Raw genomic sequence first — 72,089 nt, 5'->3', positions numbered from 1 at the left:
TCCTAAAGACAACCATCTTGAAGTTCTTGAATAACTTCACCTGAATAACATGCCGTCGTGAAAAATGCTCCTTTTCTGGGAGGGCCTGTCTTCTGACCTCTAGGGAGCTGTGCATATTCTGTTCAACACCATGTTCCAGCATACCCTTCTGGTGTTCGGGTCTGCAGGTCTGCATGACTGAAAGATGCTAAAGCTTAAATCTTCAACAAGAGACCACTTGAGCAGAACTCAAGGATTCTCTTCCTCCAGGCAGCCCTCAAGGCTGGAGCAGAACACACTCACATCCTTCTCTGAAGGTGGGGCCAAGGGGCCTCTCTGGCTACCTAATTCACCTCACCGAGGTTGCTCTGACTAGGCACGCTACCATGTTCCGGGATACCCCTTGTACCTTTGGGGGCCTGCCCCTTGTGGGAGGCTGCACCCAGGAGCTTTCAGAGAAAGGGGTCTACCGTTGACTATGAAAATGAAGGGAATAAGAGAACACCAGCCAAACCCAAGGATTCACTTACTCCAGGCAGCCTACAGGGCTGAAGCAGCCCGTACTCATATCTGGGTCTGAATTTGAGGCACAAGGGCCCCTTTACCTACTGAGCTCATCTCTTTGGGCCTTTGCAGATGCTACACGAAACCATAGTCCCAGACAGCCCTGTGCCTTTGGAGAACTCCCTGGCCTCTGCCTTACTGGGAGACTGCAGCCTGTGGCTTACAGGGACAGGGGGCTACACTTAACTGAAAATGAGGAAAAAGGGAAGAGAAAACCTGAACACAAGGACTCTCTTTCTCCACCAAGGCTACAGGGCTGGGGCAGCACTTACTCACATACTTGCCTGAATTGGGGGCACAAGAGTCTCTTTACCTTCACAGCTCAGTTCTGTGGGCCTTAGCAGATGCTACACGACACCTGGGTCTCAGACAGGCCCGTGCCTTTGGGGAACTCCCTGGACTCTGCCTTACTGGGAGACTGCAGCCAGTGGCTTACAGGGACAGGGGGCTACACTTAACTGAAAATGAAGGAAAAGGGACGAGAAAACCTGAACACAGGGACTCTCTTTCTACAACCAGGCTACAGGGTTGGGGCAGCAGTTACTCACATACTTGCCTGAATTGGGACACAAGGGTCTCTTTACCTTCTTAGCTCAACTCTGGGGGCCTCTGCAGATGCTACACGACACCAGGGTCCTAGAAAGCCCTGTGCCTTTTGGGAACTCCCTGGCCTCTGTGTTACTGGGAAACTGCAGCCAGTGGCTTACAGGGACGGGGGGCTACACTTAACTGAAAATGAAGGAAAAGGGAAGAGAACACCTGAACAGAAGGACTCTCTTTTTCCACTAGGCTACAGGGCTGGGGCAGCAATTACTCACATCCTTGCCTGAATTGGGGGCACAAGGGTCTCTTTACCTTCTTAGCTCAATTCTGTAGGCCTTAGCAGATGCTACACGACACCATGGTCCCAGACAGCCCTGTGCCTTTGGGGAACTCCCTGGACTCTGCCTTACTGGGACACTGCCGCCAGTGGCTTACAGGGACAGGGGGCTACACTTAACTGGAAATGAAGGAAAAGGGAAGAGAAAACCTGAACACAAGGACTCTCTTTCTCCACCCAGGCTACAGGGCTGGGGCAGCACTTACTCACATCCTTGCCTGAACTGGGGGCACAAGGGTCTCTTTACCTTCTTAGCTCAACTCCGTGGGCCTTTGCAAATGCTACACGACACCAGAGTCCCAGACAGCCCTGTGCCTTTGGGGAACTCCCTGGCCTCTGCCTTACTGGGAAACTGCAGCCAGTGGCTTACAGGGACAGGGGGCTACACTTACCTGAAAATGAGGAAAAAGGGAAGAGAAAACCTGAACACAAGGACTCTCTTTCTCCACCCAGGCTACAGGGCTGGGGCAGCACTTACTCACATCCTTGCCTGAACTGGGGGCACTAGGGTCTCCTTACCCTCTTAGCTCAATTCTGTGGGCCTTAGCAGATGCTACATGACACCATGGTCCCAGACAGCTCTGTGCCTTTGGGGAACTCCCTGGCCTCTGCCTTACTGGGAGACTGCAGCCAGTGGCTTACAGGGACAGGGGGCTACACTTAACTGAAAATGAGGGAAAAGGGAAGAGAAAACCTGAACACAAGGACTCTCTTTCTCCACCCAGGCTACAGGGCTGGGGCAGCACTTACTCACATTCCTGCCTGAATGGGGGACACAAGGGTCTCTTTACCTTCTTAGCTCAATTCTGTAGGCCTTAGCAGATGCTACACGACACCATGGTCGCAGACAGCCCTGTGCCTTTGGGGAACTCCCTGGACTCTGCCTTACTGGGACACTGCAGCCAGTGGCTAACAGGGACAGGGGGCTACACTTCACTAAAAATGAAGGAAAAGGGAAGAGAAAACCTGAACACAAGGACTCTCTTTCTCCACCAGGCTACAGGGCTGGGGCAGCACTTACTCACATCCTTGCCTGAATGGGGGGCACAAGGTCTCTTTACCTTCTTAGCTCAACTTGGTGGGCCCTTGCAGATGCTACATGACACCAGGGGCCCAGACAGCCCTGGCCTCTGCCTTACTGGGAGACTGCAGCCAGTGGCTTACAGGGAAAGGGGGCTACACTTAACCAAAAATGAAGGAAAAGGGAAGAGAAAACCTGAACACAAGGACTCTCTTTCTCCACCAGGCTACAGGGCTGGGGGAGCACTTACTCACATCCTTGTCTGAACTGGGGGCACAAGGATCTCTTTACCTTCTTAGCTCAACTCTGTGGGCCTTTGCAGATGCTACACAACACCAGGGTCCCAAACAGCCCTGTGCCTTTATGGAACTCCCTGGCCTCTGCCTTACTGGGAGACTGCCGACAGTGCCCTGCAGACAGTGGCTTACAGGGACAGGGGGCTACACAACTGAAAATGAAGGAAAAGGGAAGAGAAAACCTGAACACAAGGACTCTCTTTCTCCACCCAGGCTAAAGGGCTGGGGCAGCACTTACATTCTTGCCTGAACTGGGGGCACAAGGGTCTCTTTACCTTCTTAGCTCAACATTGTGGGCCTTTGCAGATGCTACACGACACCAAAGTCCTAGACAGCCCTGTGCCTTTGGGGAACTCCCTGGCCCCTGCCTTACTGGGAGACTGCAGCCAGTGGCTTACTGGGACAGGGGGCTACACTTAACTGAAAATTAAGGAAAAAGGAACAGAAAACCTGAACACAGGGACTCTCTTTCTCCACCCAGGCGACAGGGCTGGGGCAGCACTTACTCACATCCTTGCCTGAATTGGGGGCAAAAGGCCTCTTTACCTTCTTAGCTGAACTTTGTGGGCCTTTGCAGATGCTACATGACACCAGGGTCCCAAACAGCCCTGTGCCTTTGGGGAACTCCCTGGCCTCTGCCTTACTGGGACACTGCAGCCAGTGGCTTACAGGGACAGGGGGCTACACTTAACTGAAAATGAAGGAAAAGGGAAGAGAAAACCTGAACACAAGGACTCTCTTTCTCCTCCCAGGCTACAGGGCTGGGGCAGCACTTACTCACATCCTTGCCTGAACTGGGGGCACAAGGTCTCTTTACCTTCTTAGCTCAACTCCGTGGGCCTTTGCAGATGCTACAGGACACCTGGGTCCCAGACAGCCCTGGCCTCTGCCTTACTGGGAGACTGCAGCCTGTGGATTACAGGGATAGGGGGCTACACTTAACCGAAAATGAAGGAAAAGGGAAGAGAAATCCTGAACACAAGGACTCTCTTTCTCCACCCAGGCTACAGGGCTGGGGCAGCACTTACTCACATCCTTGCCTGAATTGGGGGCACAAGGGTCTCTTTACCTTCTTAGCTCACCTCCGTGGGCCTTTCCAGATGCTACACAACACCATGGTCCCAGACAGCCCTGTGCCTTTGAGGAACACCCTGGCCTCTGCCTTACTGGGAGACTGCAGCCAGTGGCTTACAGGAACAGGGGGCTACACTTAACTGAAAATGAAGGAAAAGGGAAGAGAACACCTGAACACAAGGACTCTCTTTCTCCACCCAGGTGACAGGACTGGGGCAGCACTTACTCACATCCTTGCCTGAATTGGGGGCACAAGGGTCTCTTTACCTTCACAGCTCAGTTCTGTGGGCCTTAGGAGATGCTACACGACACCAGGATCCCAAACAGCCCTGTGCCTTTGGGGAACTCCCTGGCCTCTGCCTTACTGGGAGACTGCAGCCAGTGGCTTACAGGGACAGGGGGCTACACTTAACTGAAAATGAGGAAAAAGGGAAGAGAAAACCTGAACACAAGGACTCTCTTTCTCCACCAAGGTGACAGGGCTGGGGCAGCACTTACTCACATCCTTGCCTGAACTGGGAGCACAAGGGTCTCTTTACCTTCACAGCTCAGTTCTGTGGGCCTTAGGAGATGCTACACGACACCAGGATCCCAAACAGCCCTGTGCCTTTGGGGAACTCCCTGGCCTCTGCCTTACTGGGATACTGCAGCCAGTGGCTTACAGGGACAGGGGGCTACACTTAACTGAAAATGAGGAAAAAGGGAAGAGAAAACCTGAACACAAGGACTCTCTTTCTCCACCAAGGTGACAGGGCTGGGGCAGCACTTACTCACATCCTTGCCTGAACTGGGGGCACAACGGTCTCTTTACCTTCATAGCTCAGTTCTGTGGGCCTTAGGAGATGCTACACGACACCAGGATCCCAAACAGCCCTGTACCTGTGGGGAACTCCCTGGCCTCTGCCTGACAGGGAGACTGCAGCCAGTGGCTTACATGGACAGAGGGCTACGCTTAACTGAAAATGAAGAAAAACGGAAGAGAAAACCTGAACACAAGGACTTTTTTTCTCCTCACAGGCTACAGGGTTGGGGCAGCACTTACATCATTGCCTGAATTGGGGGCACAAGGTCTCTTTACCTTCTTAGCTCAACTTTGTGGGCCTCTGGAGATGCTACACGACACCAGGGTCCCAGATAGGCCTGTGCCTTTGGGGAACTCCCTGGACTCTGCCTTACTGGGAGACTGCAGCCAGTGGCTTACAGGGACAGGGGGCTACACTTAACTGAAAATGAAGGAAAAGGGACGAGAAAACCTGAACACAGGGACTCTCTTTCTACAACCAGGCTACAGGGTTGGGGCAGCAGTTACTCACATACTTGCCTGAATTGGGACACAAGGGTCTCTTTACCTTCTTAGCTCAACTCTGGGGGCCTTTGCAGATGCTACATGACACCAGGGTCCTAGAAAGCCCTGTGCCTTTTGGGAACTCCCTGGCCTCTGCGTTACTGGGAAACTGTAGCCAGTGGCTTACAGGGACGGGGGGCTACACTTAACTGAAAATGAAGGAAAAGGGAAGAGAAAACCTGAACAGAAGGACTCTCTTTTTCCACTAGGCTAAAGGGCTGGGGCAGCAATTACTCACATCCTGGCCTGAATTGGGGGCACAAGGGTCTCTTTACCTTCTTAGCTCAATTCTGTGGGCCTTAGCAGATGCTACACGACACCATGGTCCCAGACAGCCCTGTGCCTTTGGGGAACTCCCTGGACTCTGCCTTACTGGGACACTGCCGCCAGTGGCTTACAGGGATAGGGGGCTACACTTAACTGGAAATGAAGGAAAAGGGAAGAGAAAACCTGAACAAAAGGACTCTCTTTCTCCACCCAGGCTACAGGGCTGGGGCAGCACTTACTCACATCCTTGCCTGAACTGGGGGCACAAGGGTCTCTTTACCTTCTTAGCTCAACTCCGTGGGCCTTTGCAAATGCTACATGACACCAGAGTCCCAGACAGCCCTGTGCCTTTGGGGAACTCCCTGGCCTCTGCCTTACTGGGAAACTGCAGCCAGTGGCTTACAGGGACAGGGGGCTACACTTACCTGAAAATGAGGAAAAAGGGAAGAGAAAACCTGAACACAAGGACTCTCTTTCTCCACCCAGGCTACAGGGCTGGGGCAGCACTTACTCACATCCTTGCCTGAACTGGGGGCACAAGGGTCTCTTTACCTTCTTAGCTCAACTCCGTGGGCCTTTGCAAATGCTACACGACACCAGAGTCCCAGACAGCCCTGTGCCTTTGGGGAACTCCCTGGCCTCTGCCTTACTGGGACACTGCAGCCAGTGGCTAACAGGGATAGGGGGCTACACTTCACTGAAAATGAAGGAAAAGGGAAGAGAAAACCTGAACACAGGGACTCTGTTTCTCCACCCAGGCTACAGGGCTGGGGCAGCACTTACTCACATCCTTGCCTGAATTGGGGGCACAAGGTCTCTTTACCTTCTTAGGTCAACTATGTGGGCCTTTGCAGATGCTACACGACACCAGGGTCCCAGACAGCTCCGTGCCTTTGGGGAACTCCCTGGCCTCTGCCTTACTGGGACACTGCAGCCAGTGTCTAACAGGGACAGGGGGCTACACTTCACTAAAAATGAAGGAAAAGGGAAGAGAACACCTGAACACAAGGACTCTCTTTCTCCACCAGGCTACAGGGCTGGGGCAGCACTTACTCACATCCTTGCCTGAATTGGGGGCACAAGAATCTCTTTACCTTCTTAGCTCAACTTTGTGGGCCTTTCCAGATGCTACACAACACCAGGGTCCCAAACAGCCCTGTGCCTTTGGGGAACTCCCTGGCCTCTGCCTTACTGGGACACTGCAGACAGTGGCTTACAGGGACAGGGGGCTACACTTAACTGAAAATGAAGGAAAAGGGAAGAGAACACCTGAACACAAGGACTCTCTTTCTCCACCCAGGTGACAGGGCTGGGGCAGCACTTACTCACATCCTTGCCTGAATTGGGGGCACAAGGGTCTCTTTACCTTCACAGCTCAGTTCTGTGGGCCTTAGGAGATGCTACACGACACCAGGATCCCAAACAGCCCTGTGCCTTTGGGGAACTCCCTGGCCTCTGCCTTACTGGGATACTGCAGCCAGTGGCTTACAGGGACAGGGGGCTACACTTAACTGAAAATGAGGAAAAAGGGAAGAGAAAACCTGAACACAAGGACTCTCTTTCTCCACCAAGGTGACAGGGCTGGGGCAGCACTTACTCACATCCTTGCCTGAACTGGGAGCACAAGGGTCTCTTTACCTTCACAGCTCAGTTCTGTGGGCCTTAGGAGATGCTACACGACACCAGGATCCCAAACAGCCCTGTGCCTTTGGGGAACTCCCTGGCCTCTGCCTTACTGGGATACTGCAGCCAGTGGCTTACAGGGACAGGGGGCTACACTTAACTGAAAATGAGGAAAAAGGGAAGAGAAAACCTGAACACAAGGACTCTCTTTCTCCACCAGGCTACAGGGCTGGGGCAGCACTTACTCACATCCTTGCCTGAATGGGGGGCACAAGGTCTCTTTACCTTCTTAGCTCAACTTGGTGGGCCCTTGCAGATGCTACATGACACCAGGGGCCCAGACAGCCCTGGCCTCTGCCTTACTGGGAGACTGCAGCCAGTGGCTTACAGGGAAAGGGGGCTACACTTAACCAAAAATGAAGGAAAAGGGAAGAGAAAACCTGAACACAAGAACTCTCTTTCTCCACCCAGGCTACAGGGCTGGGGCAGCACTTACTCACATACTTGCCTGAATTGGGGGCACAGGGATCTCTTTACCTTCTTAGCTCAACTCTGTGGGCCTTTGCAGATGCTACACGACACCAGGGTCCCAAACAGCCCTGTGCCTTTGGGGAACTCCCTGGCCTCTGCCTTACTGGGAGACTGCAGACAGTGGCTTACAGGGACAGGGGACTACACTTTACTGAAAATGAAGGAAAAGGGAAGAGAAAACCTGAACACAAGGACTCTCTTTCTCCACCAGGCTACAGGGCTGGGGCAGCACTTACTCACATCCTTGCCTGAATGGGGGGCACAAGGTCTCTTTACCTTCTTAGCTCAACTTGGTGGGCCCTTGCAGATGCTACATGACACCAGGGGCCCAGACAGCCCTGGCCTCTGCCTTACTGGGAGACTGCAGCCAGTGGCTTACAGGGAAAGGGGGTTACACTTAACCAAAAATGAAGGAAAAGGGAAGAGAAAACCTGAACACAAGGACTCTCTTTCTCCACCAGGCTACAGGGCTGGGGGAGCACTTACTCACATCCTTGTCTGAACTGGGGGCACAAGGATATCTTTACTTTCTTAGCTCAACTTTGTGGGCCTTTGCAGATGCTACACAATACCAGGGTCCCAAACAGCCCTGTGCCTTTATGGAACTCCCTGGCCTCTGCCTTACCGGGAGACTGCCGACAGTGCCCTGCAGACAGTGGCTTACAGGGACAGGGGGCTACACAACTGAAAATGAAGGAAAAGGGAAGAGAAAACCTGAACACAAGGACTCTCTTTCTCCACCCAGGCTAAAGGGCTGGGGCAGCACTTACTCACATTCTTGCCTGAACTGGGGGCACAAGGGTCTCTTTGCCTTCTTAGCTCAACATTGTGGGCCTTTGCAGATGCTACACGACACCAAAGGCCTAGACAGCCCTGTGCCTTTGGGGAACACCCTGGCCCCTGCCTTACTGGGAGACTGCAGCCAGTGGCTTACTGGGACAGGGGGCTACACTTAACTGAAAATTAAGGAAAAAGGAAGAGAAAACCTGAACACAGGGACTCTCTTTCTCCACCCAGGCTACAGGGCTGGGGCAGCACTTACTCACATTCTTGCCTGAATTGGGGGCAAAAGGCCTCTTTACCTTCTTAGCTGAACTTTGTGGGCCTTTGCAGATGCTACATGACACCAGGGTCCCAAACAGCCCTGTGCCTTTGGTGAACTCCCTGGCCTCTGCCTTACTGGGACACTGCAGCCAGTGGCTTACAGGGACAGGGGGCTACACTTAACTGAAAATGAGGAAAAAGGGAAGAGAAAACCTGAACACAAGGGCTCTCTTTCTCCTCCCAGGCTACAGGGCTGGGGCAGCACTTACTCACATCCTTGCCTGAACTGGGGGCACAAGGGCCTCTTTACCTTCTTAGCTCAACTCCGTGGGCTTTTGCAGGTCCTGCACGACACCAGGGTCCCAGGCAGGCCTGTGCCTTTGGGGAACTCCCTGGCCTCTGCCTCACAGGGAGACTGCAGCCAGTGGCTTACATGGACAGGGGGCTACGCTTAACTGAAAATGAAGAAAAACGGAAGAGAAAACCTGAACACAAGGACTCTTTTTCTCCTCACAGGCTACAGGGCTGGGGCAGCACTTACTCACATCATTGCCTGAATTGGGGGCACAAGGTCTCTTTACCTTCTTAGCTCAATTTTGTGGGCCTCTGCAGATGCTACACGACACCAGGGTCCCAGACAGGCCTGTGCCTTTGGGGAACTCCCTGGACTCTGCCTTACTGGGAGACTGCAGCCAGTGGCTTACAGAGACAGGGGGCTACACTTAACTGAAAATGAAGGAAAAGGGACGAGAAAACCTGAACACAGGGACTCTCTTTCTACAACCAGGCTACAGGGTTGGGGCAGCAGTTACTCACATACTTGCCTGAATTGGGACACAAGGGTCTCTTTACCTTCTTGGCTCAACTCTGTGGGCCTTTGCAGATGCTACACGACACCAGGGTCCCAGAAAGCTCTGTGCCTTTGGGGAACTCCCTGGCCTCTGCCTTACTGGGAGACTGCAGCCAGTGGCTTACAGGGACAGGGGGCTACACTTAACTGAAAATGAGGAAAAAGGGAAGAGAAAACCTGAACACAAGGACTCTCTTTCTCCACCCAGGCTACAGGGCTGGGGCAGCACTTACTCACATCCCTGCCTGAATGGGGGACACAAGGGTCTCTTTACCTTCTTAGCTCAACTCCGTGGGCCTTTCCAGATGCTGCACGACACCAGAGTCCCAGACAGGCCTGTGCCTTTGGGGAACTCCCTGGACTCTGCCTTACTGGGACACTGCAGCCAGTGGCTAACAGGGACAGGGGGCCACACTTCACTAAAAATGAAGGAAAAGGGAAGAGAACACCTGAACACAAGGACTCTCTTTCTCCACCAGACTACAAGGCTGGGGCAGCACTTACTCACATCCTTGCCTGAATTGGGGGCACAAGAATCTCTTTACCTTCTTAGCTCAACTCTGTGGGCCTTTCCAGATGCTACACAACACCAGGGTCCCAAACAGCCCTGTGCCTTTGGGGAACTCCCTGGCCTCTGCCTTACTGGGATACTGCAGACAGTGGCTTACATGGACAGGGGGCTACACTTAACTGAAAATGAAGGAAAAGGGAAGAGAAAACCTGAACACAAGGACTCTCTTTCTCCACCAGGCTACAGGGCTGGGGCAGCACTTACTCACATGCTTGCCTGAATGGGGGGCACAAGGTCTCTTTACCTTCTTAGCTCAACTTGGTGGGCCCTTGCAGATGCTACATGACACCAGGGGCCCAGACAGCCCTGGCCTCTGCCTTACTGGGAGACTGCAGCCAGTGGCTTGCAGGGAAAGGGGGCTACACTTAACCAAAAATGAAGGAAAAGGGAAGAGAAAACCTGAACACAAGGACTCTCTTTCTCCACCCAGGCTAAAGGGCTGGGGCAGCACTTACATTCTTGCCTGAACTGGGGGCACAAGGGTCTCTTTACCTTCTTAGCTCAACATTGTGGGTCTTTGCAGATGCTACACGACACCAAAGTCCTAGACAGCCCTGTGCCTTTGGGGAACTCCCTGGCCTCTGCCTTACTGGGAGACTGCAGACAGTGCCCTGCAGACAGTGGCTTACAGGGACAGGGGGCTACACAACTGAAAATGAAGGAAAAGGGAAGAGAAAACCTGAACACAAGGACTCTCCTTCCCCACCCAGGCTACAGGGCTGGGGCAGCACTTACTCACATTCTTGCCTGAACTGGGGGCACAAGGGTCTCTTTACCTTCTTAGCTCAACATTGTGGGCCTTTGCAGATGCTACACGACACCAAAGTCCTAGACAGCCCTGTGCCTTTGGGGAACTCCCTGGCCCCTGCCTTACTGGGAGACTGCAGCCAGTGGCTTACTGGGACAGGGGGCTACACTTAACTGAAAATTAAGGAAAAAGGAACAGAAAACCTGAACACAGGGACTCTCTTTCTCCACCCAGGCGACAGGGCTGGGGCAGCACTTACTCACATCCTTGCCTGAATTGGGGGCAAAAGGCCTCTTTACCTTCTTAGCTGAACTTTGTGGGCCTTTGCAGATGCTACATGACACCAGGGTCCCAAACAGCCCTGTGCCTTTGGGGAACTCCCTGGCCTCTGCCTTACTGGGACACTGCAGCCAGTGGCTTACAGGGACAGGGGGCTACACTTAACTGAAAATGAAGGAAAAGGGAAGAGAAAACCTGAACACAAGGACTCTCTTTCTCCTCCCAGGCTACAGGGCTGGGGCAGCACTTACTCACATCCTTGCCTGAACTGGGGGCACAAGGTCTCTTTACCTTCTTAGCTCAACTCCGTGGGCCTTTGCAGATGCTACAGGACACCTGGGTCCCAGACAGCCCTGGCCTCTGCCTTACTGGGAGACTGCAGCCTGTGGATTACAGGGATAGGGGGCTACACTTAACCAAAAATGAAGGAAAAGGGAAGAGAACACCTGAACACAAGGACTCTCTTTCTCCACCCAGGCTACAGGGCTGGGGCAGCACTTACTCACATCCCTGCCTGAACTGGGGGCACAAGGGTCTCTTTACCTTCTTAGCTCACCTCCGTGGGCCTTTCCAGATGCTACACAACACCATGGTCCCAGACAGCCCTGTGCCTTTGGGGAACACCCTGGCCTCTGCCTTACTGGGAGACTGCAGCCAGTGGCTTACAGGGACAGGGGGCTACACTTAACTGAAAATGAAGGAAAAGGGAAGAGAAAACCTGAACACAGGGACTCTCTTTCTCCACCCAGGCGACAGGGCTGGGGCAGCACTTACTCACATCCTTGCCTGAATTGGGGGCACAAGGGTCTCTTTACCTTCACAGCTCAGTTCTGTGGGCCTTAGGAGATGCTACACGACACCAGGATCCCAAACAGCCCTGTGCCTTTGGGGAACTCCCTGGCCCCTGCCTTACTGGGAGACTGCAGCCAGTGGCTTACAGGGACAGGGGGCTACACTTAACTGAAAATGAGGAAAAAGGGAAGAGAAAACCTGAACACAAGGGCTCTCTTTCTCCTCCCAGGCTACAGGGCTGGGGCAGCACTTACTCACATCCTTGCCTGAACTGGGGGCACAAGGGCCTCTTTACCTTCTTAGCTCAACTCCGTGGGCTTTTGCAGGTCCTACACGACACCAGGGTCCCAGGCAGGCCTGTGCCTTTGGGGAACTCCCTGGCCTCTGCCTCACAGGGAGACTGCAGCCAGTGGCTTACATGGACAGGGGGCTACGCTTAACTGAAATGAAGAAAAACGGAAGAGAAAACCTGAACACAAGGACTCTTTTTCTCCTCACAGGCTACAGGGCTGGGGCAGCACTTACTCACATCATTGCCTGAATTGGGGGCACAAGGTCTCTTTACCTTCTTAGCTCAACTTTGTGGGCCTCTGCAGATGCTACACGACACCAGGGTCCCAGACAGGCCTGTGCCTTTGGGGAACTCCCTGGACTCTGCCTTACTGGGAGACTGCAGCCAGTGGCTTACAGGGACAGGGGGCTACACTTAACTGAAAATGAAGGAAAAGGGATGAGAAAACCTGAACACAGGGACTCTTTCTACAACCAGGCTACAGGGTTGGGGCAGCAGTTACTCACATACTTGCCTGAATTGGGACACAAGGGTCTCTTTACCTTCTTAGCTCAACTCTGGGGGCCTTTGCAGATGCTACACGACACCAGGGTCCTAGAAAGCCCTGCGCCTTTTGGGAACTCCCTGGCCTCTGCGTTACTGGGAAACTGTAGCCAGTGGCTTACAGGGACAGGGGGCTACACTTAACTGAAAATGAAGGAAAAGGGAAGAGAAAACCTGAACAGAAGGACTCTCTTTTTCCACTAGGCTACAGGGCTGGGGCAGCAATTACTCACATCCTGGCCTGAATTGGGGGCACAAGGGTCTCTTTACCTTCTTAGCTCAATTCTGTAGGCCCTAGCAGATGCTACACGACACCATGGTCCCAGACAGCCCTGTGCCTTTGGGGAACTCCCTGGACTCTGCCTTACTGGGACACTGCCGCCAGTGGCTTACAGGGATAGGGGGCTACACTTAACTGGAAATGAAGGAAAAGGGAAGAGAAAACCTGAACACAAGGACTCTCTTTCTCCACCCAGGCTACAGGGCTGGGGCAGCACTTACTCACATCCTTGCCTGAACTGGGGGCACAAGGGTCTCTTTACCTTCTTAGCTCAACTCCGTGGGCCTTTGCAAATGCTACACGACACCAGAGTCCCAGACAGCCCTGTGCCTTTGGGGAACTCCCTGGCCTCTGCCTTACTGGGAAACTGCAGCCAGTGGCTTACAGGGACAGGGGGCTACACTTACCTGAAAATGAGGAAAAAGGGAAGAGAAAACCTGAACACAAGGACTCTCTTTCTCCACCCAGGCTACAGGGCTGGGGCAGCACTTACTCACATCCTTGCCTGAACTGGGGGCACTAGGGTCTCCTTACCCTCTTAGCTCAATTCTGTGGGCCTTAGCAGATGCTACATGACACCATGGTCCCAGACAGCTCTGTGCCTTTGGGGAACTCCCTGGCCTCTGCCTTACTGGGAGACTGCAGCCAGTGGCTTACAGGGACAGGGGGCTACACTTAACTGAAAATGAGGAAAAAGGGAAGAGAAAACCTGAACACAAGGACTCTCTTTCTCCACCCAGGCTACAGGGCTGGGGCAGCACTTACTCACATCCTTGCCTGAACTGGGGGCACAAGGTCTCTTTACCTTCTTGGCTCAACTCTGTGGGCCTCTGCAGATGCTACACGACACCAGGATCCCAGACAGCTCTGTGCCTTTGGGGAACTCCCTGGCCTCTGCCTTACTGGGAGACTGTAGACAGTGGCTTACAGGGACAGGGGGCTACACTTAACTGAAAATGAAGGAAAAGGGAAGAGAAAACCTGAACACAAGGACTCTCTTTCTCCACCAGGCTACAGGGCTGGGGCAGCACTTACTCACATCCTTGCATGAATTGGGGGCATAAGGATCTCTTTACCTTATTAGCTCAACTTTGTGGGCCTTTGCAGATGCTACAGAACACCAGGGTCCTAAACAGCCCTGTGCCTTTGGGGAATTCCCTGGCCTCTGCCTTACTGGGAGACTGCAGACAGTGGCTTACAGGGACAGGGGGCTACATTTAACTCCCCCTCCTCACCTTCCTTCTCCCCTTCTCCATGCCCACTCTGATCCTTGGTGACTTCAACATCCACATGGACATCCCTGATGACTCCTCTGCCGCCCACCTTCTATCTCTCCTCGACGCTACCAACCTCTTGCTCCACGCCACCTCACCAACTCACCAACTTGGTCATAAACTCGACCTCATCATCTCCTATCGCTGCACTGTGTCCACCCTCACCAACTCTGAAATCCCTCTCTCTGATCAAAATGTTCTCACCTGCCTACTCACTCACACTCCTTTGCCCTGTAAATCCCTATTACTCCCTCACAGAGATCTCCGCTCTCTTGTCCCCATCCATCTTTCTGAGAGCCTCACACCCCACCTCGCCACCCTCTCCTCTCTACCCAGTCTTGATGATCAGATTACTGCTCTCAACTCTACCCTTTCTACTCAGCTAGACTCACTCGCTCCCTTTTCCCTTCGCCGCTCTCGTACCACTAACCCACAGCCCGGGATCACTGCCACTGTCCGCCTCCTTCGCTCTTATGCTCGAGCTGCCGAACGCTACTGGCGAAAGTCTAAACACCATGCAAACCTCATTCACTTAAAGTTTATCCTTTCCTGCCTTAACTCAGCCCTCTCCTCTGCCAGACAAAACTATTTCTCCTCCCTTATTGACACCCATGCCCATCACCCCCGCCAGCTCTTCCGTACAATCAACTCCCTTCTCAGGCCCCCGGTTCCTCTCCCTCCTCCTTCCCTCACCCCCAACGATCTGGCCTCCTACTTCATTAACAAAATTAAATCCATCAGGTCCGACCTCCTCAAAGTCACTTCCCCCCCCTTCTCCAACCCCCCGGCCCTCAACACTCTCTGCTACTCTCCCATCCTTCCCAGCAGTATCCTCAGAGGAGCTCTCCTCCCTCCTCTCAAGTGCTAATCCGGCCACCTGTGCTTCTGACCCCATTCCCTCTCATCTCATGAAATCTCTCGCTCCGTCCCTTCTCCCTTCCTTAACTTCCATCTTCAACCGCTAACTCTCCACTAGTTCATTCCCCTCTGCCTTCAAACTTGCCCATGTCTCTCCCACCCATCCTAAAAAAACTCTCTCTTGACCCCACTTCACCTTCTAGTTATCGCCACATACCCCTCCTACCATTCCTTTCCAAACTCCTTGAACGAGTTATCTACATGTGCTGCCTCGAATTCCTCAATACCAACTCTCTCCTCAACCCCCTCCAGTCTGGCTTCCGTCCCCTACATTCCACAGAAACTGCCCTCTCAAAAGTTACCAATGACCTCCTGCTTGCCAAATCCAACGGCTAATACTCTATCCTAATCCTCCTTGACCTCTCAGCTGTCTTTGACACTGTGGACCTCAAAAATCCTCAAAAATCTCCAGTGGCTACCAATCAATCTGCGCATCAGGCAGAAACTCCTCACCCTGGCCTTCAAGGCTCTCCATCACCTCGCCCCCTCCTACCTCACCTCCCTTCTCTCCTTCTACAGCCCAGTCCGCACCCTCCGCTCCTCCACCGCTGATCTGCTCACCGTACCTCGCTCTCGCCTGTCCCGCCATCGACCCCCGGGCCTGGAATGCCCTCCCTCTGCCCATCTGCCAAGCTAGCTCTCTTCCTCCCTTCAAGGCCCTGCTGAGAGCTCACCTCCTCCAGGAGGCCTTCCCAGACTGAGCCCCTTCCTTCCTCTCCCCCTCGCCCCCTCTCCATCCCCCTCATCTTACCTCCTTCCCTTCCCCACAGCACCTGTATATATGTATATATGATTGTACATATTTTTTACTCTATTTATTTATTTATTTTATTTGTACATATCTATTCTATTTATTTTGTTTTGTTAGCATGTTTGGTTTTGTTCTCTGTCTCCCCCTTTTAGACTGTGAGCCCACTGTTGGGTAGGGACTGTCTCTATATGTTGCCAATTTGTACTTCCCAAGCGCTTAGTACAGTGCTCTGCACATAGTAAGCACTCAATAAATACGATTGATGATGATGGACCACCCCCTTCTCCTCAACACGCTATCTGACCTTGGCTTCACAGACTCTGTCCTCTCCTGGTTCTCCTCTTATCTCTCCGGTCGTTCATTCTCAGGCTCTTTTGCAGGCTCCTCCTCCCCCTCCCATCCCCTTACTGTGGGGGTTCCCCAAGGTTCAGTGCTTGGTCCCCTTCTGTTCTCGATCTACACGCAATCCCTTGGTGACCTCATTCGCTCCCACGGCTTCAACTATCATCTCTACGCTGATGACACCCAGATCTACATCTCTGCCCCTGCTCTCTCCCCCTCTCTCCAGGCTTGCATCTCCTCCTGCCTTCAGGACATCTCCATCTGGATGTCTGCCCGCCACCTAAAACTCAACATGTCCAAGACTGAACTCCTTGTCTTCCCTTCCAAACCCTGCCATCTCCCTGACTTTCCCATCTCTGTTGACGGCACTATAATCCTTCCCTTCTCACAAGCCCACAACCTTGGTGTCATCCTCGACTCCACTGTCTCATTCACCCCTCACATCCAAGCCGTCACCAAAACCTGCCGGTTTCAGCTCCGCAACATTGCCAACACTGCCCCACCCTTTCCTCTCCATCCATACCGCTACCCTCCTCGTTCAAGCTCTCATCCTATCCCGTCTGGACTACTGCATCAGCCTTCTCTCTCATCTCCCATCCTCATGTCTCTCCCCACTTCAAACCGTACTTCATGCTGCTGCCCGGATCGTCTTTGTCCAGAAACGCTCTGGGCATGTTACTCCCCTCCTCAAAAATCTCCAGTGGCTACCAATCAAATCTGCGCATCAGGCAGAAACTCCTCACCCTGGGTTTCAAGGCTGTCCATCACCTCGCCCCCTCCTACCTCACCTCCCTTCTCTCCTTCAACAGCCCACCCCGCACCCTCCGCTCCTCTGCCGCTAATCTCCTCACCGTACCTCGTTCTTGCCTGTCCCGCCATCAACCCCCAGCCCACGTCATCCCCCGGGCCTGGAATGCCCTCCCTCTGCCCATCCGCCAAGCTAGCTCTCTTCCTCCTTTCAAGGCCCTACTGAGAGCTCACCTCCTCCAGGAGGCCTTCCCAGACTGAGCCCCTTCCTTCCTCTCCCCCTCCTCCCCCCTCCATCCCCCCCACCTTACCACCTTCCCTTCCCCACAGCACCTGTATATATGTATATATGTTTGTACATATTTATTACTCTATTTATTTATTCATTTATTTTACTTGTACATATCAATTCTATTTATTTTATTTTGTTAGTATGTTTGGTTTTGTTCTCTGTCTCCCCCTTTTAGACTGTGAGTCCACTGTTGGGTAGGGACTGTCTCTATATGTTGCCAACTTGTACTTCCCAAGCGCTTAGTACAGTGCTCTGCACACAGCAAGCGCAAAATAAATATGACTGATTGACTGATTGATTGATTGATAAGGAAAGCACATGTAGAGTTGTCTGACATTGGGACAAAAGTTCTCCTGGGAATTTCCTTACACCTCTTTTGGCCTTAGCGGGATGCTGAGTGCCAGTACATTCATCGCCAAGGGGCTGTATTGTATTTGAAAATTGGAAAGGGAAGAAACTGCGCCCTGAACCCCATCATCCTCTCAGCCTGGTCAACGTGCAGAGATGGAACGACACATGCATATTAGTCTGAAATTAGGCCAAATGGTCTCTTGGGAGACCCCTTTCACCTGGAGTGGGGCCTTGCAAATTCAGCAACCAGCACTCTCCAGGATAACCCCCGGCGCCTGTTGGCCTTACGGGGATGAGTCAGTCCTACACTTATCATCCCCAAGGGATTGCTTGGAATTTGAAAATTGAAAAAGGCAAGACACCTCTGCCTGAAACTCATATTCCTTTCAGGCTAGCCAACCTGCAGATATGGAAAGCACATGTACAATTGTCTGACACTGTGACAAAAGTTCCCCTGGAAATTTCCTTACACCTTGAGTGGGGCCTTGCAAATTTCACAGCCGCTATTCTCCAAAATAAATCCCGGTGCCTGTTGGCCTTATGGGGATGCTTCAGTCCTACACATTTCATCCCCAAGGGATTGTTCTGAATGTGAAAATTGGGAAGGAAGAAACCTCACCATGAACCCCATCATCCTCTCAGGCTGGTCAACCAGCAGAGATAGGAAGACACATGTATACTTGTCTGATAGGGCAAAAGGTCTCCTGGGAGGCCCCTTTCACCTGGAGTGGGGCCTTGCAAATTCCACAGCCACCATTCTCCAGGATAACCCCAAGCAACTGTTGGCCTTTTGGGGATGCTGAGTCCTAGAGCTTTCATCGTCCAGGGAACGTATTACAATGCGAAAATTGGATGGGGAAGAAACCTCAGCCTGTACCCCATCATCCTGTCAGGCTAGTAAAAATGCAGGGCTGGAACGACCCATGTGTACTTGTCTGACCTTGAAGCCAAAGGCCTCATGGGAGATCCCTTTCACCTCGAGTAGGACCCTGCAAATTCTACAGACACCATTCTCCAGGATAATCCCAGGCCTCTTTTTGCCTTAGGGGGGATGCTGAGTACCAGCACACTCATTGCCAAGGGGCTGTATTTAATTTGAAAATTGGAAGAGGAAGAAACTGCACCCTGAACCCCATCAACCTCTCAGCAGGGTCACTCTGCAGAGATGGAATGACACATACAAACTAGGCTGATATTAGGCCAAATGGTCTCTTGGGAGACCCCTTTCCCCTGGAGTGAGCCTTTGCAAATTCCATAACCACCACTCTCCAGGATAACCCCCAGCACCTGCTGGCCTTACGGGGATGCTTCAGTCCTACACCTTTCATCCCCAAGAGATTATTTTAAATTTCAAAATTGGGAAGGGAAGAAACCTCACCGTGAACCCCATCATCGTCTCAGGCTGGTCAACCAGCGGAGACAGAAAGACACAAGTATACTTGTCTGATAGGGCAAAGAGTCTCTTGGGAGGACCCTTTCACCTGGAGTGGGGCCTTGCAAATTCCACAGTCACCATTCTCCAGGATAACCCCAGGCAACTGTTGGCCTTTTGGGGATGCTGAGTCCTAGAGCTTTCATCGTCCACGGGATGTATTACAACGTGAAAATTGGATGGGGAAGAAACCTCAGCCTGTACCCCATCATCCTGTCAGGCTATTAAAAAAGCAGAGCTGGAACGATACATGTATACTTGTCTGACCTTGGGGCCAAAGGCCTCGTGGGAAATCCCTTTAACCTCGAGTGGGGCCCTGCAAATTCTAAAGCCACCAGGCCTCTTTTGGCCTTAGCAGGATGCTGAGTGCCAGTACATTCATCGCCAAGGGGCTGTATTTTATTTGAAAATTGGAAAGGGAAGATACTGTGCCCTGAACCCCATCATCCTCTCAGCCTGGTCAACGTGCAGAGATGGAACGACACATGCATACTAGTCTGATATTAGGCCAAATGGTCTCTTGGGAGACCCCCTTCACCTGGAGTAGGGCCTTGTAAATTCGGCAACCACCCCTCTCCAGGATAACCCCCGGCGCCTCTTGGCCTTACGGGGATGCGTCAGTCCTACACTTATCATCCCCAAGGGATTGCTTGGAATTTGAAAATTGAAAAAGGCAAGACATAGCCAAAAACTCATATTCCTTTCAGGCTAGCCAACCTGCAGATATGGAAAACACATGTACAGTTGTCTGACACTGTGACAAAAGTTCCCCTGGAAATTTCCTTACACCTCGAGTGGGGCCTTGCAAATTTCACAGCCGCTATTCTCCAAAATAAATCCCAGTGCCTGTTGGCCTTATGGGGATGCTTCAGTCCTACACCTTTCATCCCCAAGGGATTGTTTTGAGTGTGAAAACTGGTAAGGAACAAACCTCACCATGAACCCCATCATCCTCTCAGGCTGGTCAACCAGCAGAGATAGGAAGACACATGTATACTTGTCTGATAGGGCAAAAGGTCTCTTGGGAGGCCCCTTTCACCTGGAGTGGGGCCTTGCAAATTCCACAGCCACCATTCTCTAGGATAACCCCAAGCAACTGTTCGCCTTTTGGGGATGCTGAGTCCTAGAGCTTTCATCATCCATGGAACGTATTACAATGCGAAAATTGGATGGGGAAGAAACCTCAGCCTGTACCCCATCATCCTGTCAGGCTATTCAAAATGCAGGGCTCGAATGACACATGTATACTTGTCTGACCTTGGAGCCAAAGGCCTCATGGAAAATCCCTTTCACCTCGAGTAGGGCCCTGCAAATTCTGCAGACAGCATTCTCCAGGATAACCCCAGGCCTCTTTTTGCCTTAGAGGGGATGCTGAGTCCCAGCGCACTCATTACCAAGGGGCTGTATTTAATTTGAAAATTGGAAGAGGAAGAAACTGCACCCTGAACCCCATCATCCTCTCAGCAGGGTCACACTGCAGAGATGGAATGACACATACAAACTAGTCTGATATTAGGCCAGATGGTCTCTTGGGAGACCCCTTTCACCCGGAGTGAGGCCCTGCAAATTCCATAACCACCACTCTCCAGGATAACCCCCAGCAATTGCTGGCCTTACGGGGATGCTTCAGTCCTACACCTTTCATCCCCAAGGGATTGTTTTAAATTTCAAAATTGGGAAGGGAAGAAACCTCACCGTGAACCCCATTATCGTCTCAGGCTGGTCAACCAGCAGAGATAGGAAGACACATGTATACTTGTCTGATAGGGCAAAGAGTCTCTTGGGAGGAAACTTTCACCTGGAGTGGGGCCTTGTAAATTCCAGAGTCACCATTCTCCAGGATAACCCCAGGCAACTGTTGGCTTTTTGGGGATGCTGAGTCCTACAGCTTTCATCGTCCACGGGATGTATCACAATGTGAAAATTGGATGGGGAAGAAACCTCAGCCTGTACCCCATCATCCTGTCAGGCTAGTGAAAATGCAGAGCTGGAACGATACATGTATACTTGTCTGACCTTGGGGCCAAAAGCCTCGTGGGAAATCCCTTTTACCTCGAGAGGGGCCCTGCAAATTCTAAAGCCACCAGGCCTCCTTTGGCCTTAGCGGGATGCTGAATCCCAGTGCATTCATTGCAAAGGGGCTGTATTTTATTTGAAAATTGGAAAGGGAAGAAACTGCGCCCTGAACCCCATCATCCTCTCAGCCTGGTCAACATGGAGAGATGGAATGACACATGCATATTAGTCTGATATTAGGCCAAATGGTCTCTTGGGAGACCCCTTTCACCTGGAGTGGGGCCTTGCAAATTCCGCAACCACCCCCTCCAGGATAACCCCCGGCGCCTCTTGGCCTTACGGGGATGCGTCAGTCCTACACTTATCATCCCCAAGGCATTGCTTGGAATTTGAAAATTGAAAAAGACAAGACACCTCAGCCTGAAACTCATATTCCTTTTAGGCTAGTCAACCTGCATTCCCTCTCATATCATGAAATCTCTCGCTCCATCCCTTCTGCCCTCCTTAACTTCCATCTTCAACCGCTCACTCTCCACTGGTTCCTTCCCCTCTGCCTTCAAACATGCCCATGTCTCTTCCATCCTAAAAAAACCCTCTCTTGACCCCACCTCACCTTCTAGTTATCGCCATGTGGCGATATCCCTCCTACCATTCCTTTCCAAACTCCTTGAACGAGTTGTCTACACGCGCTGCCTCGAATTCCTCAACAACAACTCTCTCCTCGACCCCCTCCAGTCTGGCTTCCGTCCCCTACATTCCACGGAAACTGCCTCTCAAAGTCACCAATGACATCCTGCGTGCCAACTCCAATGGCTCATACTCTGTCCTAATCCTCCTCGACCTCTCAGCTGCCTTCGACACTGTGGACCACCCCCTTCTCCTCAACACGCTATCTGACCTTGGCTTCACAGACTCCGTCCTCTCCTGGTTCTCCTCCTATCTCTCCGGTCGTTCATTCTCAGTCTCTTTTGCAGGCTCCTCCTCCCCCTCCCATCCCCTAACTGAGGGGGTTCCCCAAGGTTCAGTGCTTGGTCCCCTTCTGTTCTCAATCTACATGCACTCCCTTGGTGACCTCATTCGCTCCCACGGCTTCAACTATCATCTCTACGCTGATGACACCCAGATCTCCATCTCTGCCCCTGTTCTCTCCCCCTCTCTCCAGGTTCGCATCTCCTCCTGCCTTCAGGACATCTCCATCTGGACGTCTGCCCGCCACCTAAAACTCAACATGTCCAAGACTGAACTCCTTGTCTTCCCTCCCAAACCCTGCCCTCTCCCTAACTTTCCCATCTCTGTTGACGGCACTACCATCCTTCCCGTCTCACAAGCCCGCAACCTTGGAGTCATCCTCGACTCCGCTCTCTCATTCACCCCTCACATCCAAGCTGTCACCAAAACCTGCCGGTCTCAGTTCCGCAACATTGCCAAGATCCGCCCTATCCTCTCCATCCAAACCGCTACCCTGCTCGTTCAAGCTCTCATCCTATCCCGTCTGGACTACTGCATCAGCCTTTTCTCTGATCTCCCATCCTCGTGTCTCTCCCCACTTCAAACCGTACTTCATGCTGCTGCCCGGATTGTCTTTGTCCAGAAACGCTCTGGGCATGTTACTCCCCTCCTCAAAAATCTCCAGTGGCTACCAATCAATCTGGGCATCAGGCAGAAAGTCCTCACCCTCGGCTTCAAGGTTGTCCATCACCTTGCCCCCTCCTACCTCACCTCCCTTCTCTCCTTGTACAACCCACCCCGAACCCTCCGCTCCTCTGCCGCTAAACTCTTCACCGTACCCCGTTCTCGCCTGTCCCGCCATCGACCCCCGGCCCACGTCATCCCCTGGGCCTGGAATGCCCTCCCTTTGCCCATCCGCCAAGCTAGCTCTCTTCCTCCCTTCAAGGCCCTACTGAGAGCTCACCTCCTTCAGGAGGCCTTCCCAAACTGGGCCCCTTCCTTCCTCGCCCCCCTCTCCATCCCCCCAATCTTACCTCCTTCCCTTCCCCACAGCACCTGTATATATGTATATATGTTTGTACATATTTATTACTCTACTGATTTATTTATTTATTTTACTTGTACATATCAATTCTATTTATTTTATTTTGTTAGTATGTTTGGTTTTGTTCTGTGTCTCCCCCTTTTAAACTGTGAGTCCACTGTTGGGTAGGGACTGTCTCTATATGTTGCCAACTTTTACTTCCCAAGTGCTTAGTACAGTGCTCTGCACACAGTAAGCACTCAATAAAAATGATTGATTGATTGACAGATTGATTGATAAGGAAAGCACATGTATAGTTGCCTGACATTGGGAGAAACGTTCTCCTGGGAATTTCCTTACAACTCAAGTGGGGCTTTGAAAATTCCACAGCCACCATTCTCCAGAATAACTCCCGGCACCTGTTGGCCTTGTTGGGATGCTTCAGTCCTACACCTTTCATCCCCAAGGGATTGTTCTGAATGTGAAAATTGGGAAGGAAGAAACCTCACCATGAACCCCGTCATCATCTCAGGCTGGTCAACCAGCAGAGATGGAAAGACACATGTATACTTGTCTGATAGGGCAAAAGGTCTCTTGGGAGGCCCCTTTCACCTGGAGTGGGGCCTTGCAAATTCCACAGCCACCATTCTCCAGGATAACCCCAAGCAACTGTTGGCCTTTTGGGGATGCTAGTCCTAGAGCTTTCATCGTCCAGGGAACGTATTACAATGCGAAAATTGGATGAGGAAGAAACCTCAGCCTGTACCCCATCATCCTGTCAGGCTAGTCAAAATGCAGGGCTGGAACGACCCATATATACTTGTCTGACCTTGGAGCCAAAGGCCTCATTGGAAATCCCTTTCACATCGAGTAGGGCCCTGCAAATTCTACAGACACCATTCTCCAGGATAACCCCAGGCCTCTTTTTGCCTTAGGGTGATGCTGAGTCCCAGCGCACTCATTGCCAAGGGGCTGTATTTAATTTGAAAATTGGAAGAGGAAGAAACTGCACCCTGAACCCCATCATCCTCTCAGCAGGGTCACTCTGCAGAGATGGAATGACACATACAAACTAGTCTGATATTAGGCCAAATGGTCTCTTGGGAGACCCCTTTCACCTGGAGTGAGGCCTTGCAAATTCCATATCCACCACTCTCCAGGATAACCACCACCACTTGCTGGCCTTACGGGGATGCTTCAGTCCTACACCTTTCATCCCCAAGGGATTGTTTTAAATTTCAAAATCGGGAAGGGAAGAAACCTCACCGTGAACCCCATTATCGTCTCAGGCTGGTCAACCAGCAAAGATAGAAAGACACATGTATACTTGTCTGATAGGGCAAAGGGTCTCTTGCGAGGCCGCTTTCACCTGGAGTGGGGCCTTGCAAATTCCACAGTCACCATTCTCCAGGATACTCCCAGGCAACTGTTGGCCTTTTGGGGATTCTGAGTCCTAGAGCTTTCATCGCCCATGGGATGTATTACAATGTGAAAATTGGATGGGGAAGAAACCTCAGCCTGTACCCCATCATCCTGTCAGGCTAGTAAAAATGCAGAGCTGGAACGACACATGTATAACTGTCTGACCTTGGGGCCAAAGCCCTCGTGGGAAATCCCTTTCACCTCAAGTGGGGCCCTGCAAATTCTAAAGCCACCAGGCCTCTTTTGGCCTTAGCGGGATGCTGAGTCCCAGCGCATTCATCGCCAAGGGGCTGTATTTTATTTGAAAATTGGAAAGGGAAGAAACTGCACCCTGAACCCCATCATCCTCTCAGCCTGGTCAACGTGCAGAGATGGAACGACACATGCATATTAGTCTGATATTAGGCCAAATGGTCTCTTGGGAGACCCCTTTCACCTGGAGTGAGGCCTTGCAAATTCCATAACCACCACTCTCCAGGATAATCCCCAGCACTTGCTGGCCTTACGGGGATGCTGCAGTCCTACACCTTTCATCCCCAAGGGATTGTTCTGAATGTGAAAATTGGGAAGGAAGAAACCTCACCGTGAACCCCATTATCGTCTCAGGCTGGTCAACCAGCAGAGATAGAAAGACACATGTATACTTGTCTGATAGGGCAAAGGGCTCTTGGGAGGCCCCTTTCACCTGGAGTGAGGCCTTGCAAATTCCATAACCACCACTCTCCAGGATAATCCCCAGCACTTGCTGGCCTTACGGGGATGCTGCAGTCCTACACCTTTCATCCCCAAGGGATTGTTCTGAATGTGAAAATTGGGAAGGAAGAAACCTCACCATGAACCCCATTATCGTCTCAGGCTGGTCAACCAGCAGAGATAGAAAGACACATGTATACTTGTCTGATAGGGCAAAGGGCTCTTGGGAGGCCCCTTTCACCTGGAGTGGGGCCTTGCAAATTCCACAGTCACCATTCTCCAGGATAACCCCAGGCAACTGTTGGCCTTACGGGGATGCGTCAGTCCTACACTTATCATCCCCAAGGGATTGCTTGGAATTTGAAAATTGAAAAAGACAAGACACCTCAGCCTGAAACTCATATTCCTTTCAGGCTAGTCAACCTGCATTCCCTCTCATATCATGAAATCTCTCGCTCCATCCCTTCTCCCCTCCTTAACTTCCATCTTCAACCGCTCACTCTCCACTGGTTCCTTCCCCTCTGCCTTCAAACATGCCCATGTCTCTCCCACCCTAAAAAAACCCTCTCGACCCCACCTCACCTTCTAGTTATCACCCCATATCCCTCCTACCATTCCTTTCCAAACTCCTTGAACAAGTTGTCTACACACACTGCCTCGAATTCCTCAACACCAACTCTTTCCTTGACCCCCTCCAATCTGGTTTCCGTCCCCTACATTCCATGGAAACTGCCCTCTCAAAGGACACCAATGACCTCCTGCTTGCCAAATCCAACGGCTCATACTCTGTCCTAATCCTCCTCAACCTCTCAGCTGCCTTTGACACTGTGGACCACCCCCTTCTCCTCAACACGCTATCTGACCTTGGCTTCACAAACTCCATCCTCTCCTGGTTCTCCTCTTATCTCTCCGGTCGTTCATTCTCAGTCTCTTTTGCAGGCTCTTCCTCCCCCTCCCATCCCCTAACTGAGGGGGTTCCCCAAGGTTCAGTGCTTGGTCCCCTTCTGTTCTCGATCTACACGCACTCCCTTGGTGACCTCATTCGCTCCCACGGCTTCAACTATTATCTCTACGCTGATGACACCCAGATCTACATCTCTGCCCCTGCTCTCTCCCCCTCTCTCCAGGCTCGCATCTTCTCCTGCCTTCAGGACATCTCCATCTGGATGTCTTCCCGCCACCTAAAACTCAACATGTCCAAGACTGAACTCCTTGTCTTCCCTCCCAAACCCTGCCCTCTCCCTGACCTTCCCATCTCTGTTGAGGGCACTACCATCCTTCCCGTCTCACAAGCCCGCAACCTTGGTGTCATCCTCGACTCCGCTCTCTCATTCACCCCCCACATCCAAGCCGTCACCAAAACCTGCCGGTCTCAGCTCCACAACATTGCCAAGATCCGCCCTTTCCTATCCATCCATACCGCTACCCTGCTCATTCAAGCTCTCATCCTATCCCGTCTGGACTACTGCATCAGCCTTCTCTCTCATCTCCCATCCTCGTGTCCCTCCCCACTTCAATCCATACTTCATGCTGCTTCCTGGATTGTCTTTGTCCAGGAATTCTCTGGGCATGTTACTCCCCTCCTCAAAAATCTCCAGCGGCTAACAATCAATCTGTGCATCAGGCAGAAACTCCTCACCCTGGGCTTCAAGGCTGTCCATCACCTCGCCCCCTCCTACCTTACCTCCCTTCTCTCCTTCAACAGCCCAGCCCGCACCCTCCGCTCCTCTGCCGCTAATCTCCTCACCGTACCTTGTTCTCGCCTGTCCCACCATCAACCCCCGGCCCACGTCATCCCCCGGGCCTGGAATGCCCTCCCTCTGCCCATCCGCCAAGCTAGCTCTCTTCCTCCCTTCAAGGCCCTACTGAGAACTCACCTCCTCCAGGAGGCCTTCCCAGACTGAACCCCTTCCTTCCTCTCCCCCTCGTCCCCCTCTCCATCCCCCCCATCTTATCTCCTTCTGTTCCCCACAGCACCTGTATATATGTATATATGTTTGTACATATTTATTACTCTATTGATTTATTTATTTATTTTACTTGTATATATCAATTCTATTTATTTTATTTTGTTACTATGTTTGGTTTTGTTCTCTGTCTCCCCCTTTTAGACTGTGAGTCCACTGTTGGGTAGGGACTGTCTCTATATGATGCCAACTTGTACTTCCCAAGCACTTAGTACAGTGCTCTGCACACAGCAGGGGCTCAATAAATATGATTGATTGATTGATTGACTGATTGATTGATATGGAAAGCACATGTATAGTTGTCTGACATTGGGACAAAAGTTCTCCTGGGAATTTCCTTACACCTCGAGTGGGGCTTTGAAAATTCCACAGCCACCATTCTACAGAATAACCCCCGGCGCCTGTTGGCCTTGTGGGGATGCTTCAGTCCAACACCTTTCATCCCCAAGGGATTGTTCTGAATGTGAAAATTGGGAAGGAAGAAACCTCATCATGAACCCCATCATCCTCTCAGGCTGGTCAACCAGCAGAGATGGAAAGACACATGTATACTTGTCTGATAGGGCAAAAGGTCTCTTGGGAGGCCCCTTTCACCTGGAGTGGGGCCTTGAAAATTCCACAGTCACCATTCTCGAGGATAACCCCAAGCAACTGTTTGCCTTTTGGGGATGCTGAGTCCTAGAGCTTTCATGGTCCACGGGATGTATTACAATGCGAAAACTGGATGGGGAAGAAACCTCAGCCTGTACCAAAGCATCCTGTCAGGCTAGTCAAAATGCACGGCTGGAACGACCCATGTATACTTGTCTCACCTTGGAGCCAAAGGCCTCGTGGGAGATCCCTTTCACCTCGAGGAGGGCCCTGCAAATTCTACAGACACCGTTCTCCAGGATAACCCCAGGCCTCTTTTTGCCTTAGGGGGGATGCTGAGTACCAGCGCACTCATTGCCAAGGGGCTGTATTTAATTTGAAAATTGGAAGAGGAAGAAACTGCACCCTGAACCCCATCATCCTCTCAGCAGGGTCACTCTGGAAAGATGGAATGACACATACAAACTAGTCTGATATTAGGCCAGATGGCCTCTTGGGAGACCCCTTTCACGTGGAGTGAGGCCTTGCAAATTCCATAACCACCACTCTCCAGGATAACCCCCTGCAATTGCTGGCCTTACGGGGATGCTTCAGTCCCACACCTTTCATCCCCAAGGGATTGTTTTAAATTTGAAAATTGGGAAGGGAAGAAACCTCACCGTGAACCCCATCATCGTCTCAGGCTGGTCAACCAGCAGAGATAGAAAGAAACATGTATACTTGTCTGAAAGGGCAAAGGGTGTCTTGGGAGGCCCCTTTCACCTGGAGTGGGGCCTTGCAAATTCCACAGTCACCATTCTCCAGGATAACCCCAGGCAACTGTTGGCCTTTTGGGGATGCTGAGTCCTAGAGCTTTCATCGTCCATTGGATGTATTACAATGTGAAAACTGGATGGGGAAGAAACCTCAGCCTGCACCCCATCATCCTGTCAGGCTAGTCAAACTGCAGAGCTGGAACGACACATGTATATTTGTCTGACCTTGGGGCCAAAGACCTCGTGGGAAATCCCTTTCATCGTGAGTGGGCCCCTGCAAATTCTAAAGCCACCAGGCCTCTTTTGGCCTTAGCGGGATGCTGAGTACCAGTACATTCATAGCCAAGGGGCTGTTTTTTATTTGAAAATTGGAAAGGGAAGAAACTGCGCCCTGAACCCCATCATCCTCTCAGCCTGGTCACCGTGCAGAGATGGAACGACACATGCATATTAGTCTGATATTAGGCCAAATGGTCTCCTGGGAGACCCCCTTCACCTGGAGTGGGGCCTTGGAAATTCCGCAACCACCACTCTCCAGGATAACCCCTTTACAGGGATGCGTCAGTCCTACACTTATCATCCCCAAGGGATTGCTTGGAATTTGAAAATTGAAAAAGGCAAGACACCTCAGCCTGAAACTCATATTCCTTTCAGGCTAGCCAACCTGCAGATATGGAAAGCACATGTACAATTGTCTGACACTGTGACAAAAGTTCCCCTGGAAATTTCCTTACACCTCAGTGGGGACTTGCAAATTTCACAGCCGCTATTCTCCAAAATAAATCCCGGTGCCTGTTGGCCTTATGGGGATGCTTCAGTCCTACACATTTCATCCCCAAGGGATTGTGATGAATGTGAAAAATGGGAAGGAAGAAACCTCACCATGAACCCCATCATCCTCTCAAGCTGGTCAACCAGCAGAGATAGGAAGACACATGTATACTTGTCTGATAGGGCAAAAGGTCTCTTGGGAGGCCCCTTTCACCTGGAGTGGGGCCTTGCAAATTCCACAGCCACCATTCTCCAGGATAACCCCAAGCAACTGTTGGCCTTTTGGGGATGCTGAGTCCTAGAGCTTTTATTGTCCAGGGAACGTATTACAATGCGAAAATTGGATGGGGAAGAAACCTCAACCTGTACCCCATCATCCTGTCAGGCTAGTCAAAATGCAGGGCTGGAATGACCCATGTATACTTGTATGACCTTGGAGCCAAAGGCCTCGTGGGAGATCCCTTTCACCTCGAGTAGGGCCCTGCAAATTCTACGGACACCATTCTCCAGGATAACCCCAGGCCTCTTTTTGCCTTAGGGGGGATGCTGAGTACCAGCACACTCATTGCCAAGGGGCTGTATTTAATTTGAAAATTGGAAGGGGAAGAAACTGCACCCTGAACCCCATCAACCTCTCAGCAGGGTCACTCTGCAGAGATGGAATGACAAATACAAACTAGGCTGATATTAGGCCAAGTGGTCTCTTGGGAGACCCCTTTCACGTGGAGTGAGCCTTTGCAAATTCCATAACCACCACTCTCCAGGATAACCGCCAGCACTTGCTGGCCTTACGGGGATGCTTCAGTCCCACACTTTTCATCCCCAAGGGATTGTTTTAAATTTCAAAATTGGGAAGGAAAGAAACCTCACCGTGAACCCCATTATCGTCTCAGGCTGGTCAACCAGCAGAGATAGGAAGACACATGTATACTTGTCTGATAGGGCAAAGGGTCTCTTGGGAGGCCCCTTTCACCTGGAGTGGGGCCTTGCAAATTCCACAGTCACCATTCTCCAGGATAACCCCAGGCAAATGTTGGCCTTTTGGGGATGCTGAGTCCTAGAGCTTTCATCGTCCACGGGATGTATTACAATGTGAAAACTGGATGGGGAAGAAACCTCAGCCTGTACCCCATCATCCTGTCAGGCTAGTAAAAATGCAGAGCGGGAACGACACATGTACACTTGTCTGACCTTGGGGCCAAAGGCCTCGTGGGAAATCCCTTTCACCGCGAGTGGGGACCTGCAAATTCTAAAGCCACCAGGCCTCTTTTGGCCTTAGCGGGATACTGAGTCCCAGCGCATTCATCGCCAAGGGGCTGTACTTTATTTGAAAATTGGAAAGGGAAGAAACTGCACCCTGAACCCCATCATCCTCTCAGCCTGGTCAACGTGCAGAGATGGAACGACACATGCATATTAGTCTGATATTAGGCCAAAAGGTCTCTTGGGAGACCCCTTTCACCTGGAGTGGGGCCTTGCAAATTCCGCAACCACCCCTCTCCAGGATAACCCCCGGTGCCTGTTGGCCTTACGGGGATGCGTCAGTCCTACACTTATCATCCCCAAGGCATTGCTTGGAATTTGAAAATTGAAAAAGACAAGACACCTCAGCCTGAAACTTGTATTCCTTTCAGGCTAGTCAACCTGCATTCCCTCTCATATCATGAAATCTCTCGCTCCATCCCTTCTGCCCTCCTTAACTTCCATCTTCAACTGCTCACTCTCCACTGGTTCCTTCCCCTTTGCCTTCAAACATGTCCATGTCTCTCCCATCCTAAAAAAACCCTCTCTTAACCCCACCTCACCTTCTAGTTATCGCCATGGGGCGATATCCCTCCTACCATTCCTTTCCAAACTCCTTGAACGAGTTGTCTACACGCACTGCCTCGAATTCCTCAATACCAACTCTCTCCTCGACCCCCTCCAGTCTGGCTTCCGTCCCCTACATTCCATGGAAACTGCCTCTCAAAGGTCACCAATGACCTCCTGCTTGCCAAATCCAAAGGCTCATACTCTGTCCTAATCCTCCTCAACCTCTCAGCTGCCTTTGACACTGTGGACCACCCCCTTCTCCTCAACACGCTATCTGACCTTGGCTTCACAGACTCCGTCCTCTCCTGGTTCTCCTCTTATCTCTCCGTTCGTTCATTCTCAGTCTCTTTTGCAGGCTCCTCCTCCCCCTCCCATCCCCTTACTGTGGGGGTTCCCCAAGGTACAGTGCTTGGTCCCCTTCTGTTCTCGATCTACACTCACTCCCTTGCTGACCTCATTCGCTCCCACGGCTTCAACTATCATCTCTACGCTGATGACACCCAGATCTACATCTCTGCCCCTGCTCTCTCCCCCTCTCTCCAGGCTCGCATCTTCTCCTGCCTTCAGGACATCTCCATCTGGATGTCTGCCCGCCACCTAAAACACAACATGTCCAAGACTGAACTCCTTGTCTTCCCTCCCAAACCCTGCCCTCTCCCTAACTTTTCCATCTCCGTTGAGGGCACTAACATCCTTCCCGTCTCACAAGCCCGCAACCTTGGTGTAATCCTCGACTCCGCTCTCTCATTCACCCCTCACATCCAAGCCGTCACCAAAACCTGCCGGTCTCCACTCCGCAACATTGCCAAGATCCGCCCTTTCCTCTCCATCCAAACCGCTACCCTGCTCGTTCAAGCTCTCATCCTATCCCATTTGGACTACTGCATCAGCCTTCTCTCTGATCTCCAATCCTCGTGTCTCTCCCCACTTCAGTCCATACTTCAAGCTGCTGCCCGGATTGTTTTTTTCCAGAAACGCTCTGGGCATGTTACTCCCCTCCTCAAAAATCTCCAGTGGCTACCAATCAATCTGCGCATCAGGCAGAAACTCCTCACCCTGGGCTTCAAGGCTGTCCATCACCTCGCCCCCTCCTACCTCACCTCCCTTCTCTCCTTCAACAGCCCAGCCCGCACCCTCCGCTCCTCTGCCACTAATCTCCTCACCGTACCTCGTTCTCGCCTGTCCCGCCATCGACCCCCGGCCCACGTCATCCCCCGGGCCTGGAATGCCCTCCCTCTGCCCATCCACCAAGCTAGCTCTCTTCCTCCCTTCAAAGCCCTACTGAGAGCTCACCTCCTCCAGGAGGCCTTCCCAGACTGAGCCCCTAGAGCTTTTATTGTCCAGGGAACGTATTACAATGCGAAAATTGGATGGGGAAGAAACCTCAGCCTGTACCCCATCATCCAGTCAGGCTAGTCAAAATGCAGGGCTGGAATGACTCAGGTATACTTGTCTGACCTTGGAGCCAAAGGCCTCGTTGGAAATCCCTTTCACATCGAGTGGGGCCCTGCAAATTCTACAGACACCATTCTCCAGGATAACCCCAGGCCTCTTTTTGCCTTAGTGTGATGCTGCGTCCCAGCGCTCTCATTGCCAAGGGGCTGTATTTAATTTGAAAATTGGAAGAGGAAGAAACTGCACCCTGAACCCCATCATCCTCTCAGCAGGGTCACTCTGCAGAGATGGAATGACACATACAAACTAGTCTGATATTAGGCCAGATGGTCTCTTGGGAGACCCCTTTCACTTGAAGTGAGGCCTTGCAAATTCCATAACCACCACTCTCCAGGATAACCCCCAGCACTTGCTGGCCTTACGGGGATGCTTCAGTCCTACACCTTTCATCCCCAAGGGATTGTTTTAAATTTCAAAATTGGGAAGGGAAGAAACCTCACCGTGAACCCCATTATCGTCTCAGGCTGGTCAACCAGCAGAGATAGGAAGACACATGTATACTTGTCTGATAGGGCAAAGGGTCTCTTGGGAGGCCGCTTTCACCTGGAGTGGGGCCTTGCAAATTCCACAGTCACCATTCTCCAGGATACCCCCAGGCAACTGTTGGCCTTTTGGGGATGCTGAGTCCTAGAGCTTTCATCGTCCACGGGATGTATTACAATGTGAAAACTGGATGGGGAAGAAACCTCAGCCTGTACCCCATCATCCTCTCAGGCTAGTAAAAATGCAGAGCTGGAACGACACATGAATACTTGTCTGACCTTGGGGCCAAAGGCCTCGTGGGAAATACCTTTCACCTCAAATGGGGCCCTGCAAATTCTACAGACACCAGGTCTCTTTTGGCCTTAGCGGGATGCTGAGTCCCAGCGCATTCATCGCCAAGGGGCTGTATTTTATTTGAAAATTGGAAAGGGAAGAAACTGCACCCTGAACCCCATCATCCTCTCAGCCTGGTCAACGTGCAGAGATGGAACGACACATGCACAGTAGTCTGATATTAGGCCAAATGGTCTCTTGGGAGACCCCTTTCACCTGGAGTGAGGCCTTGCAAATTCCATAACCACCACTCTCCAGGATAATCCCCAGCACTCGCTGGCCTTACGGGGATGCTGCAGTCCTACACCTTTCATCCCCAAGGGATTGTTCTGAATGTGAAAATTGGGAAGGAAGAAACCTCACCGTGAACCCCATTATCGTCTCAGGCTGGTCAACCAGCAGAGATAGGAAGACACATGTATACTTGTCTGATAGGACAAAGGGTCTCTTGGGAGGCCGCTTTCACCTGGAGCGGGGCCTTGCAAATTCCACAGTCACCATTCTCCAGGATACCCCTAGGCAACTGTTGGCCTTTTAGGGATGCTGAGTCCTAGAGCTTTCATCGTCCACGGGATGTATTACAATGTGGAAACTGGATGGGGAAGAAACCTCAGCCTGTACCCCATCATCCTCTCAGGCTAGTAAAAATGCAGAGCTGGAACGACACATGTATACTTGTCTGACCTTGGGGCCAAAGGCCTCGTGGGAAATCCCTTTCACCTCGAGGAGGGCCCTGCAAATTCTACATCCACCATTCAAAAGGATAACCCCAGGCCTCTTTTCGCCTTAGGGGGGATGCTGAGACCCAGCGCATTCATTGCCCTCTCAAAGGTCACCAATGACCTCCTGCTTGCCAAATCCAACGGCTCCTATTCTATCCTAATCCTCCTCAACCTCTCAGCTGCCTTTGACACTGTGGATTACCCGCTTCTCCTCAACACGCTATCCTACCTTGGCTTCACAGACACCGTCCTCTCCTGGTTCTCCTCTTATCTCTCCGGCCGTTCATTCTCAGTCTCTTGCAACCTCCTCCTCCCCCTCCCACCCCCTTACTGTGGGGGTTCCTCAAGGTTCAGTTCTTGGTCCCCTTCTGTTCTCGATCTACACTCACTCCCTAGGCGACCTCATTCGCTCCCATGGCTTCAACTATCATCTCTACGCTGATGACACCCAAATCTACATCTCTGCCCCTGCTCTCTCTCCCTCCCTCCAGGCTCGCATCTCCTCCTGCCTTCAGGACATCTCCATCTGGATGTCTGCCTGCCACCTAAAACTCAACATGTCCAAGACTGAACTCCTTGTCTTCCCTCCCAAACCCTGCCCTCTCCCTGACTTTCCCATCTCTGTTGACGGCACTACCATCCTTCCCGTCTCACAAGCCCGCAACCTTGGTGTCGTCCTCGACTCCGCTCTCTCGTTCACCCCTCACTTCCAATCCGTCACCAAAACCTGCCGGTCTCACCTCCGCAACATTGCCAAGATCCGCCATTTTCTCTCCATCCAAACCACTACCCTGCTCTTTCAAGCTCTCATCCTATCCCGTCTGGATTACTGTATCAGCCTCCTCTCCGATCTCCCATCCTCCTGTCTCTCCCCACTTCAATCCATACTTCACGGCGCTGCCTGGATTGTCTTTGTCCAGAAACGCTCTGGGCATGTTACTCCCCTCCTCAAAAATCTCCAGTGACTACCAATCAACCTACGCATCAGGCAGAAACTCCTCACCCTCGGCTTCAAGGCTGTCCATCACCTCGCCCCCTCCTACCTCACCTCCCTTCTCCTTCTACAGCCCACCCCGCACCCTCTGCTCCTGTGCCGCTAATCTCCTCACCGTGCCTCGTTCTCGCCTGTCCCGCCGTCAACCCCCGGCCCACGTCATCCCCCTGGCCTGGAATGCCCTCCCTCCGCACACCCGCCAAGCTAGCTCTCTTCCTCCCTTCAAGGCCCTACTGAGAGCTCACCTCCTCCAGGAGGCCTTCCCAGACTGAGCCCCCTCCTTCCTCTCCCCCTCCTCCCTCTTTCCATCCCCCCACCTTACCTCCTTCCCCTCCCCACAGCACCTGTATATATGTATATGTTTGTACGTATTTATTACTCTATTTATTTTATTTTTGCATATTTATTCTATTTATTTTATTTTGTTAATATGTTTGATTTTGTTCTCTGTCTCCCCCTTATAAACTGTGAGCCCACTGCTGGGTAGGGACCGTCTCTATATGTTGCCAACTTGTACTTCCCAAGCGCTTAGGACAGTGCTCTGCACACAGTAAGCGCTCAATAAATACAATTGAATGAATGAATGAATGAATCGCCAAGGAGCTGTATTTAATAGGAAAATTGGAAGGGGAAGAAACTGCACCCTGAACGCCATCATCCTCTCAGCCTGGTCAACCTGCAGAGATGGAACGACACATACACGCTAGTCTGATATTAGGCCAAATGGTCTCTTGGGAGACCCCTTTCACCTGGAGTGGGGCCTTGCAAATTCCACAACCACCATTCTCTGGGATAACCCCTGGCGCCTGTTGGCCTTAAGGGGACTCTTCAGTCCTACAGCTTTCATCCCCAAGGGATTGTTTTGAATTTGAAAATGGAAAAAGGCAAGACACCTCAGCCTAAAACCCATATTCCTTTCAGACTAGTCAACCTGCAGATCTGGAATGGCACATGTATAGTTGTCAGACATTGGGACAAAAGTTCTCCTGGGAATTTCCTTACACCTCGAGTGGGGCCTTGCAAATTCCACAGCCACCATTCTACAGGATAACCCCTGGTGCCTGTTGGACTTACGGGGATGCTTCAGTCCTACACCTTTATTCTCCAATGGATTGTTTTGAATTTGAAAATTGGGAAGGGAAGAAACCTCACCGTGAACCCCATCGTCCTCTCAGGCTGGTCAACCAGCAGAGATAGGAAGACACATGTATACTTGTCTGATAGGGCAAAAGGTCTCTTGGGAGGCCCCTTTAACCTGGAGAGGGGCCATGGAAATTCCGCAGTCACCATTCTCCAGGATAACCCCAAGCAACTGTTGGCCTTTTGGGGATGCTGAGTCCTAGAGCTTTCATCGTCCAGGGAATTTATTACAATGTGAAAATTGGAAGGGGAAGAAACCTCAGCCAGTACCCCATCATCCTGTCAGGCTAGTCAAAATGCAGAGCTGGAACGACACATGCATACTCGTCTGATATTAGGCCAAATGGTCTCTTGGGAGGCCCCCTTCACCTGGAGTGGGGCCTTGCAAATTCCATAACCACCACTCTCCAGGATAACCCCCAGCAACTGCTGGCCTTACGGGGATGCTTCAGTCCTACGCCTTTCATCCCCAAGGGATTGTTTGGAATTTGAAAATTGAAAAAGGCAAGACACCTCAGCCTGAAACTCATATTCCTTTCAGGCTAGTCAACCTGCAGAACTGGAACGGCACAGGTATGACTGTATGACAGTGGGGCAAAGGTTCTCCTGGGAATTTTCTTACACCTCGAGTGGGGCCTTGCAAATTCCACAGACACAATCCTTCAGGATAACCGCCAACGCCTTGCAAATTCCGCAGCCACCATTCTCCAGGATAACCCCAGGCAACTGTTGGCTTTACGCGGATGCTTCACTCTTACACCTTTCATCCCCAAGGTATTGCTTTAAATTTGAAAATTGAGAAGGGAAGAAACCTCACCGTGAACCCCATCATCCTCTCAGGCTGGTCAACCAGCAGAGATAGAAAGACACATGTATACTAGTCTGATAGGGCAAAAGGTCTCTTAGGAGGCTCCTTTCACCTGGAGTGGGGCCTTGCAAATTCCACAGCCACCATTCTCCAGGATAAACCCAGGCAACTGCTGGCCTTTTGGGGATGCTGAGTCCTAGAGCTTTCATCGTCCACGGGATGTATTACAATGTGAAAATTGGATGGGGAAGAAACCTCAGCCTGTACCCCATCATCCTGTCAGGCTAGTCAAAATGCAGAGCTGGAACGACACATGTACACTTGTCTGACCTTGGGGCCAAAGGCCTCGTGGGAAATCCCTTTCACCTCAAATGGGGCCCTGCAAATTCTAAAGCCACCAGGCCTCTTTTGGCCTTAGCGGGATGCTGAGTTCCAGCGCATTCATCGCCAAGGGGCTGTATTTTATTTGAAAATTGGAAAGGGAAGAAACTGCGCCCTGAACCCCATCATCCTCTCAGCCTGGTCAACCTGCAGAGATGGAGCGACACATGCATAGTAGTCTGATATTAGGCCAAATGGTCTCTTGGGAGACCCCTTTCACCTGGAGTGAGGCCTTGCAAATTCCATAACCACCACTCTCCAGGATAATCCCCAGCACTTGCTGGCCTTACGGGGATGCTGCAGTCCTACACCTTTCATCCCCAAGGGATTGTTCTGAATGTGAAAATTGGGAAGGAAGAAACCTCACCGTGAACCCCATTATCGTCTCAGGCTGGTCAGCCAGCAGAGATAGAAAGACACATGTATACTTGTCTGATAGGGCAAAGGGCTCTTGCTAGGCCCCTTTCACCTGGAGTGGGGCCTTGCAAATTACACAGCCACCATTCACCAGGATAACCCCAGGCAACTGATGGCCTTTTGGGGATGCTGAGTCCTAGAGCTTTCATCGTCCAGGGCAGGTATTACAATTTGAAAACTGGAAGGGGAAGAAACTTCAGCCTGAGCCCCATCATCCTGTCAGGCTAGTCAAAATGCAAAGCTTGAATGACACATGTATGAACTTGTATATATGTATGATGTATGACACATGTATGAACAAGTCTGAACTTGGGGCAAAGGGTGTATTTGGAGACCCCTTTCACCTCGTGTGCGTCCCTACAAATTCTATAGACATCATTCTCTAGGATTAGCTCAGGCCACTGTTGGCCTTACGGGGATGCTGAGTCCTACAGCTTTCATCCCCAAGGGAATGTTTGAACTTGAAAACTGGAAGGGGAAGACACAATCCTCTCAAGCTGGTCAACCTGTACAGATGGAACGACGCATGTATGCTTGCCTGATCTTGGGGCAAAAGGTCTATTAGGAAACCCCTTTCACCTCAAGTGGGGCCATGCAAATTCTGCAGCCACCATTCTCCAGGATAACCCCGGGCCTCTGCTGGCCTTAGGGGAATGTTGAGTCCTACAGTTTTCATCCCCAAGGAATTGTTTTGAATTTGAAAATTGGAAAGGGAAGACACCTCGGCCTGAACCCCATCATCCTCTCAGGCTGGTCAACCTGCAGAGATGGAACGACACGTATACTTGTCTGATCATAGGGGGAAGAGGTCTCTTGATAGGCTCCTTTCAACTCAAATGGGGCCTTGCAAATTCTGCAGCCACCATTCTCCAAGATAACACCGGGCCTCTGTTGGCCTCAGGGCTATGCTGAGTCCTACAGCTTTCATTCCCAAGTGATTGTTTTGAATATGAAAACTGGAAAGAGGAGAAACCTCAGCTTGAACCCCATCATCCTCTCAGGCTGGCCAATCTGCAGAGTTGGAATGACACATGTACACTTGTCTGATATTGGGGCAAAAGGTCTCTTGGGAAACCCCTTTCACCTCGATTGGGGCCAGGCAAATTCTACAGCCACCATTCTCCAGGATAACCCTTGGCCTCTATTGGTCTTAGGCAGGTGCTGAGTCCTAGAGCATTCATCGCCAAGGGACTGCATTTAATTTAAAAATTGGAAGGGGAAGAAACCACACCCTGAACCCCATCATCCTCTCCGGCTGGTCAACCTGCAGAGTTGGAACGACACATGTATATTTGTCCGATCTTTGCGCAAAAGGTCCCTTGGGAGATCCCTTTCACCTTGAGTGGGGCCTTGCAAATGCTGCAGACACTATTGTCCAGGATAACCCTGGGCCCCTGTTGGCCTTACGGGGATGCTGAGTCCTAGAGCATTCATCTCCAAGGGACTGTATTTAACTTGAAAATTGGAAGGGGAAGAACCTGGGGCACAAAGGACTCTTGGGAAACCTATTTCACCTCGAGTGGGCCTGTGTTGCAGTCACCATATTCCATGATATGGAACCTTTTGCATTTGTCGGCCTTTCCAGGATGCTAATACCCCTTTCACCTCAAGTCAGGCTCTGCAAATCCTGCAGCCACCAAGCTCAAGGAAAATTCTGTGCCTCGGTTGGCCTTTTGGAGAAACTGAGGCCTAGAGCTTTCACTGAAAAGGGACTGCTATGGATTAAAGAATTGTGAAGGGAAGAAACCTCAGCCTGAATCCCAGGATCGTTTCAGGCTAGTCAGCCTGCAGAGCTAGACTGGCACATGTATCCTTGTCTGACCTTAGGGCACAAAAGTCTCTTAGGAGACCCATTTCGCCTTAGGTGGGGATTTGCAAATTCAGCAGCCACAATGTTCCAAGATAACCCTGTGCCTTTGTCCTGTCGCTTACAGTTTTCTTCGAAAAGGGACTGCTCTGGATTAAAACCTTGGGAAGAAAAGAAACTTGAGCCTGAAACCCAGGATCCTTTCATGCTAATCAGCCTGCAGAGCTGGACCAACACATGTATCCTTGTCTGACTTTGGGACACAAAGATCTCTTGGGAGACCCATTTCACCTCGAGTAGGGCTGTGCAAATTCCGTAGCCACCATGTTCCATGATAACCCTTTGCCTTTGTTGGCCTTTCACGGATGCTGAGGCCTAGAAGTTTCATTATTGTTGTTGTAATTATTAACCTCTTCCCCAAATTCACCACCACACCTTGGCGAGTCCTTGAGTCACTTAGGTTTGGACACACTGAGGGCTAAGGGACCCTTTGGGACACTGTCCCGTCTACAAGAGACAGAGGCCCTCCCCCAAAACACAATAGCATCAGACCACTAGCTCTAAAGACGAAACAAATGGCAGTGTAATGTTTAATCCCAAAACTTGAACTATGCTCTGAGAGTGGAAAAGCACAAGTGGAGGGGATGTTTTTGAATGGGATAAAAGCAACCAGCTTCTGGAATATCTCTAGTCCCGCAGCCCAGAAGGAAAGATAATTACTGGATTGAATTCTGCAGACCGTTTGCAAGGAAGTATGGATGAACAAACCTCAATAAAATCTAACATTCTTGCTGGAGCACTAGATTGTAAACTCTTCAAGGGCAGTGATCGTGTTTACCGACTCCACTGTACTGTAGTCTTCCAAGTACTTAGTACAGTACAGAAACGCACTGGGCATATCACTCCCCTCCTCAAAATCTCTCCATCACCTCCCTTCTTTCTCCAGCCCAGCCCACACACTCCGCTCCTCTGCCGCTAATCTCCTCACCGTACCTCGTTCTCGCCTGTCCCGCCATCGACCCCCGGCCCCCTGGCCTGGAATGCCCTCCCTCCACACATCCGCCAAACTAGCTCTCTTCCTCCCTTCAAAGCCCTACTGAGAGCTCACCGCCTCCAGGAGGCCTTCTCAGACTGAGCCCCCCCCCCCGCTTTTCCTCTTCTCCTCCTCCTCCCCATCGCCCCTCTCCCTCTGCCCTTCCCCCTTCCCCTCCTCAAAGCATTTGTCTATATTTGTACATATTTATTACTCTATTTTATTAATGATGTGTATATAGCTATAATTCTATTTATTCTGTTGGTATTGACACCTGTCTACTTGTTTTATTTTGTTGTCTGTCTCCCCCTTCTACACTGTGAGCCCGTTCTTGGGTAGGGACCGTCTCTATATGTTGCCGATTTGTACTTCCCAAGCGCATAGTACGGTGCTCTGTACACGGTAAGTGTTCAATACAATTGAATGAATGCAGTACTATGAACACAGAAAATGCTCAATAAATACCACTGACTGAATTACTGACTGAGGGCAAAAACAGTCACAAGCAAACTGAATTTGTGATGAAGAATCAAGGAAAAACTACAAAGCTTAGATAGTACGAGCCTGAAAGGGATAGCTAGAGACTTTTAACTACACCACCTTAGAGGCTTAGGTAAAATGTTTGCCCCAGAGCACAACACTCAGGCAACTATCAGTAATCCCACAGGGGTAACTGGCAGGGTAAAGGGGTTACTGGAAGGCAGAGGAGGGAGGGAAGGAGGGAGAGAGAGAGAGAGGAAAAGTCATCCTTTTAAACAGAGAAAGCTCACTCGAGTGAGGACATGACAGCCCCTAGTCTGTTCTGCCTATATTAAGAAACAGGGAGGTTTCAGTGTTATCAGGACAAGCAATTATGAGAAAAAAGAACCTGGGGCAGGCAGTGCAAAGACCAAGGGCCAAGTGACAAGAGGAACACTTGGAAGGGAATTTCAGTAAAGGTTCAGTCTGGGAGGGAAGTTCAACGAAAGGACAAACCACATTTTAGAATATGGGAAGGTGAAAGGCCAGACACACTTAACCAGAGGAGGGACAAAGCAATGGGCCTGGAACTTGGAACCAAGCTCTACAAACATTTCAGTTTGCAACCCACCGCACCCCACACACATGGCACCTTTAATACTTGCCCTGAGCGACACTGGACAGTGGAACTGGACTTACCCCAGACATTTCTGGGCTCCCAGACCATCACTGAAATCCTGCCCTACCCTGTTCACGGCCTCTCGCTGACCCCGCACCGGGGCAGGGCTGAGGTTCATGGACTTCAGGCATGCCACCATGTTCCACACCTCTCACCCAAATATTACCTCATCAGAAGTATTTGGCAGAGGTACCCAAGCTGAGAGGATATCTAACAAGTCCCATGAGCTGCTGTGGGGGAACTCCGCTTTACAAGGATGCGGTAGCCAGCCCCAGGAGCCGAGTCTGTGCCTCGCTGTGGCCTCGAGGGGCCCAGCCAACAGCTGGCTAGACAAACCGTACCAAGTTAGACCCTCTTCCATAGACCCCTGCCCGATGAGCCTGAGACCAGAATGCTGGCCCTCACTCCTCCATTTCCAGCCTCTTCTGGACCTGAGGGACAGTGTCCTGGCAGTTCTATGCCATCGGGCATGTGCAAAAGAATCACAAAGGAGAGTTTCCGTGAGTTTGAGGAACCCAAAGTTCAAACAGCTCTGGGGAACTTCCTTTGGGCTCAGGGCGAGGCTTCGGAACAGGCACAGATAGGCATCTGGTGACTTCTGCTCTGGCCGGGGCCCCCGCGCTTCAGGGACTGAAAGCCTCCACTACGCCACGCCTGCTAACGGGGATGTGAGGGGGTGGGATACTCGACCACTCATCCAAAGGGGGTACAGCCGGGCAACAAGTCCTTGGAGGAGGTGAGAACCCTCGGCACATCGCCTAATCTCCCTCTCCGGCCGGGGACAAAGCGCAGAAACTTAAAAGACAGCCTTGAGGTCTGTTGAGGTCCATTGCTACCCTCTTCTGCTCCATGTCAGGAACAGCAAGCTGGCAAAACCCAACCTGTGGAGAGCCCCCCAACAGCATCCGGGACTCCCACCCGAGCCTGGCAGTAATGGCCCTTCTGTCCCTTTTCCAGAAATCACATGGGAAGGAGGGAATGAGCCTGCAAACAGGTTCCCCAAGAAGGACTGTGTTCCGCAGCAGAATGGAACAGGGAAAACTCTCCATTAAAAGCAATTACAAATAAGGGAAAAAAAATAAGAGTAGAAGTGAAGGACAGAAGATCTGTGGGGCTGGGGCAACTATCAGAGCGCTTAAGGAGCCTAGAGGGCTCCAAACTGTGACAGAAGCCTGGACAAACTCAGGTGGGCTCTGGCCTCACCTCCCTTCTTCCCTTCTTCACCCCTGGGTCACCTGGCTCCTTTTCTAGCTTCCTCTGCCCACGGAGGAGAAAATCACCCACACTGCAAAGATATTAGCTGGAGGAAGAGGCATATGAGAGTAGATTTCTTTTAAAGAATTACTGTTCAAATATTTTGCTATTTGGGGAACTTCAAAGCTGAATGGTAACTCTTGGGACCCAGGGGATGCAGCCACAGAAACAAGTTGCCCAGACCCGCTGTTCCCCTCAGTCTCGGAACAGTGAGGAAACACCAGCAGCCCCAGAGTGAGGCCATATGCCACTAGACCCGAGGACTGAAGTCAGAGGGAAAAAAGCTGCTCACCCCATCAGAACTTCCCCCGTTTTCAACCCATGAACAATGAGAAAACACCAGCAGCAGAGCGACAGCCCAGACACTCCTTAACCACCAGACCCAAGGCCTACAGCAGGCAAAGAAACAAAGTTGCCCAGCCATCACCCCATTAGGACCTCCATCAGCCCCCATTCTCAAGCCCAGGAACAGCGAGAAAACACCATGAGCACCAAAGTCCCAAGGCCGGTAACCACAGAAAATTACCACTGGGACTTCCCACCAGCCCCTTCTCCTTTTTTATGGTATTTGTTACACGCTATGTACCAGACACTGTATTAATCCCTGGGGTAAACACCAGATAATTTGGTTGGACACAGACTCTGTCCTACATAGGGTTCAAGGTCTTACTCCCTGTTTTAAGATGAGGAACCTGAGAGGCCCAGAGAAGTGAAGTGACTTGACCAAGGTCACACAGCAGACAAGTGGGAGAGCCGGATTTCTTACTTTTAACAATGTTAATAATAACAATATGATAACAATCACTGTGCTATTTGTTAAGGGCTGTAGCTTCAGGATAAACAGGTCAGACACGATCCCTGTCCCACACAGGGCCCACAGTATTAGGGGAAAGGGAGAACAGATGTTTTAATCCCTACTTTACAGGGGAGAAAACTGAAACACATGGAAGTTTCTTAGCCCACAAGTAGTAAGAAAACACCAGCTGCAGCAAAGTGACACCCCAGACACTCTCATACCACTGGACCCCAGACCTGCGGCCAAAGAAAAAAGCTGCCCAGCCCTCCCCACCACCCCCACTGGAACATTTCACCGATTCCCATGCTTAGCCAGAAACAGTGAGAAAACACCAGCAGCAGTAGTGATCACCCCCCAGGGCTTAATGCTTCTTTCTGCCATAGTCCTGTAACTGATGTGCTGCATCAGTCCAGGAACACTGGACTAGGAACATTCTGGAAATAGTGAGTAATGAGAAGCCAAAATAACTGCCACAAGCTGACCCTTCTTCTTCAAGATGATGATGATACAGATAATAAAATGCACTATTTGAAGAAATAGTCATGCGCATGTGGTGGCAGTCAAGGCTTGTACATGACCACAATGGGTGTCGGGGGGGGGTTCTTAATACAAGGGTCTTCATAAACTTAATCTCCTCACTATTGGAGAAGTTAGTGAATGGAAGCAGTCTTGATAATGATGGAGTCTTTCATCAGGAATGATGGATGAGCTTTGGTACTGAGTAAAATCATTTGTTGTGCCACTGGTGTCTTGCTCTGTGGCACTCGCCCTCTCTCATCTAGTGTTTCCACTAGGGCACAAAGTACAACAAAGGAGTTGGTGGGCAGGGGTGCAGTACATGGAGGTTTCTTATGTGCAGGACTCACTAACCACCCAAGTGACTTCAGCACGGTGCCAATGCCGTGCCAAGATACCAAGAAGTGGAAAGTGGTTACCTTAGTAGCTGCTGTGGTCTTCACCGCCCACGTTAGCCAGCTAAGGATTCCTGCCGGGCCTGTCCACCTTGCAGAAAACCCTAGGAAGTTCTTTGGTCAGAAACCTTCCCCACTGACGGCAGCGCCCCAGCAGACAGATCCAGGCTAGAAGAGCAATAAACCCTCAAAACATCCATTTTCACCCTTTAGAACGCAAGGAAGTCTTGGCAACTCATTTTCGTAAACAACTTGGAAACCCAGATTCGACTCAGTTATTAATATATGAGCGCTGTCCCCAATGTCAACTCTGAACACTTTTTTTTTTAAATGGTATTTGTTAAGCACTTACTACGCACCAGGCACTGTACCAAGCGCTGGGGTAGATACAAGATAATCAGGTTGGGCACAGTCCCTGTCCCACCTGAGGCTCGCAGTCTACGTCTTAGCCATCATTCTGCTGAAATTGAACATTTACCCCTATGTTATTTCAATGTTCTTGCAGAAGGATATTTTGTCTTCCAAGAAACAGAATATTCAACATTTCACTTCAACCTCTAGGTATCACTTTGCACCTACTTTAAATAGGTGTCCTTCGGGTTCAGAGATGACATGATTGATGGGGAGATTTTTATCAGTACGCACACACGTAGCTGATAGAACATATGTAGGTACATCACTGGCATATAAGACTGCCTCTTGTTGCTCTATCACACTGGCTCTCTTCATTTTTCCCTCCTTTTTGTCCCAATCTTCCTGAAACCTCTACTTTAAGGCTGTCACCTCATTAATTGCTGCACACCAGGCCAAACTGCAGCAGTCTCCCAACCGTCCATGCTTATGTCTTGTCGTTTGCGTTTTTGCTTCACGGTGGGTTTTTTTTTTAATGGTATTTGTTAAGCGCTTCTGTTTCACACTCTTTTCTAAGCGCTGGGGTAGACACAAGTGAATTAGGTTGGGCATGGTCCCTGTACCCTCATGGGGCTCACAGTCTAAGTAGGGGGGAGAACTGAGGAACAGCAAAGTGACTTGCCCAAGGTCATACGGCAAGCATTTGGCAGATGTGGGATTAGAACCCAGGTCCTCTGATTCCCAGTACCGTGCTCCTTCCCCTAGCCCACGCTGCTTTCAAGCGTTACTTCTGTCCACCCGATTTACAGTGACTCCATTTCAGCTGCTTGGGAATCACACCCTTGTCCACTCTCCTCTCACGTATTGCTGCCAAGTGACCTCGTTCAAAATACCATCATTCAGTTAGCAGTTACTATGCAGCAACGTGAATATACTTTCAAAAGTTTTTAACTCCTTCTGTGGCACTCCTATGCTTTTCGTGAGTACCGTACAATGGTCGCTATCAGTCAAAAGTTCTAAATCACTCTTTTGCAAGTTGCTCTCCCAGATAAACCCAATTCTGAATCAGCCCACAGCTACTCCTCACTTAATGCTGCAGTTATAGTCTTGAAAATGAAAGTGAAATAAGATATTACGTTGCACAAATCCAATTTCCCCGTAGAAGAGTAGCCCTTAGAAGGGAGGTTTTGTTGCCAGGAATTGTGGGGATCCAGACAAGCTATTATATACATATACAATTTAAGGTCTAAACAATTTTAAAGAATCTCATGAACCAGTGATGGTGATAAAGTTTGACCGAGGAAAGAAAAACTATAGCTTAGTACCCAATCTACAAATTTTCCTGGATTTTTGCACTTTTTTGAGTCATGGCCCTGGGTGATGCAATCACAGCACATTAGAAACATTCAGGGAATACTTATGCTGGACAGACACAACTTTTACACTGGCTGCCACACTGCAGCAGGAGCATCACTTGGTCTACCTCACAAGCAGTAACCGTACACTGATTTTAAAAGGTTGAGATGGAGTAATTAACAGTACTTGTAATGATGAACAGTTCTAACCGGTAGGACTCTGTGAGAAGTACCTGCACTTGAAGTTAAACATTCTTTGCTGGTTTCAACTTTCTAATTTCTCCAACCTTGTCCACCGCATGAGTTTTCATAATCTGGCCTTCCATTCTTTTGATGAAGCCAAGGTGAATTTTGATCATGTTTCTTCTTTTTCTCTTCCAAAGCTGAGAGCACAAAATAAATGTTGCTATTATTATTAATAATAATAATATTTGTTAAGTACATACTACGGGCCAAGCATTGTACTAAGCACTGGAGTAGATACAAGATAGTCAAGATTGGACAATGACCCTGTCCCATTTTGCACTCAGTTTTAAGTAGGATGGAGAACAGGTATTTAATCCCCATTTTACAGAAGAGAAAACTGAAACCTAGAGAAGTGAAGTGACTTGTCCAAGGTTACCTAGCGGGCAAGTGGCAGAGCTGGGATGAGAAGCCAGGTACTCTGAATTCTGGACCCAGGCTCTTTCCCCTGAGGCCATGCTGCTTCCCAATCCTCTCCTCCACCAAACTTTCCCACTGTAGCCGGCAACACCACCATCCTCCCTATCTCTGAAACCTAAAACCATGGCAACCACGACTCCTCCCTCTAACGCTCATATTCAGTCTCCCTAAAACCTTTGGGTTTTTCCTCCATATTGCCTGGATCCAACCTGATTAAACTGTATCTACCCCAGCGCTTGGAACGGTCCTTAGCAAGTACCATAATTATTATTATTATCCACCCTTCATTTCCTGGCTTGACTACTTTATCAGCCTCCATACTAATCTACCTGCCTTTGGTCTCTCCTCTCTCCCATCCATACTTTGCTCTGTCACACTGTACTCTCCCAAGCGCTTAGTAGTGTTCTGCACACAGTAAGCGCTCAATAAATACGACTGACTCTGCTGCCCAGATAATTTTACTAAAAAGTCATTCTGCTAAGCTTTCCACTCCTTCAAAACCTTTAATTTCTATTCCTTTCAATTTCAAGCAGAAATGTCTAAACACTGGCTTTAAGGCCCTCCAACAGCTCTCTATTTATCCACTCTTTTCCCACTGCACCCCAGCTCATATTACTCCCAAGCTAACCTATTGATTGTGTCTCATTCGCATCTCTCCTGCCTCCAATTTATTTATTTTTTTAATGGTATGTGTTCAGCATATATGTTGCCGATTTGAGCTTCCCAAGTGCTTAGTACAGTGCTCTGCACACAGCGCTCAATGAATATGACTGAATGAATGAATGAAGCACTATGTGCTAACCACTGTACTAAGCGCTGGGGTAGGACCAAGTATAATCAGGTCAGGCACAGTCCCTGTTCCACATCAATGTTATTGATTCATTCATTCAATCATATTTATTAAGCGCTGTGTGCAGAGCACTGTACTAAGCACTTGGAAAGTACAACTCAACAACAAACAGAGACAATCCCTGCCCAACAACGGATGAATGCTTACTGTCTACAAAGCACTGTACCAAGCGCTTGGGAGAGTCCAACAGAGTTGTTTTGTTCCATTGTTGTTTTTTTTAAATGGCTTTTGTTAAGCGCTTACTATGTGCCAGGCACTGAACTAAGAGCTGGTGCGGATACAAGGTAATCAGGTTGGACACATTCCATGTCCCACATGGGGCTCACAAGTCTTAATCCCCAATTTACAGATGAGATAACTGAGGCACAGAGAAGGTCACTTTTCAGACAAGTGGCAGAGCCAGGACTAGAACCCAGGTCCTTCTGATTCCCAGGCTCATGCTCTATCCATTAGGCCATGCTGCTTTAAAAATAATACCTTGGCTTCCTACAGCGCTTTCATTGAGAAAGCGCTCTCACATTAATAGGCTCATTTCAACCCTCACAACAACCCTGTGAGGAAGGGAGAGAAGGCAGGTATTATTATCCCCATTTTTACACATAGGGAAACAAATACAGAGAAGTTAAGTGACTCACCCACAGTCACACAGCAGGCTGGCACAGCTCAAACTCGAACTCAGGTCCTCTGGCTCCTAGACCGAAGCTCTGACACTTCGTTCCCAGCCCACAACGAACTTACGGTTTACAGTCACGGGGCTCAAGGTCTAAGTAGGAAGGAGAACAGGTATTCATTAATTAATTCATTCAATTGCATTTACTGAGTGCTTATTGTGCGCAGAGCACTGTACTAAGCACTTGGAAAGTACAGTTCAGCAATAGAAAGAGAAAATCCCTGCCCACACCAGGCTTACAGTCTAGAAGGGGGGGGGGGGGGAAGACATCAAAACAAGTAAACAGGCATCAATATAAATAGAATTATAGATGCATACATATATACTTAAGTGCCGTGGGGTGGGGGGAGAGCAAAGGGAGTGAGTTGAGGTGATACAGAAAGGAGGGGGAGCTGAAGAAAAGGGGGGCTCAGTCTGGGAAGGCTTCCTAGAGGAGGTGAGCCTTCAGTAGCGCTTGGGGTGGGTGGCTGATTGTTTGGCGGCTTTGAGGAGGGAGGACGTTCCAGGCCAGAGGTAGTACGTGGGTCAGGGGTCGACAGTGGGACAGGCGAGAACAAGGCACAGTGAGCAGGTTAGCACCAAAGGAGCAGAGTGTGCAGGCTGGGATGAAGAAGGAGAGAAGAGAGGCGAGGTAAGAAGAGGCAAGGTGACAGAAAGCTTTAAAGACCATAGTGAGGACTTTTTGTTTGATATGGAGGTTGAGAGCAAACCACTGGAGATTTTTGAGGAGGAGGTGACATGCCCTGAACATTTCTGTAGAAAGATAATCCGGGCAGCAGAGTGAAGTATGGACTAAGGTGGGGAGACACAGGAGGTATTGAATCCCCATTTTACAACTGAGCAAACAGACACACAGAAGTCAAGCAACTTGCTCATGGTCAAACAGCAGGCAGGTGGCAGAGACAGGTTTAGAACCCAAGTCCTCTGACTCCCAGACTTGGGCTCTTTCCACTGGGCCACGCTGCTTCTCCGATCCCTTTTTTTATTTTTTTGGTACTGTTATTTATGGTATTTGTCAAGCGCTTACCATATGCCAAGCACTGTTCTAAGTGCTGGAGTGTATACAAAATCATCAGGTTGGAAACAGTCCCTGCATCACATGGGGCTCACAGTCTTAATCCACATTTTATAGTTGAGGTAACTGAGGCACAGAAAAGTTGAAAGTTAATGGATAGAGCACAGACCTGGTAGTCAAAAGGCCTTGAATTTTAATCCTGGCTCCGTCACCTGTCTGCTGTGTGACCTTGTGCAAGTCACTTCACTTTTCTGTGCTTCAGTTATCTCATCTGTAAAATGGGGACTAAGTCCTACGTGGGACAGGGACTGTGTCCAACCCAATTTGCTTTTATCCACCCCAGCACTTAGTGCAGTGCCTGGCACATAGTAAGAGATTAACAAATACCACAATTATTAGTAGGAGTAAGTGGTTAAATACCATTTTTTAAAAAGTGACTTGCCCATGCAGAACCGGGATTGGAACCCAGGGCTTCCGACTCCCAAGCCCATGCTGCTTCTCTTGTCATTCAATCGTATTTCCTGAGTGCTTACTGTGTGCAGAACACTGTACTAAGCGCTTGGTCACATCCTACTTCCTGCCATGAACTCCCTGCCCCATCATATCCACCAGATCACAGTTCTCCCAATCTTCAAAACCCTTCTGAGATCACATCTCATTCAGGACACTTTCCTCCATCAATCTTTCTTCTCCCCAGGTCCTACTCCCACCCCCAAATACCACCTCAGTATTTCTGTGCCAACTACACACTCACACGCTCCCGCCCTTAGCATTTCTGTTCCTAACAACCTTGATTTAAGCATTTACTCATCTATCCACATACCAATTTTTCCTTTCTCTTCCAGCCGTATATTATTTTGTTTCAACCTCCCCTGCTAGAATGTAAACTCCTTGAGGGCAGAGACCGTCTTCTAATTCTACAGTAGACTCTCAAATATTATCAACTGATCAGTGGACTACAATTAAGGGCCGCAATATGTTCTGAATTCTCATTTGCGGCCACCACATATTCTAAAGGCAAACCAATCTAAAATTAGCCTAATTATGAAAAACCATTACTGTTTAATTATATGTATTCACTAACCATATTTCAACATGCTAAGCACCATACTGTGGCTGGGGAAAACAAAATGAAAGTCAAAAAAAAATCCAGCTTTTTAACGCTCTTGATAATGTCCATAAAAACCAATGAAGAACAGGGAAAATGGTTCAGTTTAGCAGTTCAGTCACTCCAGGACCAACCATTACTGTTTAATTATATGTATTCACTAACCATATTTCAACATGCTAAGCACCATACTGTGGCTGGGGAAAACAAAATGAACGTCAAAAAAAATCCAGTTTTTAAAAGCTCTTTATAATGTCCATAAAAACCAATGAAGAACAGGGAAAATGGTTCGGTTTAGCAGTTCAGTCACTCCAGGACCTACCTCAAGGCTTCAAATTTTCCACGACTCGAACAGATCGAAGGCCACACAGCTCGTTGCTCTGCCCTCTGCCTCGGTAGGATCGGGTTTCTTCCAGTCGTAGCGGCTTCACTCCCTCGCGCCACCCTCTCAGATCTCCGCTGTTGGAGAGATCCCAAACCAGTTGAATTGGAATACTTTAAAGGTATTTAAGCAAACGAGAACTTGAAAAAAAACTTTCATTCGGAACATTGATTCTGGCCAAAAAAAAACATTTCTGTGCTGGGGAAAAACATTTCTACATCCCACGCCGCCCACGTTGGGGGGAGTTTCTGCCACTTCTATCAATCGTATTTATTGAGCTACTGTGTGCAGAGCACTGTACTAAGCTTCTAACAGAACTTCTAATAGAATGGACGCCCTCCCCAACAACTTTGACTATTTGATGGCACTCTCTCGCCAGGCACCTGAAACAAAACATTTTGCAAACAACTCCACGATCATTAATTATCTTTAAAACAGCGAACCAGGCCCGTTTCAGGCCGCTGCTCGCTCTTACAGAATGCGACTGGCGAATGGTGTTTAGCCTTGGTTGGCGGCTACGGGTTGATCTCACTCGAGAATTTTGGCCACCACCACGTAGTGTTTATTTTCAAAAATGACCATTTAAGTAATAATAATGATAGCATTTATTAACGATGTGCAAAGCACTCTTCCAAGCGCTGGGGGGGTTACAAGGTGATCGGGATGTCCCACGGGGGGGGGGGGGGGGCTCACAGTCTTCATCCCCATTTCACAGGTGAGGGAACTGAGGCACAGAGGAGCCAGTGTGCATTTACCTTGAAGGGCCATCTGCCTTTTCCGGGCGACAGGCCCGAGTTCTTTGGCTTCGCTGTAAAAGCTACGTTTTTAGCTGACATTATGTAGAGGCGTCAAACGGCCATCCCCAAAAGGCTCCTCTGAGGTTTCCAAATGAAAACCGCCCCCTCAAAAAAGCGTCTCCCGCCCAGACTACAACGGGGAGGGCGGCCATCTTCCCGTGGGGGGGGGTTGTGAGGTGAGAGGGTGACTGAGGAGAATAAAGGCCGCGGGCCCACGGCTGAGGCGGAGCGAAATGAGATGGAACTGAGGGAGAAGTTGAGGTGATAATGGCGGCGACGCTTCGAATTTAACGGTTTCCGTTGCGAGAAGAGGGAGGAAGGGAGGCACGCCCTGCCCGGGGGGCGGGGCCTCGGCTCTGGCGGGAAAACGGTCGGCCCCGAGGGCGCGCACGTAGCGTCGAGACTGCGCGTGGCAGGCTCGGAACGGCGCGGCCGAAAATGGCGGCGGCGGCGGCGAGCGGCCTGGCGGCGGAGCTGGAGGGCCTGCACGGCGAGGGGGCGACGGGCCCCCCGCCGCCGGCCTTGGTGGCCGCGGCCCGCATGGCGCGACTGCCCCTGGCGCGAGTGAAGGCGCTCGTCAAGGCGGATCCCGACGTGACGCTCGCGGGGCAGGAAGCCATTTTCGTCTTGGCGCGAGCCACGGTGCGGGAAGGGGGCGGGGCCGGGGAAGGGGCGGGGTCAGGGAAGGGGGCGGGGCCGGGGAAGCGGTGCGCGCCGGAAGGGGGCGGGGCCAGGGAAGCGGCGCGCGCCGGAAGGGGGCGGGGCCAGGGAAGCGGGGAGCGCGCGCTGGAAGGGGCGGGGCCAGTGAGGCGGTGAGCGCTGGAAGGGGGCGGGGCCAGGGAAGCGGCGCGCGCTGGAAGGGGGCGGGGCCGGGAAAGCGGCGCGCGCCGGAAGGGGGCGGGGCCTGAATGCGGGGGAGGGATTTAAAGCTGGAACGTCATTCATTCAATCAATCAATCAATCGTATTTATTGAGCGCTTACTATGTGCAGAGCACTGGACTAAGCGCTTGGGAAGTACAAATTGGCAACACATGGAGACAGTCCCTACCCAACAGTGGGCTCACAGTCTAAAAGGGGGAGACGGAGAACAAAACCAAACATACCAACAAAATAAAATAAATAGGATAGAAATGTACAAGTAAAATAAATAAATAAATAAATAAATAGAGTAATAAATATGTGCAACCATATATACATATATACAGGTGACATTCAGTCATATATTCAGTGATATACATTCAGTCATTCATTAATAATAATGGCATTTATTAAGCACCTACTAGGAAGCAGCGTGGCTCAGTGGAAAGAGCCCGGCCTTTGGAGTCCGAGGTCATGGGTTCGAATCCCAACTCCGCCACATCATCATCATCATCAATCGTATTTATTGAGCGCTTACTATGTGCAGAGCACTGGACTAAGCACTTGGGAAGGACAGATTGGCAACATCATCATCATCAATCGTATTTATTGAGCGCTTACTATGTGCAGGGCACTGGACTAAGCGCTTGGGAAGTACAAGTTGGCAACATATAGAGACGGTCCCTACCCAACAGTGGGCTCACAGTCTAAAAGTGTCTGCTGTGTGATCTTCGGCAAGTCACTTCACTTCTCTGGGCCTCAGTTACCTCATCTGGAAAATGGGGATTGAGACTGGGAGCCCCACGCGGGACAGCCTGATCACCCTATATCCTCCCCAGCGCTGAGAACAGTGTTTTGCGCATAGTAAGCGCTTAACAAATGCCAATTATTATTATTATATTACTATGTGCAAGGCACTGTTCTAAGCGCTGGGGGGGGATACAAGGTGATCAGGTGGTCCCACAGGGGGCTCCCAGTCTTCATCCCCACTTTCCAGATGAGGGAACTGAGGCCCAGAGAAGGGAAGTGAGTTGCCCAAAGTCACACAGCTGACAAGTAGCAGAGCCGGGATTCGAACCCATGACCTCTGACTCCAAAGTCCATGCTCTTTCCACTGAGCCACGCTGCTTCCCCTAACTGATTTCCCCTGATTGATTCATTCAATCAGTCGTGTTTAATTGAGTGCTTGCTGGGTGCAGAGCACTGTACTGAGCGCTTGGAAAGTAATCAATCAATCAGTCATATTTATTGAGTGCTTACTGTAAGCAGAGCACTGTACGAAGCGCTTGGGAAGTACAAGTTGGCCACATAATAATAATAGTAATTATTAATAATAATAATTAATAATAATAATAATAATGGCATTTATTAAGCGTTTACTATGTGCAAAGCACTGTTCTCAGCGCTGGAGAGATTACAAGGTTGTCCCACGGGGGGCTCCCGGTCTTAAGCCCCATTTTACTGGTGAGGCCCAGAGAATAATAATAATAATGATGATGGCATTTATTAAGCGCTTACTATGTGCAAAGCACTGTTCTAAGCGCTGGGGCGGGGAGATACAAGGTGATCCGGTTGTCCCACGGGGGGCTTACAGTCTTCACCCCCATTTTACAGATGAGGGAACTGAGGCTCAGAGAAGTTATGACATGCCCACAGTCACCCAGCTGACAAGTGGCCTTCCCAAGCGCTTAGTACAGTGCTCTGCACACAGTAAGCGCTCAATAAATACAATTGAATGAATGAAAGTGGCGGAGCCGGGATTAGAACCCATGACCTCTGACTCCCAAGCCAGTGCTCTTTCCACTGAGCCACACTGCTTCTATTTCTTCTAGACTGTGAGCCCACTGTTGGGTAGGGACCGTCTCTATATGTTGCCACCTTGTACTTCCCAAGCGCTTAGTACAGTGCTCTGCACACAGTAAGCGCTCAATAAATACTATTGATTGATTCTATTCCCACGTGGTCTCCCATCCAAATACTAACCAGGTCTGAGCCTGCTTAGCTTCCCAGGTCGGGCGCGTTCAGAGCGGTATAGCCATAGATGTTCATTCATTCAGGCGTATTTATTGAGCGCTTACTGTGTGCAGAGCACTGTACTAAGCGCTTGGGAAAGTACAATACAGCAATAAAGAGAGACAATCCCTGCCCACAACGAGCCCACGCTCTATAGTCGTAGTAATAGTATTTAATAATGGTGATATTCGCTAAGCATTTACTAGACGTCAAGCAGTGGGGAAGGTACGAGCTAATCGGGTTGGTCACACTCCCACATGGGGCTCATGGTCTTCATCCCCATTTTACAGTTGAGGGAACTGAGGCCCAGAGAGGTGAAATGATATGCCCAAGGTCACACAGCCAACAAGTGGCGGAGCGGGATTAGGACTCAGGTCTTTCTGATTCCCCCCTGCTCTGCTGGACATCGAAGTGGGGGCTGGAAGTAGAGCCTTCATCTTCATCATCATCAATCGTATTTATTGAGCGCTTACTACGACTATAGAGCGTGAGCTCGTTGTGGGCAGGGATTGTCTCTTTATTGCTGTATTGTACTTTCCCAAGCGCTTAGTACAGTGCTCTGCACACAGTAAGCACTCAATAAATACGCCTGAATGAATGAACATCTATGGCTATACCGCTCTGAACGTGCCCGACCTGGGAAGCTAAGCAGGCTCAGACCTGGTTAGTATTTGGATGGGAGACCGTGTGGGAATAGAATCAATCGTATTTATTGAGCTCCTACTGTGTGCAGAGCACTGTACTGAGCGCTTGGGAAGTACAAATTGGCAACATATAGAGACAGTCCCTACCCAACAGTGGGCTCACAGTCTAAAAGCCTTCCCACGGGCCTGCCTGTGCAGGGCCAGTCCACAGCACACATCCCCTGCGGATAGAGCCCTTCAAAAATAATAATTATTATTATGATGGTATTTGTTAACCGCTTCCTACACGTCAGGCACTGTACTAAGCACTGGGGTAGATACAAGGAAATCCGGTTGTACGCGGACCCTGTCCCACGTGGGGCTCACAATCTCAATCCCCATTTTACAGGTGAGGTAACCGAGGCACAGAGAAGTAAAGTGACTTGCCCGGGGTCACCCAGCCGACAAGCGGTGGAGCCGGGATTAGAACCCGTGATCTCCTCACTCCCGGGCCCGTGCTCTATCCGCTACACCGTGCTGCTTCTCCAATTATAATAAGCTCCCTTTTTGCTCCCTCTCCCAGGAACTGTTTGTGGAGACAATTGCCAAAGATGCCTACAGCTACGCCCAACAAGGGAAGAGGAAAACCCTCCAGAGGAAGGACCTGGGTAGGATTTGCCCTAGAAAACATCCCTGACTTTGTTGTACTGAGGCAGATGACGGTCATCATCATCATCATCATCATCAATCGTATTTATTGAGCGCTTACTATGTGCAGAGCACTGGACTAAGCGCTTGGGAAGTACAAATTGGCAACATATAGAGACAGTCCCAACAGTGGGCTCACAGTCTAAAAGGGGGAGACAGAGAACAAAACCAAACATACTAACAAAATAAATAGAATAGATATGTACAAATAAATTAAATAAATAAATAGAGTAAAAAAATATGTACAAACATATATACAGGAATAATAATGGCATTTATTAAGCGCTTACTATGTGCAAAGCACTGTTCTAAGCGTTGGGGAGGTTACAAGGTGATCAGGTTGTCCCACGGGGGGCTCACAGTCTTAATCCCCATTTTACAGACGAGGTCGCTGAGGTCCAGAGAAGTCAAGTGACTCGCCCAAAGTCACACAGCTGACAATCGGCAGAGCCGGGATTTGAACCCGTGACCTCTGACTCCAAAGCCCGGGCTCTTTCCACCGAGCCACGCTGTACAAGTTGTACGGTCAGAGTTTATACCAGTTTTGGGGACAGATCTGCCCAACCTCCAAAGTGGGTGGGCATTGTTAATAATAGAAATAACAGTAATGGTATCTATCACGCGCTTACTATGTGGCAAACGCTGTTCTAAGTGCTGGGGTCGACACAAGCTAATCAGGTTGGGCACGGTCCCTGTGCCACGTGGGGCTCACGGTCTTAATCCCCATTTAAATGAGGAAACTGAGGCATAGAGAAATGATTTGCCCAAAGTAATAAGAATAATAATAATGATGGTATCTGTTAAGCACTTTTGGGCCAGGCGCCGGGGTGGATGCAAGCAAATCAGGTCGGACCCGGTCCCCGTCCCACGTGCGGCTCACGGTCTCGATCCCCATTCGACAGGTGAGGTAACTGAGTCGCAGAGAAGTGAAGCGACTTGCCCAAGGTCACACAGCAGACAAGTGGCGGAATCGGGATTAGAACCCCTGACCTCCCTACTCCCAGGCCCATACTGTAGCCACTATGCAAACAGCAGTCAAGAGGCAGAGCCGGAATTAGAACCCAGGTTTTTCTGACCCCCAAGCCCATGCTCTATCCACTCACGGTCTCGATCCCCGTTTTACAGATGAGGGAACTGAGGCCCAGTGAAGTGAAGTGACTTGGCCAAGGTCACACAGCGGACAAGTGGCAGAGCCGGGATTAGAACCCATGACGCCCAGGCTGTGGCCACTGTGACGTGCTGCTTCAATCCATCAATCAGTGAGCAGCGTGGCTCAGTGGGAAGAGCCCGGGCTTGGGAATCAGAGGTCGTGGGTTCAAATCCCGACTCCGCCACTTGTCAGCTGTGTGACTTTGGGCAAGTCACTTCCCTTCTCTGGGCCTCAGTTCCCTCATCTGTCAAATGGGGATTGAGACTGTGAGCCCCACGTGGGCCAACCTGATCACCTTGTTATTATTCTCTCTGCCTCAGTTCCCTCATCTGTAAAAGGGGGATCAAAAGAGTGAGCCCCACCTGATTACCCTGTATCTTCCCCAGCGCTTAGAACAGTGCTTATTACTCGATTTTACTTGTACATATCTATTCTATTTATTTTATTTTGTTAGTATGTTTGGTTTTGTTCTCTGTCTCCCCCTTTTAGACTGTGAGCCCACTGTTGGGTAGGGACCGTCTCTAGATGTTGCCAACTTGGACTTCCCAAGCGCTTAGTCCAGTGCTCTGCACACAGTAAGCGCTCAATAAATGCGATTGATGATGATGATGATGATGCTCTTTCCAGTGTCACTGCCAGGACTTTGCCTAGGATTGGTCCCACCAGAGCGAGTTGCCCTGGGCCCCGCGCCCCCACATCGTAGAGATATTTGTTAAGCGCTTGCCGTGTGCCAAGCACCGTACTAAGCCCTGAGGTAGACATAAAATAGGGCTCACAGTCCCCATTTTGCAGATGAGAGAACTGAGGTACGGAGACGTTAAATGACTTGCCTACGATCACACAGCAGGTAAGGGACAAGGATTAGAACCCAGGTCCTCTTACTCCCAGAGCCAAGCTCTTCCCACTGAACCACATGGCTTTCCCTATGGCAGCAGTTCATTGGCAGGTTCCACCCTTCACAACGAACTGTTTTCAAGTGAGATGCTCATCCAAGTCACCGACACCTACCCAACTACTCAATCAATCAATCAATCGTATTTATTGAGCGCTTACTGTGTGCAGAGCACTGTACTAAGCGCTTGGGAAGTACAGTTGGCAACTGCTCCTTCTTCCTGCAGCTGCCCTCTGGAGTCCTATTCCTTGGGACAGGCAAGGGGCCGTCAGGAGTCTCACCAAGAGGTGGAGAGAAATTTATTATTATTAATAATAATAATAATAATAATAATAATACTTCCATTCTCCAATTTCCCCTCCTGACCAAAGGGGCCCTGGCCGCCCTTGGTCACTCTGAAGGCATTTTCGAAGACCGTGAATATCAGAAGGCTGGGAAAATTCAACACCAGATTATTATTATCGGGCCGAGCACTGCTTTAATCAATCAGTCAATCAATCAATCAATCGTATTTATTGAGCGCTTACTATGTGCAGAGCACTCTACTAAGCGCTTGGGAAGTACAAATTGGCATCACATAGAGACAGTCCCTACCCAACAGTGGGCTCACAGTCTATCAATCAGTCGTATTTATTGAGCGCTAACTGTGTGCAGAGCACTGTACTAAGCGCTTGGGAAGTACAAGTTGGCTTTAAGCACTTGGGTAGATAGAAGCAGCGTGGCATAGTGGATAGACCATGAGCCTGGGAGTCAGAAGGTCGTGGGTTCTAATCCCGGCTCGGCCACTCGTCTGCTGTGTGACCTTGGACAAGTCACTTCACTCTCTGGGCTTCAGTTACCTCATATGTAAAATGGTGATCAAGACTTTAAGGCCCACGTGGGACAGGGAACAGAGACTGTGTCCAACCCGATTTGCTTATATCCCCCCCCCCCCCCCAGCGCTTAGTACAGTGCCTGGCACATAGTAAGTGCTAAACAAATACCATAATTATTAAGTTAGGTTGAACACAGTCCCTGTCCCACATGGAGCTCCCAGTCTAAGTGGGAAGGAGGGGAATAGTAATAATAACTGGGATTTGTTAAGCGCTTACTATATGCAAAGCATCATCATCAATCGTATTTATTGAGCGCTTACTATGTGCAGAGCACTGTACTAAGCGCTTGGGAAGTACCAATTGGCAACATATAGAGACAGTCCCTACCCAACAGTGGGCTCCCAGTCTAAAAGGGGGAGACAGAGAACAAAACCAAACATACTAACAAAATCATCATCAATCGTATTTATTGAGCGCTTACTATGTGCAGAGCACTGTACTAAGCACTTGGGAAGTACCAATTGGCAACATATAGAGACAGTCCCTACCCAACAGTGGGCTCCCAGTCTAAAAGGGGGAGAAAGAGAACAAAACCAAACATACTAACAAAATCATCATCAATCGTATTTATTGAGCGCTTACTATGTGCAGAGCACTGTACTAAGCGCTTGGGAAGTACAAATTGGCAACATATAGGGACAGTCCCTACCCAACAGTGGGCTCCCAGTCTAAAAGGGGGAGACAGAGAACAAAACCAAACATACTAACAAAATCATCATCAATCGTATTTACTGAGCGCTCACTATGTGCAGAGCACTGTACTAAGCGCTTGGGAAGTACCAATTGGCAACATATAGAGACAGTCCCTACCCAACAGTGGGCTCCCAGTCTAAAAGGGGGAGACAGAGAACAAAACCAAACATACTAACAAAATCATCATCAATCGTATTTATTGAGCGCTTACTATGTGCAGAGCACTGTACTAAGCGCTTGGGAAGTACAAATTGGCAACATATAGAGACAGTCCCTACCCAGCAGTGGGCTCCCAGTCTAAAAGGGGGAGACAGAGAACAAAACCAAACATACTAACAAAATCATCATCAATCGTATTTATTGAGCGCTTACTGTGTGCAGAGCACTGTACTAAGCGCTTGGGAAGTACCAATTGGCAACATATAGAGACAGTCCCTACCCAACAGTGGGCTCCCAGTCTAAAAGGGGGAGACAGAGAACAAAACCAAACATACGAACAAAATCATCATCAATCGTATTTATTGAGCGCTTACTATGTGCAGAGCACTGTACTAAGTGCTTGGGAAGTACAAATTGGCAACATATAGAGACAGTCCCTACCCAGCAGTGGGCTCCCAGTCTAAAAGGGGGAGACAGAGAACAAAACCAAACATACTAACAGAATCATCATCAATCGTATTTATTGAGTGCTTACTGTGTGCAGAGCACTGTACTAAGCGCTTGGGAAGTACAAATTGGCAACATATAGAGACAGTCCCTACCCAACAGTGGGCTCACAGTCTAAAAGGGGGAGACAGAGAACAAAACCAAACATACTAACAAAATCATCATCAATCGTGTTTATTGAGCGCTTACTATGTGCAGAGCACTGTACTAAGCGCTTGGGAAGTACCAATTGGCAACATATAGAGACAGTCCCTACCCAACAGTGGGCTCCCAGTCTAAAAGGGGGAGACCGAGAACAAAACCAAACATACTAACAAAATAAAATAAATAGAATAGATATGTACAAATAAAATAAATAAATAAATAAAGAATATCATCAATCGTATTTATTGAGCGCTTACTATGTGCAGAGCACTGTACTAAGCGCTTGGGAATACATATGTACAAATAAAATAAATAAATAAATAGAGTAATAAATATGTACAAACATATATATATATGCACTGTCCTGAGCGCTGGGGAGGATACAAGGTGATCAGATTGCCCCACGTGGGGCTCACAGTCTTCATCCCCATTTTACAGAGGAGGTAACTGAGGCCCAGAGAAGTGAAGTGACTTGCCCCAAGTCACACAGCTGACAATTGGCCGAGCCGGGTTTTGAACCCATGACTTCTTGACGCCCAAGCCCGCGCTCTTTCCGCTGAGGCACGCTGAAGGGGGAGATGGTCAAACCCAGGGAAGGATGTGGGCGGGTTGGGAGTGACATCTCCCGATGAAATCTCGGCGACCGGATCAAAAAACTGAGATTTCAGCCTTAAGATGCTTTAGAAGAGGGAGACTAATACAGCAAATGATAACTACGCTAGTGCAGCCAAAAGTGGGGGAAAGAGCCGCAGGAGGGGTTCTCCGAAACGAAATCTTCCCTGGAATTACCTTTTCCGTAGTGCCGGGAAATGGCACTGGATGTCACGGTGATTCCGCGGACCTGCTCGTCTTCTCCACTGTCCGTGTGGCTCAGCTTTCTGGACTAAGCAGCAGGGTGGATGCAAGCAGATCGGGTTGGACACAGCGTGGGGCTCGCAGTCTTAAGGAAGAGCCCGGGCTTGGGAGTCAGGGGTTGTGGGTTCTAATCCCGCCTGCCTCCGCCACTAATAATAATAATAATGGTGGCATTTATTAAGCACTTACTATGTGCAAAGCACTGTTCTAAGCGCTGGGGGGGATGCAAGGTGATCAGATTGCCCCACGTGGGGCTCACAGTCTTCATCCCCATTTTACAGATGAGGTAACTGAGGCCCGGAGAAGTGAAGTGACTTGCCCAAAGTCACCCAGCTGACAAGTGGCGGAGCCGGGATTCGAACCCATGACCTATGACTCCAAAGCCCGGGCTCTTTCCACCGAGCCACGCCGCTGTGTGACTTTGGGCACGTCACTTGACTTCTCCGTGCCTCCGTTACCTCATCTGTAAAATGGGGATGAAGACTGTGAGCCCCCCCGTGGGACAACCTCATTACCTTGTATCTACCCCAGTGCTTAGAACAGTGCTTGGCACATAGTAATAGTAATAATAATAATAATGATGGCATTTGTTAAGCACTTACTATGTGCAAAGCACTGTTCTAAGCGCTGGGGGGGATGCAAGGTGATCAGATTGTCCCACGTGGGGCTCACAGTCTTCATCCCCATTTTACAGATGAGGTAACTGAGGCCCGGAGAAGTGAAGTGACTTGCCCAAAGTCACCCAGCTGACAAGTGGCGGAGCTGGGATTCGAACCCATGACCTCTGACTCCAAAGCCCGGGCTCTTTCCACCGAGCCACGCCGCTGTGTGACTTTGGGCACGTCACTTGACTTCTCTGTGCCTCCGTTACCTCATCTGTAAAATGGGGTTGAAGACTGTGAGCCCCCCGTGGGACAACCTCATTACCTTGTATCTACCCCAGTGCTTAGAACAGTGCTCAGCACATAGTAATAATAATAATAATAATGATGGCATTTGTTAAGCACTTACTATGTGCAAAGCACTGTTCTAAGCGCTCAGGGGGGATGCAAGGTGATCAGATTGTCCCACGTGGGGCTCACAGTCTTCATCCCCATTTTACAGATGAGGTAACTGAGGCCCGGAGAAGTGAAGTGACTTGCCCAAGGTCACCCAGCTGACAAGTGGCGGAGCCGGGATTCGAACCCATGCCCTCTGACTCCAAAGCCCGGGCTCTTTCCACCGAGCCACGCCGCTGTGTGACTTTGGGCACGTCACTTGACTTCTCTGTGCCTCCGTTACCTCATCTGTAAAATGGGGTTGAAGACTGTGAGCCCCCCGTGGGACAACCTCATTACCTTGTATCTACCCCAGTGCTTAGAACAGTGCTCAGCACATAGTAATAATAATAATAATAATGATGGCATTTGTTAAGCACTTACTATGTGCAAAGCACTGTTCTAAGCGCTGGGGGGGATGCAAGGTGATCAGATTGTCCCACGTGGGGCTCACAGTCTTCATCCCCATTTTACAGATGAGGTAACTGAGGCCCGGAGAAGTGAAGTGACTTGCCCAAAGTCACCCAGCTGACAAGTGGCGGAGCCGGGATTCGAACCCATGCCCTCTGACTCCAAAGCCCGGGCTCTTTCCACTGAGCCACGCCGCTGTGTGACTTTGGGCACGTCACTTGACTTCTCCGTGCCTCCGTTACCTCATCTGTAAAATGGGGTTGAAGACTGTGAGCCCCCCGTGGGACAACCTCATTACCTTGTATCTACCCCAGTGCTTAGAACAGTGCTCGGCACATAGTAATAATAATAATAATAATGATGGCATTTGTTAAGCACTTACTATGTGCAAAGCACTGTTCTAAGCGCTCAGGGGGGATGCAAGGTGATCAGATTGTCCCACGTGGGGCTCACAGTCTTCATCCCCATTTTACAGATGAGGTAACCCTGGCCCGGAGAAGTGAAGTGACTTGCCCAAAGTCACCCAGCTGACAAGTGGCGGAGCCGGGATTCGAACCCATGACCTCTGACTCCAAAGCCCGGGCTCTTTCCACTGAGCCACGCCGCTGTGTGATTTTGGGCAAGTCACTTGACTTCTCTGTGCCTCTGTTACCTCATCTGTAAAATGGGGGTGAAGACTGTGAGCCCCCCGTGGGACAACCTCATTACCTTTTATCTACCCCAGTGCTTAGAACAGTGCTCGGCACATAGTAATAATAATAATAATAATGATGGCATTTGTTAAGCACTTACTATGTGCAAAGCACTGTTCTAAGCGCTCAGGGGGGATGCAGGGTGATCAGATTGCCCCACGTGGGGCTCACAGTCTTCATCCCCATTTTACAGATGAGGTAACTGAGGCCCAGAGAAGTGACTTGCCCAAAGTCACCCAGCTGACAAGTGGCGGAGCTGGGATTCGAACCCATGACCTCTGACTCCAAAGCCCAGGCTCTTTCCACTGAGCCACGCCGCTGTGTGACTTTGGGCAAGTCACTTGACTTCTCCGTGCCTCCGTTACCTCATCTGTAAAATGGGGATGGAGACTGTGAGCCCCCCGTGGGACAACCTCATTACCTTGTATCTACCCCAGTGCTTAGAACAGTGCTCGGCACATAGTAATAATAATAATAATAATGATGGCATTTGTTAAGCGCTTACTATGTGCAAAGCACTGTTCTAAGCGCTGGGGGGGATGCAAGGTGATCAGATTGTCCCACGTGGGGCTCACAGTCTTCATCCCCATTTTACAGATGAGGTAACTGAGGCCCAGAGAAGTGAAGTGACTTGTCCAAAGTCACCCAGCTGACAAGTGGCGGAGCTGGGATTCGAACCCATGCCCTCTGACTCCAGAGCCCGGGCTCTTTCCACCGAGCCTCGCCGCTGTGTGACTTTGGGCAAGTCACTTGACTTCTCCGTGCCTCCGTTACCTCATCTGTAAAATGGGGATGGCGACTGTGAGCCCCCCGTGGGACAACCTCATTACCTTGCCAGTGCTTGGCACATAGTAAGCGCTTATGCCATTATTCTTATTAATCCCCATTTCACAGCTGAGGCACAGAGAAGTTAAGTGACTTGCCCAAGATGCAGCAGACAAGCAGCAGAGGCAGGATTAGAACCCAGGTCCTTCCGACTCCCAGGCTGGTGCTCTATCCACTAGGCCACGCTGCTTCTCCGGCTTTCTGTAGCCCAAGTTTTCTTTCTGGCCTATATTGGCTGAGCCGTGGAGGGGCTGAGTGGCAGAGTTCGGTCATCATCAATTGTATTTATTGAGCGCTTACTATGTGCAGAGCACTGTACTAAGCGCTTGGGAAGTACAAATTGGCAACACATAGAGACAGTCCCTACCCAACAGTGGGCTCACAGTCTAAAAGGGGAGGACAGAGAACAAAACCAAACATACTAACACAATAAAATAAATAGAATAGATATGGACAAGTAAAATAAATAGAGTAATAAATATGTACAAACATATATACATAGTTCGGTGTAGACCGGTCTCACCTTTCTCCCTTTTGCCTTGTGTCAAACAGATAATGCCATAGAAGCTGCGGATGAATTTGCTTTCCTGGAAGGTGAGTTCCTTCGGACGGGTAAAAATCACCAATTTGCTCCATTTAAACCTGGACCCTCCGGGTTAGCGCTTTGGAAAAGCTTGAACCTGGGGCCCAACCCTGCAGAGCAGTGGTTGTGACGGTTTCATCTTGTTGGGGAGAGAGGGGTGACACTTTCCTCCCCAAAATTCACCGGGTGCAGGGGGAAGGACAAAAAAAAAGGGGATCTGACAGTGTGAAGGGGGAGACAAGACGCGTACACTCAGATGAGGCTTGTCCCCCAAGCCTTTTTTGAGCTGGGAATCTCCCAGCCTCGATTATCAATCAATCAGTCGTATTTATTGAGCGCTTGCTGTGTGCAGAGCACTGTACTAAGCGCTTGGGAAGTACAAGTTGGCAACATAGAGAGACAGTCCCTACCCAACAGTGGGCTCACGGTCTAAAATATGGTTGTACATATTTATTATGGTTGTACCTATTTATTCCTCTATTTATTTATTTTACTTGTACATTTCCATCCTACTTATTTTATTTTGTTGGTATGTTTGGTTCTGTTCTCTGTCTCCCCCTTTTAGACTGCGAGCCCACTGTTGGGTAGGGACTGTCTCTATGTGTTGCCAATTTGTACTTCCCAAGCGCTTAGTACAGTGCTCTGCACATAGTAAGCGCTCAATAAATACGATTGATTGATTGATTGGGAAGTACAAGTTGGCAACATAGAGAGACAGTCCCTACCCAACAGTGGGCTCACGGTCTAAAATATGGTTGTACATATTTATTATGGTTGTACCTATTTATTCCTCTATTTATTTATTTATTTATTTATTTTACTTGTACATTTCTATCCTATTTATTTTATTTTGTTGGTATGTTTGGTTCTGTTCTCTGTCTCCCCCTTTTAGACTGCGAGCCCGCTGTTGGGTAGGGACTGTCTCTATGTGTTGCCAATTTGTACTTCCCAAGCGCTTAGTACAGTGCTCTGCACATAGGAAGCGCTCAATAAATACGATTGATTGATTGATTGATTGATTACTCTATTTATTTATTTATTTATTTTACTTGTACATTTCTATCCTATTTATTTTATTTTGTTGGTATGTTTGGTTCTGTTCTCTGTCTCCCCCTTTTAGACTGCGAGCCCACTGTTGGGTAGGGACTGTCTCTATGTGTTGCCAATTTGTACTTCCCAAGCACTTAGTACAGTGCTCTGCGCATAGGAAGCGCTCAATAAATACGATTGATTGATTGATTGATAAAAGATTATCCCATGTGTCTCGAAAAGGCCTGAGAGTTTCCCGTCGGGGCTGAAAAGCCTCCGAATGCTTACTTTCTGGCCCGTGAGTTCTTTGTAGCCCGTTCCCTCCCAGCGCCCTTCCCCGCACTCAAAATGAAGAGTTGGCGCACGTACACGCGCTGTATTAGATGTTGGAGAAGGAACACGGAGGAAAAGACACGGTGCCTGCCCTCAGAGGGATTGACGTTCCGATAGGGGAGACAAGGCACTCTCCCTGTACTGGGCACTGAGGGAAGAGGCAGAAGGAGGGGAAAGCGTAGTCCCTGCCTTCAAGGGGCTGACAGTCTGACAGGTGAAACAGACTCTCCCTCTCTCATTTCCTCTCCCCGTCCCTCCCACCCTACCTCCTTCCCTCCCCATATATGTTTGTCCAGATTTATTACTCTATTTTACTTGTACATATTTACTAGTCTATTTATTTTATTTTGTTAATGGTGTGCATCTAGCTTGACTTCGATTTACTCTGATGACACCTGTTCACATGTTTTGTTTTGTTGCCTGCCTCCCCCTTCTAGACTGTGAGCCCGTTGTCGGGTAGGGACCATCTCTATATGTTGCCAACTTGGACTTCCCTAAGCGCTCAGTACAGTGCTCTGCCCGCAGTAAGTGCTCAATAAATACGATTGAATGAAAATGAATGAATGAATTTTCTCTCAATACTGGGTCCTGAAGGGAAGGACAGAGGGAAAATGTAGAAATACCAGACCAGAGATAAGGAAAAAAATGAGTGGTAAGTCTTGGGAGGGCAAGGGTCTTGCCTTGTCTTTTTCCACACAGTATCAGCATGGCCTAGTGGCAAGAGCACGGGCTTGGGAATCAGAGGACGTGGGTTCCAATTCCGGCTCTGCCACTTGTCTGCTGTATGACCTTGGGCGAGTCACTTAACTTCTCTGTGCCTCTATTACCTCATCTGTAAAATGGGTGAGCCCCATGTGGGACAACCCCATTACCTTGTATCCACCCCTGTGCTTAAAACAGTGCTTGGCACATAGTAAGCGCTTAACAAATACCATCATCATCATCATCATCATTATTAGTTTCTTTTTCCCTAGTGAGCACTTAAGTACTCCTTTAGTCAAAGCTGGCAAAGGGAAAGAATAAAGGGATAAGGCATTAGAAAAAGATGAGTGGAGAGGGTAGAAAAAACTGGACAGGAGCAGAGGTAGCAAGGGAAAACTTCCTTCCTCTCCCCCTCGTCCCCCTCTCCATCCCCCCCATCTTACCTCCTTCCCTTCCCCACAGCACCTGTATATATGTATATATGGTTGTACATATTTATTACTCTATTTATTTATTTATTTATTTTATTTGTACATATCTATTCTATTTATTTTATTTTGTTAGTATGTTTGGTTTTGTTCTCTGTCTCCACCTTTTAGACTGTGAGCCCACTGTTGGGTGGGGACTGTCTCTATGTGTTGCCAATTTGTACTTCCCAAGCGCTTAGTACAGTGCTCTGCACATAGTAAGCGCTCAATAAATACGATTGATGATGATGATGAAAACGAAGACAATCTGAGGTGTGCAGAAAAGACTGAGGATGGGGATCGTAGAGCACAGGACAGAAAACCCACTCGGGCGCTCTCAATATGGGAACTACTGACTCGAGGCCTTGGGGGACATAAGTTTGTCGCTCTACCTAAACTCAAGCATGCCAGAGGCAGATGAACAGTGTGGGGGACAGAGATTCTCAAGAGCTCTGAAAATAAAACAACCATTTTTTTTTAAGTGGTATTTGTTAAGCACTTACTATATGCCAGACACCTTGCTAAGTGCTGGGACAGATACAAGTCCACAGTCCATGTCCCACCTGAGGCTCACAGTCTTACCTCCCATTTTTCAGGTGAGGTCACTGAGACACAGAGAAGTGAAATGACTTGCCCATGGTCACACAGCAGAGAAGTGGCGGGGCCAGGATGAGAATCCAAGTCCTCTTACTCTCAGGCCCGCGCTCTTTCCTCAGGGACTATCAGCAAACTATATCCGCTCAACTCATCTTCTACACTTGAACCCGCCGTCACTTCTCTTCTCCTTTCCCTCGCGCTTAGTGCAGTGCTCTGCACACAGTAAGCGCTCAATAAATACGATTGATTGATTGATTTCCCTCCCCTTCCCAAGACCTCGCCAACTTGGCCTACCACTGTAGCTTCACTCGTGGTCTCCCAGTCCACCTTTTCCAGCCTCCTCTTCACCATTCCATCTCTTCCCTTCTCTGGGAAGGCACGCTTCCCAAGGTGTGACCTCTCCCAAGGACTGGGGTGATGGAGTACCCAGAACACACCTCTGGGCCCCCTCTCTTCTTCCATTCATTAAACCGGGCCCTGCCTCTCCCTGAAAACGCGGCTCAAACCTCATCTGCTTCAGGGAACCTTCCCGTATTAGCCTGATTATCCTGATCCCTTCGGTACCCTTTTAGCATATAATAATAATGATGGCATGTGTTAAGCACTTACTGTGTGCCAAGCGCTGTTCTAAGCGCTGGGTTAGACGCAGGATCATCAGATTGTCCCACTTGGGGCTCACAGTCTTGGTCCCCGTTTTACAGATGAGGCACGGAGAAGTGAAGTGACTTGCCCCAAAGTCACACAGCGGACAAGTGGCGGAGCCGGGATTAGAACCCACGTCCTCCGACTGTATATTGTTGTAAATGTCATTTCTATATGAGTTGTGTCTTTTTTTGTTTGTATGCTTCTGATCCTTGGGCTTTGTCTTTATGTGTTCGGGTGTGTAATGTCTCTCCCCCAACCCCCTTTAGACTGTCAGTTACTCAGGTGCAAGGGACTACATCTTCTTCCTCTGGCTCTCCCCATAACACATGGTACGGTATGTGTGTGAGGGTGTGCATGCGTGCACACACACATGTCCTATCTCTCATGAGACTGTCAGCCCCTCAAGGGTAGAGACTATATCTTCTACCATTATTCCTCCCCCACGGTGTCCAATATGGTGTGTCTATGTCCTGTTTCCATTCCTCCCCCTCCCACCACCAACTGTCAGCCCCTCAAGGACAGAGGTTGCCTTTTCCCTCTGCCCCCTCCCCACAGTGCCCCATCCAAGGCTCCGTACACGTGGACGATTAATAGCGTCAAGGGGTTGCTTTACTTTAAACACCCTACCGAGCCCTCCCCCTCTCCGGTTTAGGATTACAAGAACGGACTCGACCCTATCCGTGGCTTTACCCATTTGCTGTTCGGCTCGGCCCCCGGACCTACTGCGGTACCCTACTTTCTTCAGTTCCGTTCCCGTCTCCACTACACAATTGCCCTTTGTGTTTCCAGGTACTCTGGACTGAGCAGTCTGGGTTGAGAGGCGGTCCCTGCGGTCCTTCATCTGGATGCCACGTGGATGGCCCTTTGATTTAGAGACTCGACTCCTGCCCCGTGAGGGGGACACGGTGGGACGCTGCCCGCCCTACAGGGTGCATTCACCAAGGAGATTCCGAACGGTCATCCTGAGCTTTTTCAGGGAAGAAGTTGGGCCTGAGTCAGCCTGTCTCCTCCTCGGGGCCCTCAGGAAGGAAGAAGGGCTGGTGGGTAGCTCCCTCCGGACTGGGCGAATCTGGGAAATGTCCCTGGGAGGAGCCCCTCCAAACTGAGCCCCCAATAAAGGTGTTCTTGTTTGCGTTTCTACATTTCTAGACCACAGAAGTCGGACTCAGGGAGAGAAAACTTTTGCTGTAAACCTAGAGACCATCATGGGAAATGCTCTGCTCCTCATTCCCCCAACCCCCTGAACCCTGGCTTCTCCAGTCGGAATTTGTGGAGAGATGCCCCCCGATACTTCGAGCCTGATCACTTGAGCATCCAAAAAACCCTTAAACACACTGGCCGGGTGCAGGCCTGAATCTGTCCCCAGCGGGTGGCAGGGAGTAAAAATAGGAGTCATTCATTCGATCGTATTTATTGAGCGCTTACTGTGTGCAGAGCACTGCACTAAGCGCTTGGGAAGTACGTCGGCAACATGTAAAGACGGTCCCCACCCAACAATGGGCTTTCATTCAGTCAATTATATTTGTTGGGCGCTTACTCTGTGCAGAGCACTGCACTAAGCGCTTGGGAAGTACATGTCGGCAACATGTAAAGAGGGTCCCCACCCAACAATGGGCTTTCATTCAGTCAATTATATTTATTGGGTGCTTACTCTGTGCAGAGCACTGTACTAAGCGCTTGGAAGGTACATTACAGCAATAAAGAGAGACAGTCCCTGCCCTCAAGCACTGTACTAAGCGCTTGGAAAGTACATTACAGCAATAAAGAGAGACAGTCCCTGCCCTCAACGGGCTCATAGTCTGGGAGGGGCAGGTGGGGGAACAGACATCAATACAAGTAAACAGGCATCAATATAAATAAATAGAATTGTAGATATACACATAAGTGCTGTGGGGAGGGGAGGCGGGGAAGAGCAAAGCGAGCGAGTCGTGATTTGCTGAAGGGAGTGGGAGCTGAGGAAAAATGGGGCTTAGTCTGGGAAGGCTTCTTGGGGGAGGTGTGCCTTCAATAGGGCTTGTGGGGGGGTGGATTTGAGGAGGGATTTGAGGGCATTACAGGCCAGAGGTAGGACGTGGGCCAGGGGTTGGCAGTGAGACAGGTGAGATTGAGGCACAGAAGGTTAGCACCAGAGGAGTGGAGTGTGTGGGCTTAGTACAGTGCTGTGCACAAAGCACTCAATAAATATGATTGAATGGGCTGTGATGTAGAAGGAGAGGTGGGAGGTGAGGTAGGAAGGAGCAAGGTGATGGAGAACTTTGGAACGAATAGTGAGGTGTTTCTGTTTGATACGGAGGTTGATAGACAACCACCGGAGGTTTTTGAGGGGGGAGGTGACGTGCCCTGAACGTTTCTGTAGAAAGATAATCCAGGCAGCGTATGGCCTGAAGTAGGGAAAGAGGCTGGGAGGTCAGAAAGGAGGCTGATGCAGTAATCCAGGTGGGACAGGGTGAGTGATTGTACTAACGTGGCAGCAGTTTGGATGGAGAGGAAAGGGCGGATTATTGAGCCCTTACTGTGTGCAAAGCACTGTACTAAGCACTAGAAAAGAATATACAAGAGGAAATCATCATCATCATCATCAATCGTATTTATTGAGCACTTACTGTGTGCAGAGCACTGTACTAAGCGCTTGGGAAGTACAAGTTGGTAACATATAGAGACAGTCCCTACCCAGCAGTGGGCTCACAGTCTAAAAGACAGACACGGACCCTGTCCCTCCAGGGTCTTTGATAACAATACAGATGAGTCAGCTCAAGGGACCGTCTCTATATGTTGCCAACTTGTACTTCCCAAGCGCTTAGTACAGTGCTCTGCACACAGTGAGCGCTCAATAAATACGATTGAATGAATGAATGAAAGGGGGCATCATCAATCGTATTTATTGAGCGCTCACTGTACTAAGCGCTTGGGAAGTACAAGTTGGCAACATACAGAGATGGTCAAGTGGAATGAGTGGCTCCGCCACTTAGCTGTGTGACTTTGGGCACGTCACTTAACTTCTCTGTGCCTCAGTTCCCTCCTCTGTAAAATGGGGGTGAAGACGGTGAGCCCCACGTGGGACAACCTCATCGCCTTGTATCCCCCCAGCGCTTAGAACAGTGCTTTGCACATAGTAGGCGCTTAATAAATGCCATCATTATTATTATTATTATTATTATTATTATTCGTGGGCTGCGGGAGAAAGGCTCCAAAGAAGTGGTCCCTTCCCCCCCGCAAACCCCCCACCCCCACAGTCCCGTCTGGCTAGAAGGGGCTTAGGTACACAGAGGTGCCCTGGAGGGAGCACGGGTCATTAACACAATCAATTAGTAGCTACTAATTGGCCCCTGGTGTATGTGGCTA

The 72,089-nt window shown here is 50.0% G+C and overlaps 1 protein-coding gene and 1 long non-coding RNA gene across 2 annotated transcripts; one reads left to right on the top strand and one right to left on the bottom strand.

Annotated features, from left to right (window-relative positions):
* Window positions 1–46,432: 46,432 nt before the first annotated feature.
* LOC119919898 lies at window positions 46,433–51,213 on the bottom strand. Its single transcript, XR_005447738.1, has 2 exons — window positions 51,092–51,213; window positions 46,433–46,846 (listed from the first exon to the last, which is right to left on the bottom strand). It is a non-coding gene; the product is annotated as an uncharacterized LOC119919898 (long non-coding RNA).
* A 1,173-nt stretch (window positions 51,214–52,386) lies between these two features.
* POLE4 (DNA polymerase epsilon 4, accessory subunit) lies at window positions 52,387–69,887 on the top strand. Its single transcript, XM_038740212.1, has 4 exons — window positions 52,387–52,590; window positions 56,027–56,111; window positions 64,944–64,985; window positions 69,537–69,887. Exons 1-4 carry the CDS (start codon window positions 52,387–52,389, stop codon window positions 69,548–69,550), a joined length of 345 nt encoding a protein of 114 aa, XP_038596140.1. The 3' UTR covers window positions 69,551–69,887.
* The last annotated feature ends 2,202 nt before the right edge of the window (window positions 69,888–72,089 follow it).

The sequence above is a fragment of the Tachyglossus aculeatus genome, chromosome X1 (genome assembly GCF_015852505.1).
Source record: "Tachyglossus aculeatus isolate mTacAcu1 chromosome X1, mTacAcu1.pri, whole genome shotgun sequence".
Taxonomy (NCBI): Eukaryota; Metazoa; Chordata; class Mammalia; order Monotremata; family Tachyglossidae; genus Tachyglossus; species Tachyglossus aculeatus.
Note: the sequence above shows the minus strand (reverse complement) of the source record. Positions and strands in the feature narration are given on the sequence as shown.

Excerpts from the sequence above, each read along its gene's own strand:
- POLE4 (XM_038740212.1), top strand. The coding sequence starts at position 52,387 with ATGGCGGCGGCGGCGGCGAGCGGCCTGGCGGCGGAGCTGGAGGGCCTG. Across the intron at positions 52,591-56,026 it reads TCGTCTTGGCGCGAGCCACG|GAACTGTTTGTGGAGACAAT; the intron begins GTGCGGGAAGGG and ends TCCCTCTCCCAG. Across the intron at positions 56,112-64,943 it reads CCTCCAGAGGAAGGACCTGG|ATAATGCCATAGAAGCTGCG; the intron begins GTAGGATTTGCC and ends TGTGTCAAACAG.